This window comes from Lactuca sativa, chromosome 9 (genome assembly GCF_002870075.4).
Source record: "Lactuca sativa cultivar Salinas chromosome 9, Lsat_Salinas_v11, whole genome shotgun sequence".
In the NCBI taxonomy this organism is placed as follows: Eukaryota; Viridiplantae; Streptophyta; class Magnoliopsida; order Asterales; family Asteraceae; genus Lactuca; species Lactuca sativa.
In genome coordinates this window covers 41,467,666-41,539,754 of record NC_056631.2, presented here as the reverse complement: position 1 = coordinate 41,539,754, position 72,089 = coordinate 41,467,666, and the positions used below count along the sequence as shown (strand labels likewise).

Genomic DNA, 72,089 nt, shown 5'->3' with positions numbered 1-72,089 from the left:
AGGTATTGAATCAAAAACATAAATCAAAACCAATACCTCAGTATCTTTTAGCAAAAGGTTTAATCAAAGAAAACGGAACGTAAAGACAAATTTTTGTATCGTATAGCAAACGGATGATAAATCGTAAAACTGGAAAAAAAAAAGAAAATGAAATTTCCAACAAGGGAGGGAGGAGCACTTCTGGGGAGTCCACCGATAACTCTATTATGCCATGTTGATGCCGCTAGGGGTAAGTATCATAGAACTCTACATCTAATATCAGCTTCCCCTAATCAAATAAAGATCATCATTATTGGAATTAAAATGCATAATGTCTTTTTCTTACATATTATCAAAAAAGACCATAATGCCCTTTTCTTATCCCACACTCCATCTCTTGTCAACATATAGTAAAACCACAACAAACCAAATTAGTCAAACCATTAGTTATTATACCTAAAAATAATAAGACAAAAATACACGTTCTCTTTATTGAACTTTTGACAGCACATCCTTCCATGGTAAAGCCCTAACAACATTTTCCAACTGTTCAACCTCCTATAAAAGGAACTGAGACTAAGGTAAAATAATAGACAAAAATGAAAAAAAAATGTATAATTTAATAAAATGAATGATGTACGATGTTGTGATAGAGAAAAATGAAAAACATTTAATTTTTCCCACTCAAAAAGACCAATTAGAAATTTAAATAAGATAAAATCCAACATTGAATAATAGTAACTCTTTATATATCTATGTTTCCAAAGGCACTCATGTAAACTCAGTTTATTTGCCATAAACACATCCAACTACATCTTTATGACATTGAAAACCCTACACTAATCTAGTGTCATTTACATTGATTTAAGGGGAAAAAGCTAAAAGATATTTTACCAACAAAGAATTCCCAAATGATGACTACATTGTGGCAAAATAATAAGAAAACTAAGTTGTTAGTTATTGCATACATGTTTACAAAAAGGAATGAAAACCATGCATGTTTTAGCTTTATTACAGCTACATTAAACATTGATGGTTGATATATTTCCAGATACTATTCTCTTCAAATCTATGCCTTAAAACCTTCATTGATGAGTTTTCAAAAACAATTAATAGGAAAATTTAAATACCATGATTTGAAGATGAACAAATCTGTAACAATGAAGCTAAAATGAATCAGATACAAAATATGAAAAATGAACATATTCCGAATAACTGAAATCGAAGTTGTTGTCGAATCAGAGATCTTACCTAGATCTGGGCACGAGATTGTAAAAATAGGAGCCTAAGAAATGAAAAAAAAAATAAAACATGTGAAATCACATGTAAGAACAAAAAAGAAACACATGTAATAGCAAAAAAATAAGCACTAAAATGAAGGAAAAAAATACATAATCAAATGTTGGTTTAGGGTTTGATCAAACTTTTTTGAATCAATACTTTTTCCTCCTAAATCATCATGAATGAATGATCGTGTCCCCCTTTTTCTCCGGTGTCCCCCATTTTCTCCACTCGATACACTTTTCCAATCGATAATCTTTTACATACCTACACGATGGGGAGAAAGTGACAAAGACGAAGTGGTGGTAGTGGTGGTGGTGGTGTAGTAGTTGTTCGGCTTTTAGATCTAAGGTACTGAAATGGATATGCAGAGTAGGAAGATGATTGTAAGGAAGAAGATAAATGGGAAAAAGAAACAAACTTGACTTACTAGTAGTGTAGCGGTGGCGAAGGTGAAATCATCTTGGGTTTATCGTGAATTAGTAGGGCACCTGGTAGCGGAGAAGGTGAAGTCATCTAGGGTTTATCGTGATTTTTTTACAGAATATGAGGGATGGTAGCGTGGTGATGGACTTTAGGGTTTTTTAGAGAGAGATGGTGATGGTGAGAGGTTAAAGGCAACACCATCTACCAAAGGGCTTCTAGCCCAGCGGTATCAGGTGTTGCCCTCCCTCTTTGAGGTTGAGGGTTCAAGTTTTGTCTGAGACATAGGTGTATTTAGGAGTAGTTTAGGAATATATTGTATTCTCCGTTAAAAAAAAGGCAACACCATCTTAACCAAACTGAGAGAGGAGATGCATTATAGATTACATCGCTTGTTGACCGATTCAATTGGCAGATTGTGAGGAAATACCATTTCAATTTTACTGATTCACGATTTAGAAGAGTAAAGATGACCCGCATATAGCCATTGACTTTTTGACTTTACTGGCCAAATATGATTGGAATGCATAAATTAATTGTACAAATAGCATTATGCCTTGTACCTCCTAAAACTCAGCATTTGACCAAATATATATTAAGGTGTGTGTGTCTATATATATATATATATATATATATATATATATATATATATATATATATATATATATATATATATATATATATATATATATATATCCTAGTGGACGAAGTTTATAAACCCTAGACTAGGGCTCTTCCTTTTTATTGTTGGATTTTGTAAGTTTGACTACATTAGATAGATTCTACTTTGGATCCTTCATCATTTGCAATCATTAGCATTCACAATATCTCAAGAAAAGAACCAAGAGGTTAGTAATCTTTCCTTTATTATTATTACTTGTTATTATTTTTTAAGTTTGGTGTTCTATCTAGTAAAACCTAGATCTTAGGGTGCATGTACACTTATGTAAATTTTAATTGTTTCTGCTACCTTTAGATAGTGTATTGACGCTAATAAAACCCAAAAGTTTCGCTCAACATGTGGGTAGAGAAAAAAGTAAGTACACCAAAAAACTCATAATAAGGGTTAATCAGGTAAGTGACATTATAGCATTTCGAACACAAATATCTAATATTTAGGTGAAGTACGGATCCAATTGATCATATAGACAGAGGTTAGGGGTTCTTCTTCCCAAAATGTATTAGGAACCTCAAAGGAGAATTCAGTTTCAACAATATGCTTATGTTTTCTTTCCACAACACCATGCTTTTGTGGGATATATGTACAATAAGATTGGTATGTGGTGTCATTAGATGCAAGTAAATACATGAAATCATTGGAGAGTATACTCTCCTCTTAAATCATATTGAAAGTATTTTATAATAATCGAGTGATATGTATTGACATAGAGCTTTATAGTTCTTGAATATTGTCAAAGAATCATACATGTGTTTCATGAGATAAACCTACGTATAATGAGTGTAATCATTTATAAAATAGACATAGTAGGTAGAGCCTCCCTTTGAACATACTGGGAAGGAACCCATACATTAGAATCCACAATTCATAAGGAGAAAATAAATAAGAGACACTTTTTGTAAACAGTAAAAACATAAAACTTGGCCAATTTATAACTACTACAGTCATAAGTATCACAATTATTCAAATGAATCAACACACTTGTAGAGACTAAAACCTGTAAATGGGATATTAACACATGTGCCAAACAAGAATGTCAAAGATAAACATACAAGACGAATGACTTAAACGAAAAGAAGTCAAATCAACACTATAAGTAGCAACATCCAAAACTTTAAGCTGATCAACAAAAAAGATTTCCGCTATCCTACGATCAATCCTAATCACACTTTGAGATTGTAAATCATGTACATAGGATATGAAATCTGAAAAATAAACCTAATATCTAGATATACACAACCGAATGATCGAAACAAGCTTCAAAGAAAAATTAAGAATATAATATACATCTGTGAGAAAAATATGAGGGTTAACTACATAACCCACACCTATACTAGAATTGATTTAGCACTAGCAAACATAATAGAAATCACTGAACTGTAAGATAAAGAAACAACAGATGAAAAACACAGTGACATATGTTGAGGTGCAACGTAACACCCAAAAATTCAAGCCAAATTTAAACTTTTCAAAAACACTTAAACCATTTAATATTACATATTGTTTTCAAATTACTAATTATCAGAGTATCCAAGTATCAAATCATAAAAATCATAACAACAAGAGGAGCGGTACGATCATGCCTTCGCCTTTCCGTGATCACCAGAGGTACTTGAAACAACAACTGAAATTGTAAGCCCAAAAGCTTAGTGAGCTACCCAAAATACAAACCCCGTGACCATATCATGCAATCATATAAGCAAACAACATGCATAATGAGCCTTCAGCCTGACTGGACCGCCTCGCAGGCCTTCGAAACGTCCGGACCGCCTCGTAGGGCCTACAACCAATCCAGACTGCTCATCGGGCCTTTGGTCTGACCAGCATACCCTCCTGGGTCTATAGTATATCTGGACCGCCCTGGGTATGTTGGCCTTCAGCACAAAGCAAGACCGCCTTAACCCAACCCCCAATCAAACAAACATGTGCACATACATATCATATGTTATCATAATAATAGTCAAACCGATCTAGTAGATCAAATAGCATAGCAACATCTTATAACCAGGACACCGACCTATCCAGGTCACCAACATAGCATAATCTTATAACCAGGATAGCGACCAACCAGGTCACTAAGCATAAGCATGATATCATCCTAACTACCAGGATGCAAAACAGTAAACATATCATGTATTAAACCAGATACAATCCATAAATGGTCGGCCTTGGTGCCTTAGACCCTGTTGATATAGTAAGGATAACTCACCTCATAATGTCACACTGAAAATGATAGGCTCAAAGTCTCGAATCACCAACACGAACTCCACCACCTATAGTTATCATAAAACCATTTTTCCATAAATCTCCAAATTACCAAAATACCCTCAGAAGTCAACTGGTCAACTCTTGGTCAAAGTCAAAGTCAAAGTCCACAGTCAAAGTCAACAGTCCATGTTGACTCGACTTGTCGAGTTTAGTTCACCGACTCGTCGAGTCCTTCCTGAACTCGAGAAGTCGTGAAATCCATGATTGGCTCGTTGAGTTCCCTTTTAATTCGCCGAGTTCATACGTGTCCAAGAATTAGGAGAACTACTAGCCGACTCGCCGAGTCTTCGAACGACTCGTCGAGTTCTAGGCAGTCTTCAACGGACTCGCCGAGTTTGTTCATCAACTCGACAAGCTCATGACCATCTTCATATGACTCCCCCAGTTGGCTATGAAACTCGCCGAGTCCTTGCTGACCTTCATCCATGCAAACACTTTTTAAGCCATTCCAAGGTTCCAGATTGCAAATCCAAGATTCTAAGGCATGTTTCTCACGTAAAGTTGCAAACTTTACACGCATGCAAGGCCCTAAAGGCTCTAAATGACCAATCTAAGCTTCTAATGGAACTTTACACCTTAGGAGAGTCTCATCCTTGCAAGAGCTAGAAACTTTAAGAACTTAGGACTCAAAAGAGGTTCAGATCTGAAGTTTCAACTTCAGATCTAGCTCCCATACCAAAATCCCTTTATGAATAACCAAAGGAAGCCCTAGTTTTCACATATGAATGATTATAGAAGAAAAAAGGTTAAGGTAACAGCTTATTACCTTCAAGATGTGCCCCAAATTGAAGTAGATTCTGGATCCACACAAAATCCGTGTTGCTAGTCTCTTGATCTACAAGTTTCCTTCACAAAATTCAGTTCTCAAAGATCCAAAACACTCTCCAAGCTCACTCACGGAAATTAGGGTTTCTGGCTCTCAAGGGGTGATAGAGGATAGTGGGAGGCGCTATTGGTCCAATATATAGGGTGCAAAAACCCTGAAACTTAGGGTTTCCACTGCCAGCTCCTACTCGTCGATTCCCCCATGCCGACTCGACGAGTCATTTATTTATTGACGTGTCCTGGCCCGCTGCTACTCGACGAGTCATAGCGTCAACTCGTCAAGTAGTCCTTAAACATGAAATTTAAATGGAAAATTAATGATACCTGACGGTTGGAATGTTACACTTCTCCCCCACTTGACTTAGACTCTGTCCTCGAAGTCTGCTGTAGCAAACAATTCCGGGTAATGCTCCCACATCTCAGCCTCCGGCTCCCATGTCCACTCGGATCCCCTACGATGTTCCCATTGTATCTTCACCAACTGGACCTCCTTGTTGCGTAGGATTTTCACTTTCTTTTCCAAGACGGTAATCGGCCTCTCAACATAATTCAGGCGCTCTTCAACATGAATGTCATCCAGTGGCACCACTGCCTCCGTGTCCATAATGCACTTTCGCAATTGCGAAACGTGAAAGGTGTTGTGAATCCGGATGAGCTCATCAGGTAGTTCCAGCCAGTATGCCACTTTACTAATCTTGGCGATGACCCTGAACGGCCCAATATAGCGAGGACCCAATTTTCCCCTCTTCCTGAAGTGGATCACGTCCTTTTAGGGCGAGACCTTCAGGAGTACCATGTCACCGACCTGAAACTCTAACTCGGATCGGCGCCATTCGGCGTAACTCTTCTACCGAATCTGAGCGGTCTGCAGCCACTGCCTAATCTGCTGAATATTCTCGATAGTCTGCAAGACAACCTCCGTCCGACCCATCACCCTGTGACCCACCTCACCCCAACAAACCGGGGTGCGACATCTCCGCCCGTACAATAGCTCTAATGGCGGGGCGCCAATGCTGGAATGATAGCTGTTGTTGTAGGCGAACTCTGCAAGTGGTAGGTGGGAATCCCAGCTCCCACCTAAATCAATGACACGTGCCCTCAACATATCCTCGAGGGTCTGAATGGTCCTCTCACTCTGACCATCAGTCTGCGGATGGAATGTTGTGCTGAAGTGCAACTGCATGCCCAGCTCCTCGTGAAACTTCTGCAAGAAGCGGGAGGTAAACCTGACATCCCGATCAGAGACATTGGAAACAGGAACCCCATGGTGAGACACGATCTCGTGAACGTATACATCGGCCAATTTCTCGGCCGACGAGCTCTCCCGAATGGCCAAGAAATGGGCACTCTTGGTCAATCGATCCACGATGACCTATATAACATCAAACCCCTTCGCCGTCCTCAGCAACTTAGTAATAAAATCCATCGTGACATGTTCCCATTTCCACATGCGGACCTCCAGGGGCTGCAGCTTGCCATGAGGCCTCTGATGCTCGACCTTGACCATCCTACAGGTCAAGCACCTCTCGACGTACCAAGCGACTTCTCGCTTCATTCACGGCCACCAATAACTCGAACTCAAATCCCGGTGCATCTTGGTGGGCCCCGGGTGAATAGAGAAACGAGACTTATGAGCCTCCTCCATAACCGTCTGCCTAACCCCGCCAGACATTGGAACCTAAACCCGACTGCATCGGGTCAATAATCCCCGACTATTCTGCTCAAACTGGGCATTCTCACCCTTGATCCTCTCCAGTTTCCAATTCTCCGGTCGCATGCCCTCAACCTGGGCATCTCTGATCAAACTCACAAGCGGAGAGTCTACTGCTATCCTCATACATACCGCTGGGGTGGAAGGCCCAGCTGACTTGTGGCTCAGAGCATCCTCAACCACATTTGCTTTACCAGGGTGGTAAAGGATCTCGCAGTCGTAGTCCTTGACTACATCCACCCACCTGCGCTGCCTCATATTCAGGTTTGGCTGATCCATGATATGTCTCAGGCTCTTGTCATCCGTGTAAATGGTACAATGGACTCCATATAGGTAGTGTCTCCATAACTTGAGAGCGAACACCACCGCTCCTAGCTATAAATCATGCGTAGGGTATCTCGCCTCATGCGGCATCAACTGCCACGATGCATAAGCTATCACTATTCCCCTATGCATGAGGACTGCTCCTAGTCCCGAGATGGACGCGTCACAGAACACCACAAAACCCTCAACTCCCTCCGGAAGAGTAAAGACTGGAGCCTTGCATAGACGTTATCTGAGGGTCTGAAATGCCCTTTGATGCTCAAGGCCCCACCTTAAATCCACCCCCTTCCTCTTCAGAAGAGTTAGGGGTACTGTAATCTTGGAGAAATCCTGCATGAATCTCCGGTAGTACCCTGCCAATGCCAGAAAGCTCCTAATGTCCGAGGGAGATTTCAGAACCTCCCACTGCATGACTGCCTCAATCTTGGCCAGGTCAACCAAAATCCCATCTTGGTTAATGAGGTGCCCGAGGAATTGGACCTCTCGTAACCAAAACTCGCACTTCGAGAACTTGGCGTATAGTCGTTCTGGTCTCATAACTCCCAACAACTCCCTGAGATGCTCTTCGTGCTGCTCTCGAGTCTTGGAATACACCAAGATATCATCTATAAATACGATGACCGAACGATCCAACATCGGTCTACAGAACCGATTCATCAGGTCCATGAACACCGTTGGCGTGTTGGTGAGCCAAACGACATCACCACGAACTCATAATGGCCATAACGAGTCTGAAACGCGGTCTTCTCCATGTCCTCCTCTCTGACCCGGACCTGATGATACCCCGACCTGAAATCTATCTTGGAGAACCAAGATGCCCCCTGCAACTGATCAAAGATATCATCTATCCTCGGGAGTGGATAATGGTTCTTCACCGTCAACTTGTTTAACTCCCTATAATCAATGCACATCCGGTGCGAGCCGTCCTTCTTCCTGAAGAAGAGGATCGGTGCTCCCCGTGGGGAACTGCTAGGCCGAATGAACTGCTTGCCTAGCAGTTCATGTAGCTGTGACGACAGCTCCTGCATCTCTGGTGGTGCCAAACGGTACGGTGCCTTGGCGATACGAGCCGCACCTGGCACTAGGTCAATCCTGAACTCAACCTGCCTCTCTGGAGATACTCTGGGTAAATCCTCCGGGAGCACATCAGCAAATTCCCTGACCACCGGAACATCTGACACTGAAGCCTGCTCCCTGGCCCACGTATCTACCACGTACACTAGATAACCTTCACATTCGTATTGAAGGTGCTGCCGAGCCCAAGCAGCTGAATAAAAACCGAATCCTAACCTGGTGCCCTCGCCATAAACAATTAATTCTCCCTCACTTGGAGTTCGAACTACCACTCATTGGCCCTCACAGTCAATCATAGCACCAAACCGACTGAGCCAGTATATGCCTACAATCACACATACCTACCCCATGGGGATCAGAATCAAATATATCGGAAAGGACACCCCAAAGATATCCAAATCACACCCTCGATAAACCAAAGAAGTAGAAACCCCGTGTTCGTTGGCGATAGAGACTCGCAACGGACACTCTAACTCGCCTACTATCACTCTGAACTCTCTACTAAATGTCTGAGACACAAAAGACCGACTCTCCCCCGAATTGTATAAAACCAATACAGGCAAGAAGTTCATTAGAAACGTACCTAATCACAGGTACAACAAATAAGCGTAAGACAGATATAATAAATGAGATAAAGGATAGAATCCTACCAGCAACCACATTTGGTGATGCCCTGGCCTCCTCGACTGTAAGCTAGAAAGCACGACCCTGGGGCTTCGGAGGCTCTGCTCTAACTGGCCTCCCATCGGTAATCCTCAACGTAGCCGGCGCTGGAACCTGCGCCGGCGTGACTGCAAGCTGCGGTCAGTTGGTCTTCATGTGACCAACCTGATGACAATGATTGCATATCCTCATATTTGATGCAGGGGCGGACTGGCGGCAATCCCTCGCATAGTGCCCCTCTCTGCCACACTTGTGGCACCCACTACTCGCTCGACAGGCTCCCGAATGACGCTTGCTTCACTTTCCACAAGTGCAGCCCTGCTGGCCTCCAACCCTAGAATCAACGGTCTTAGACCGCTTTGGTGTCGGCTGCGACTATGTCGGGGCCCGACCCTACTCCCTCAGATGTAACTCAATCTCAAGCTCCCGCTGCCTGGCGGCCTCCTGTAGCTCCAAAAGCGTATCACAATGCTGAGTTGCCACAAACAGTCGAATATTCGTCTTGAGCATGCTCAGATAACGAGTCATCTGAGCTTGCTCAGAAGCAACCTTCGGGCAAAACATCGCCCTCTCAGTGAACATACGAGTGATCTCCTTCACCGACTCCCGATCATGTCTCAACTCCAAAAACTCCTGAGCTAACCGTTCCCGCTCGACTCGAGGAATGTAGCGAGCGCGGAACATGTCCCTGAACTGCTCCCAAGTAACAACAGCCCTCTGCTCGTCCGAATATGACCCAGCCATCAACCTCCACCAGTCCTTTGCCCCGGACCTCAGCAAGTTCAGGGCACATCTGACCTTCTGGTCAAAAGGACATAAGCATGTGAAGAAACACCCCTCCATGTCAGATAGCCACCTCATGGCTTTGATGGGGTCCTGAGTCCCATCAAAAGTAGGGGTCTTCGTGTTTTTGAATTCCCGATACTGAAAAACCCAACCAGCTCCTAACCCTGCTGCTGATATAGCTGCTGAAGCTGTTGTGGCAGCCGCCTCAATGAGGGCTGCATAACGATCATCAAAATACTCCACCATAGCGGTCTTAATAGACCCGAACATCTCCGGCAACTCGGCCTGAAACAAAGCAGCAACCTCATCATACATGATCTCCTGGATCCTATCATCCATCTCGCCTAGCCCCATCTGGCCGATGGTCTCGGGCGTTGTCGGCGCCCCCTGTTTGCCCGCTCCCTCTCCCGATCCTGATCCCGAACCGGATCCAATCACCAAACGTCTGGTCATCACCATTCTGAAACATAACACCAAGTATCAGATAATCCGTATGAAGGACTGGGAGCCAACTCCCAATTAGCCCTAGGGGTTATGACTTCCTTACTACGCCTATGGGTCTTGTGCTTTCAGTAATACGGGCCCATACTACCTTCCACACCTACCCATATTTATCTCAAGTGTCATCACAACACCCTAACAATATACATAACATATCGAGCGCTCAATCCTCACTCCTAGAGGAATGCTAAATATCTCATAACTGGCCTCCCGGCCTCACACAATCCACCTATCCATGAAACTTCCACCAACCCTGTAGTACTAGTATATGCTAGCCATACATAACGCTGGACCCTATAGACTTTCGAATATCCAATCCTACCCTAAGCTCCCAATCAAACAAGAACAGAACATAAGGCCAAATCAAACATTCTCACGCTATAAGATCTTGGTTATGTATAACGGTGATGCATACACTAAGCAACTACAGTAATGATGTCAATTTCATATAATGGAAACCCTAGGCTAGCAGGCATCATGTAATTAGGCAATTCTATCATGCAATTCCTGAAGATCTCTAGCCTAGTACTAACATGTTGTTCTAACATATCTCATAATCAAATAACTTGTATGGTATTTTGGGGTCTACTTACTGGCTCCGGCTGATCGTACACCCTGCATCATCCTTTACTTATTTTGAAAACCTTTTGAAAAATCATTTTGAAAATCCTTTCCTTGATTTGAGACTGGAGTTACACGCATGTTCCTCCAATTCACTCAAACCAAGGCTCTGATACGAACTTGTAACACCCAAAAATTCAAGCCAAATTTAAACTTTTCCAAAACACTTAAACCATTTAATATTACATAGTTTGTTTTCAAATTACTAATTATCAGAGTATCCCAGTATCAAATCATAAAAATCATAACAATAGGAGGAGCAGTACGATCATGCCTTCGCCTTTCCGCGATCACCAGAGGTACCTGAAATAACAACTAAAACTGTAAGCCCGAAAGCTTAGTGAGCTACCCCAAAATACCAACCCCATAACCATATCATGCAATCATATAAGCAAACAACATGCATAATGAGCCTTCAACCTGACTGGACCGCCTCGCAGGCCTTCAGTCTATCTGGACCGCTCTCCGTGCCTTTAGCACGTCTGGACCGCCTCACAGGGCCTACAGCCTATCCGGACCATTCGACGGGCCTTTGGTATGACTAGCATACCCTCCTGGGTCTGTAGTATATCCAGACCGCCCTGGGTATGTTGTCCTTCAGCACAAAGAAGGACTGCCTCAACCCAACCTCCAATCAAACAAACATATGCACATACATATCATATGTTATCATAATAACAATCAAACCGATCTAGCAGATTAAATAGCATAGCAACATCCTATAACCAGGACACCGACCTATCCAGGTCACTAACATAGCATAATCCTATAACCAGGATACCGACCAACCAGGTCACTAAGCATAAGCATGACATCATCCTAATCACCAGGATGCAAAACAGTAAACATATCATGTATTAAACCGGATACAATCCATAAAGGGTTGGCCTTGGTGCCTTAAACCCTGTTGATATAGTGAGGATAACTCACCTCATAATGTCGCACTGAAAATCATAGGCTCAAACTCTCGAATCACCAGTAAGAACTCCACTACCTATAGTTATCTTATCATAAAACCCTTTTTCCATAAATCTCCAAATTACCAAAATACCCTCAGAAGTCAACTGGTCAACTCTTGGTCAAAGTCAAAGTCCACAGTCAAAGTCAACAGTCCATGTTGACTCGACTCGTCGATTTTAGTTCACTGACTCGTCGAGTCCTTCCTGAACTCGAGAAGTCGTGAAATCCGTGATTGGCTCGTTGAGTTCCCTTTTAACTCGCCGAGTTCATACGTGTCCAAGAATTAGGAGAAACCCTAGCCGACTCGCCAAGTCTTCGAATGACTCATCGAGTTCCAGGCAGTCTTCAACGGACTCGTTGAGTATGTTCATCAACTCGACGAGTTCATGACCATCTTTATATGACTCGTCGAGTTGGCTATGCAACTCGTCGAGTCCTTGCAGACCTTCATCCATGCAGACACTTTTTAAGCCATGCCAAGGATCTAGATTACAGATCTAAGCTTCTAATGCATGTTTCTCATGTAAAGTTGCAAACTTTACACGCATGCAAGGCCCTAAAGGCTCTAAATGACCAATCTAAGCTTCTAATGGAACTTTACACCTTAGGAGAGTCTCATCCTTGCAAGAGCTGGAAACCTTAAGGACTTAGGACTCAAAAGAGGTTCAGATCTGAAGTTTCAACTTCAGATCTAGCTCCCATACCAAAATCCCTTTATGAATAACTAAAGGAAGCCCTAGTTTTCACATATGAATGATTATAGAAGAAAAGAGGTTAAGGTAACAGCTTATTACCTTCAAGACGTGCCCCAAGCTGAAGTAGACTCTGGATCCACACAAAATCCTTGATGCTAGCCTCTTGATCTACAAGTTTCCTTCACAAAAGTCACTTCTCAAAGCTCCAAAACACTCTCCAAGCTCACTCACGGAAATTAGGGTTTCTGGCTCTCAAGGGGTGATAGAGGACAGTGGGAGGCGCTAATGGTCCAATATATAGGGTGCAAAAACCCTGAAACTTAGAGTTTCCACTGCCAGCTCCTACTCGTCGAGTCCCCCAGGTCGACTCGACAAGTCATTCATTTATTGACGTGTCCTGGCCCGCTGCTACTCGACGAGTCATAGCGTCAACTCGTCGAGTAGACCTTAAACATGAAATCTAAATGGAAAATTAATGATACCTGACGGTTGGGATGTTACATGCACCAAAATCAAAAATCCATAAGGATGAAGGAATACTTGAACTATTCGGTGAAGACATACCCGAATGAGACATGCATGTTGACATGATAGTTAGATTAGAGGTATGATACTATCTAAACTATTAAAAAACTTAGGGATCCAACACCGAATACGTACAAGTACCGATAATAGTTAAACAAATAAATTCCAACAATAACCAAAACAATCAAACATCTATAAAAAAAAAATGACAAAATACTATAATACCGATGCACAGTACCAAAAACAAATCAACCCGTGATATTGGTGTCTGCTACACCCTCTTCCATATATAACCTTGCAAAACTAGTGTCTGCTACACCATCTACCATAATTAACCCATAAAACAAGTGTATGGTACACCTTCCATAATTAACAAATCAACGAGGATCGAAAAAAGCTCCATGTAAACTAATAAACAGATATAAACAAGTGGCCATGGTTTATTAGTAAAAGGAAAAGTTAATTATAAAAATATAGAACTGTAAATAGAAAAATTGTTTCGTTTTAACATAGCTAAAAGGCTAAATAAAGCCCAAAATACTAACAAAAATATGATAATTTTAATGATTAACTGAAATTAAAATATGATTGTTTTATTTATGAATTTAAAAAATGATGAAAAAAACTAGTAAGTATAGAAAAAAAAATCATTACTAAATACTATAGTACACCATTTAAATAAATAAATAAATAATAAAAGAGAATCAAGTTGTGAACTTTTACATAATGATGTTGACGAAAACTAATACTTTCTCTTGGTATATAAAGAGCGGCTCGTTACTAAAAAAATAAAAGGTTTACCCTGACAGACATTGTCTGTTGTCTGTCATACATACATTGTCATTGAAAGTCATATCATAAAGGAAAGTGACAGACATTTGGCTTGTCATAAAATTTACGACATATCCTTATGACCAACAACTAAGACATATATACGTTTTCGACATACATTTACGGCTGACTTTTACATGTCATAATTTGTAACATTTTTGTAATTATGACAAACATTTATGACTTCAAATTACGACATATGTTCTATATAACATGATTTTTGACATAGTTTTACGACATACTATGTAAGTCATGGTTTCACTTTATATATATTAAAGTTGTACAAAATCTTTAATAATAATCGTAATCAAACTGAATTACACATTTAATGTCTAAACATTCGAAATAAAAAATCATACATACATAAAAATAAAAAATAAAAAAGCAATCCATTACAAAACTATAGTTTCAAATTAAAAAATATGTGCAAAATTCATCAAAAAGTAATCATCAAATACATATACTAATAAATGAAGTTTGTGATATAAATACCCTATTCTTCATGCCCCTTATCATGCTCGGCGTTCATATATTCATTCTTCCCCCAAAACTAAGACAAATTAATATATTAGTAAAAAACAATTAAACAATTATATATGTTAAAACTCTACAGAAAAATGGAAGAAATATATTAAAGGAAATAATATAATGTTTCAATAATTTATATTAGTTACACTTTAATAATATGTATCAACATTTAGGGCCTTAGAATGAAGGTAATAAAGGTTGTTTTTTGCATGTCTAGTACTCTAGCACCAACGGCCATTGTTAACCCAAAAAAACAAATAAAATTTATGACAAATAATTCGAAAAGAATCTTAAATACAAGAAATAGCAAAGTACATTGCAATTTCATGCACATAGAGACATAAAGGGACTTGTGCAGTATAAAGAGTAAATTATGTTTTCTTTTCAAGTCAAATTACTTAAAAGTATGTTTCTGTTTCTTGAATTTTAACCAAAAAAATTCCTAAATGCTTGAAATAACAATTTACATCTACTTATTTGTGTTAAAGGAAGCTTAAATGCAAGAAATAGCAAAGTACATTGCTATTTCTTACACTTGGGACAAAAAGATTTGGGTGATAAAAAGAGTATATGATGTATTTTTTTTCTAAATCGAATCAAGTAAAGTATGTTACTATTTCTTGCATTATAACCAAAAAAATGCTTAAATGCAAGAAATGACAGCTTACTTTCTACTTATTTATGGTAAAGGAAGCTAAATGAAGGAAATTGTAAAGTATGTTGCTATTTCCTGCACTTGGGACAGAAAAGGGTTTGTGTAAGGATCTATAAAAACTAGTCCAAGTCAAACATTGTACAGCATGTCCTGTCCTATCTAAGGATCTTTAAAAACCATTGCACACTACCTTCAAAAATAGAAAAAGGGTCGCGAATAAAACTTTAGTGAGGATATATGGCTAATTCTTGAATCTCTTTGCTTGCTTTCATTACTGATTCCATCAAAGATATTCCATGCTTCTAATCCTCAAGCTATTTTTGCTCCTATGAATGATAAAATAAACCAAATAAACATTCATCCATGTGACACCAATAATGTATATCAGTATATGTGTACATACATTCGAGAATTAAAGTTTGTTAGCATGAAGATATGTAAGAAATACAATGATGTTGCAACTACTTCTCATATGCATATGGAGTTTTTGCTCTGGTCAAAGTTTGTCTTCCTCTTTGTTCGTTTTCAGAGATTATTTGAGCAAGCTTTAACTTCAAGATCTTTCTTGGCTTCTTCAACTTCTTTTGTATTGGCATATACCATGTCCACTTTGGTAATAAATAAAAACGAAAAATAACGAGGACAAACTATTCTTTAGTAAACCCCTATCGCATTCCTCCGTAGCTAAAGAGATACAAGTTAGATGCTTTTTATGGTTTAATTCATATAAGGGCTTCACTTAGGTAGATTTCGTGGACCTCCATTAGATTGGAGAGTTTATCAACTCTATCAAAACATAAGAAATGAGTACAAGGAATCAAATTTTTATTTTAAAATTTTGGTGGAAAGGGAGGGCAACTAGAGGAGGGAAGAGTGGTTGTTGTCGTCAGACTAGGTGTATAAGGAGCGGCAGTTTAGGTGTCAGGAACAGTGAAAGAAACAAGATTTGGTATCTGTTGAGTTGGTATCAACACAAGACATGCACATGTAATCACACTAAACTGACCTCAAATTTCACTTCCTAAAAAGCCTCAACATCATTTTTTTTATAGATAATTTAATAAAAGTATATAGTTACATATAAATAATTAATATTCAAACACTAAATTTTGTCGCCGATCATATCTAATTGTACACGAATATATTGTAACAACTTACAATATTTTAATAAATTATCATGTTTCTTTAATGAAAAAGCTAAAATAATATTTTATTGAGAAAAAATATTTCATTGAAAAAATCATAAACTTCGAGCAAGAGCCAAACGAGGAGCACACTCCAGTGCAATTAAGGTTCTTGTTTAACGGTGGTATCACTTCTTATGTACGCTGTGCAATGGTCGATGATTACTAAACCCTTTATTAAACTAACAAGTGCGCCTAATGTTATATAAAACAAATAATTTAACATGTACTTTAATACTTCTATAATTGCAGTAATGACATTTCTATCGTACAAAATGGTTAGACAAAAGTGCATTTTTGGTCCCTGTGGTTATCCAAAAATTATGGATAAGGTCCAAAATGTTGTCAAGTTGCATGGTTGGTCCAAAACATGAAACTTCTTGTGTTTTGATCCCTGGACTTAATTCCCGTCTATTTCCTTCTGTTTAGTGTAGCACGTGCCCTCCATGTGAGCGTAATTTTGTATTTTCATCTATTGGTCCCTGTGGTTTGAAAACTCCTTTAAGACCCAACCCACAACGTCTCTCTTCTCTTTCATCTTCATTCAGACATCATATCTTTCTCTCTTACTCTTTCTCGGTTGATTGATTTCTTTGTTCACTCACAATGGTGCAACAACTGTGTTTTTGTGGAAGAGATGATATTGTGCGAACCTCCTAGACAGATTTAAGCCATGGTCGTCGTTTCTTTGCATGCCCTAAACAGGTAACAATGTGCAAAATTAGGTCAACGATTTTGATTTAATAATCCATCCACTTTTCTGTATAATTGTAGGATTCAAAATGTGGATTTATTGGGTGGGTTGAACCCCCCCCCCCCCCCCTGTGTCCAAGATCGACAACTATAATTGAGAACAATCAATAGACATGAGTTGGATTTGGGGAATATGCAACGTGAATCAACAAAACTCAAGATGTATTTGGTTATAAGTTGGGTTCTGCTTCTTTTGGTTATCTACTTTAGAAATTAGGGCTTACATGTTAGGGTGTAGTTTTTGGAAGATTGTTGTAATGTAATGTTGTGTTTTGGTGTTGGTTTTTGTAAGCTGAAAGTGTTAGTTTTTGGTTATCAATGGTAACTTGTTTTAATGAAAGTGTTAGTTTTTTATATAAATTGTCTCAGTAGTTTTTGTTATAAATTGTCTTAGTTGAAATGGTTATGATAATAGTGGATGGTGTAATGGTGAAAATGTTAAATATTGACTATGATGTTAACCATAATAGAATACCATAAAGTACATTACCAAAAGCTTCTCTAACAAAACAAAAACCAAACATTACCATAAGTAGTACTAAAATTACATAGCTATTGCATAACCATGTTCAAAATTGCATAACTATTACATAACCAGGTTCAAAAGGGCATAAATATCACTTAATAACTAGAGTTTTAAAACATTACCAACTATTACAACCACAAATAAAACACAAAATCTGGTAGCCTACCCCTGCAACACTTCAAACTTCATTTGCTTGACTGGTACCTCCATTTCCCCACTTACCCTTGCATGTCCTGGCATTATGACCCTTGTTCTTACACTTACTACATGTCACACTCACAAATTTCCTAATTAGCTTCTAACTTTCACATTGACTTTGTTGTAGGCTCTCTTTCTGACTTTGGCTTACACTCTTCTCATCAGCAGTCTACGTCCTTTTTCTTTTTTAGTCTTCCTAGCTGCTTGTGGTGTGGTGGAGGGGTAAGGGTTGTTGGACAATCACTCTTATGCCACATGCTCCTTCCTTTAATAGGGTCGACTACGAAAGAGTACATGCTTTTCGATGTTTCTATCCAATACACCTTATGCACATAGGTACACAATTCTCCTACTTTCTCACCACTGTCTGCCATTTCATTGATCGATGCAATTCCATGCTTGTAGGGCATGCCTGTCAACTCCCATTTCCTGCAGCTGCAAGTCATTTGTGCCATGTCCATAACATGTTGATCATGCCATGACCCTTTAACCTGGTACTTACTCACTCCATTGCATCTTGCAGTGTATTGTGAAGCACTTGATATGTTTTCCTGTAACAGCCTTTCACCAGTAGGTGTGAGAGGACCTGTGCACTTTTTTATCACCTTCATCACATTACATACTCTTTTCATAAGATATTCCCTTATGAACTCCAAACAGGTTATTATTGGTTTATCCCTCCTATTTACGAGCTTACTGTTGAAAACTTCACACAAATTATTCAACAACATATCTGACATTGCCCTACCTTTTATTATATAGTACACGTTGGTCAATAAATCAATGGGAAATAATGTAAATATATAAAATTATACAAATAAGTAATTACCTAAGAAATGGCTTCTAGCCCAATGATAGGGAAGTATTTTATAAGCCATTCATATGTTTCCACGTCATAGGATCTGAACTCTCTCATCAGTGTTTCAAAGTCTGGGATGGTTGTGGCTTTAACACAATTCCACAAATGTTCCTTGTACTCCGTAGTCCTCCATACTTCTCTCATATTCTCATAGATATGCCTTAGACAATATCTATGTTCAACACAAGGAAATATGTATGCAATAGCAGGTATGAGACCCTGTTTACATGAAGTAAATAGCTAAATTAGTATGTAAGTATAAGTTAGTTGTCTAGTAAAATATGTTAACTACAAAAGTACCTTCTGTCTGACACTGATAAATGTGAAGATTGAGTTAGCATGCATGTCCAAGTCATCACCAAGACATTCCAAAAACCATTTCCAGCTATTAGTGTTCTCAGTCTCCACAATTGCATATGCCAGGGGATATATTCCGTTGTTGGAATCAACCCCAACAACTCTAAGAATCTGACCTGGGAATGGTCCTTTCATGAAGACACCATCCAAACCCAGAAAATCTCTCATCCCAATCTTAAACCCTTTCTTTAAAGCTCCTAAGCACACATATATCCTTTTGAATTTCCTGGTTGAGTTGTACAGTTAGGCTCGAACTCCACTTGAATTTTTGGGTGTTTTCTATGATATTTTGATGAAGCAAAAAGATAAAGGAAGTTCTTTTTGTTCCAAGGGATGATGCTTTAAGCTTGGATCCATCAAAGGCACAACATTTATGGACTATTGTAAGTATAAAGTTGCAATCTTTCTCTTTATTTCTTTAGATCTATTCATATGTGGTTTTTGTACTTTTGATCCATTATTGTGAGTGATCGTGGAGTTAAGTGGACTCCAACACCTTTTGATCAGTTTGGAGTATTTCTTGGACCTCATAGACTATGAAAGTTATGATCCTTTGCCTTCCCTTTTAGCTATACAAGTTATTTTGGTCCTTTAGGTCATTTTGGTGTAATAAAGTTTACATCTTGAAGGAATGTAGCATTATTATGGAAAAAGTTGGAAACTTTATCCATCTATACATCTTGTTGATACAGATTTGAAAGATGGAAACTTGGACTTAATGGATTAAGTTGATAAAGATACATTTTTGGGCCCTTTTAAGACTTAAATTCTAGATCATGGTAGTTTGTACCATATTAATTTATAAAGTTGGAAACTTTATCCATTATGAAGCCATTAGGAATCAGATCTAATGATTTTAGCCTTGTTCATTATAGATTAAGACTTTAGTTATGATAAGCCTTTCATACTGAAGACCATGGCATGGTGGCGGGACTTATCATGCCAATTTTTTTCGGGCATGGCCACGTCGTGGTGGCATGTCTGCCACGGTGTGGTAGTAGATTTTAATAGAGAATGGATTGAATGGCCACGGTGTGGCCATGAGTTGGCCACGACGTGGCATCAGCTATAGTTGACTTATTGACCAACTTTGACTTTTAGTCAAACTTTGGTAGAACATAGTATTTGACTAAAGGATTGGTATCGGTGTGGTTCTAAGAAGTGTGGGTTAGCTGTGTTGTGGCTGAGGTAGCGGCTGGGCTTCTGTCAAGTGGTTTAGGTGAGTTTTCTTCACTGTACTTATGGGTCGAAGGCACCAATACCAGCCCACTAGGTTATGTATCTTGGTATTTAGTATGGTGTTATGCAAGTTATATGATAGGTCAGTAGATCTGTATGATTGCATGTGTTTGTTGGATATGTGTTTATGTTATTTGTTGCATATGTCGACATATTGCGATTGGGTTGAGACGGTCCTCCTTTATGTTAAAGGACAAGATACCTGGGGTGGTCCGGTTAGGCTGTAGGCCCTGCGAGGCAGTCTAGTCAGGTCGAAGTCCCATAGAACTGTCCATATAGGCTGTAGGCCCTGCGAGGTGGTCCATTCAGGCTGAAGGCTCATATTTGCATGCTATTGTTTGTTATGTTGTGTGGTGGTACTTTGAGGGAACTCACTAAGCTTTGACTTATAGTTTTAGTTTATTGTTTTAGGTACATCAGATGACCGTGGAAAGGCGAAGACGTGATCGTATACATCCTCCGGTGACATGTTGTTGAAGATTTTATGATTCACATATCTTGGGAATATTTTTATTAAAACTTGCTTTGATATGGTTTTGATTTGAAAACAATGGTTTCTTTTAAATTAAAAATGAAAATTTTTATTGAGATTTTTGGGATCTTATAAGAGGATGCCACTTCTAAAAAATCTAACAAATTTGGTTAAAAATCGGATAATAAGAGACCCATATCATATGAGCCAATAGGATACTCTAAGACTAAACCCATTAGTTTATTTAGTCAAGAAGAATTTGTAACTCTCAAAGCTTCTGTCTCTGGATCAAAGGACTTAGGCCATAAATATTCCAAGAAACAACAAATTGGAAAATCTCCAATTCAAATAAACAAAAATGAAACCTTGAAGAATATGACTAACAAGAAAAATGTTGTTCAAATACTCAAGAGAACTTTCATTCCTATAAAAATCACTTCACCTAGTCCCAAACAAAAAGAGACAACTATAAAGTCAAGTATTGTCTCTAAAGAAAAGGGAAAAAAGAAAATTGAGCTCCCTAAAGAAGAAGGTCCGAACACTATCCTGTAACGTCCCAAAATTAAGACCAAAAAGTTTCTTTTTTAAATTAATATAACCATTATCCAAAAATATCAACATAAACCGATGGTGGAACAAACTGTATCAATTACATCATAAAACATCAAAGTAATCATAAAATACAGAAAGCGGTGTTGTGTGCACTGTAATTATCCTGGGCTCTTCCCTTTTGAACTAGAAGTACCTAAAACATAAACTGAAAACCGTGAGGACAAAGCTTAGTGAGTTCCTCAAAATACCACATACCATACATAATAAACACATAATGGGCCCGCCCGACATCGAGCCCCGCTCGGTATGCTAATCTGCCAGCCATCGCTCCCCTCCCGGTATACATATAATCATAACAAATAAACACATAACACATGCAATAATCAAAAAGATAAATAGCATACATAATAGTCATGGGGCCCCGCCCGGCTTCGAACGTTGTCCGGTAAGCATACAAGAACATAACACATGCATGATTCATGCAGGCATCTAGCATCCTAACATAACAAACCATGGGTCGACATTGGTGCCTTCGACCCGCTAAACACAGTGAAGAAACTCACCTCGAGCTGTTGAATCACTCAAAAGAATCTCTGTCTGCTAGTCCGGAAAATCCCCACGCTATCACCATCAAAATAACATCCAATTATTAATTGGATCTCGAACCATAATTGGATCTTGAACCATAACCAGAGTCCAAGCTAGTTAGCCCACAACTAGGGTAAAAGACCATTTTACCCTTTATCTAACTTGGCTCAAAGCCAAGGCCCAATCCAATTACTCAAAAGGCCCAAAACATAAATTGCAACCCAAAGCCCACTTATGGCTCAATCTTTCAAATTTGGCCAAAAACCCATCATGTCCCTAAATCCAAGGAAGTCCAACATACTAGACCCAAATCCATAACATAAGTCTGATGGCCCAATAAAGCCCAACTATGAAAATCCTAACTATAGCCCAATATTGAGAATGGCTAAGCTCAAACATTCATATGTTGAGTACGCGAGGCGTACTCAACTAGTACGCCCAATGTACTCCCCTGTCGACAAGTCCTCTTCATTAACCACTTAAATAGTTAAGCCCTTCTCCAAACTCTCAGATCTGGTTCTTAAGGATGACTTATCACGTAAAGTTGGCAACTTTACATTCATGCATGGCTTATTGGGACTCAAAGCTCAAAAAAAGCTTAATAAAGATCTTAATACATGCATGGACCAAAATACTCTATAAAGTTGAGATTTTTATGAACATGGCCACTAAATGGAGCTAAGATCTAGCATCCATTGCTTCTGGAGTTGATCAAACGCTCGCCTTTAACTCAAAATACTCAAAAGTGCACAAATTACACCATAAACTAGATCTAACACAAAGACCATCAAGGTGAGAGCTTTTTACCTCAAAATGATTGCAAATGGGAAGGTAGCTTTGAATCTAACAGAGTGTGTATTTGGGGCACAAATACACACTCGGTTTGATTTAGGGCCCAAAAACGAAAGTTCCTTGGTCATGTCATAACCACGAAGAGAATAGAAGCAATCTAGATAAGGTGGATGCATTGCTAAAAGTAGATACAACCAAGACAATCAAAGACATCCAAAGTTTGAATGGATAGCTAGTGGCTCTGGGAATATTTTTGCCAAAGTCATCCGAACATACCTTGCCATTCTTCTAGTCAAAGATACACAAAGGGAAAAACAACACCATATAGTCGAGTGAGGCAGAGGATGTTTTCCAAAAGTTAAAATAGCACCTTCGATGTCTTCTAACACTAGCAAGCTGTAACGCCTGTGTTTCTGGGCTTGCCATTTTTAGCAATGTAATAGTCTAGGTTAACCTTTGTAACCCCAATTTGAAATAATAAAAATGTATTATTTGTGAATTATGTGAATTATGTGTGTATTTTCTTAATTATTATAATTTAATGAATTAAGAATAAAATGAGCATCAAAATTTAAGTGTAAAATAAACTCGATATCTTTGCATAAAGTTGTAGTGGCCGAAACGAGGTTTCCGAATATATATAGAACGCCCAAATCTGACTTCGTATGAGGAAGTTATGATTTTCTGAAGTTTCGACTGGGCAGTATGCAGCCCGAATACTTGATTTGAGATCGAGCGGTTTTTAGTCGAAACAATCTAAACGAGAATCAAAGATCTCGTTGTTAGTAGCGAAACGTTGAAAAGTTAGGCGAGAACGGACGTCAGACGAAGAAGTTATGAATTTATAACGAAGTTTTTCTGTCCCGGCCTTCTAAAAATAAATAATAAAAATAAAGTCCAAATTAGCCGACGAAGTCTAAACGAAAGTTGTAGAGCGTAGTCTCACCTTCGCGTGGATATAAAGAACGTCGAAAACGGAGTTCGTATGAAGGAGATATGAATTTTTGAAGTTTATTAAATATTTAATATTTATTTTTAATTAAACCTCCGATATTATCCGAAGGAGAGTCAGCCGACCTATCCGAAGTACGCCCCGCGTACTGCTGTACGCCCAGCGTACATCGGAGGATGACGAAACCAGCACTCGAGTACCTCCGATGATGCAAGTGCTTACGATCCGAGGCGTACGCCCCGCATAGCCTCGTACGCCCCGCGTACGTGCGAGGGTCCAGCTCCTATAAAAGGGGATCCGAAGGCAGCCGGGTTTCTTTCGCAAATTCCATCCTTCTCTCTAGTCTTTTGCATCGTTTTGTGTGCCGTTTGTACCCCGAAGCCCCGGTAATATTTCCGAGCCCCGAAGCAAGTTCCGAAGTCCCGAGGATCCCGAGAAGTGAGATTTCCGAGCCGAAGCCCTGCCCGCGAGGAGCCCGGTTTTTGTGAAGATCTTCCAGATCTATGGAGAGACACTACTTCTGCAAGCCATAGTGCTGCCTGATCATCTTCTGATCAAGTGAGTGTGTAGTCGTTTTCATTCCAACGCAATATTATGAAGTATTTAATATAAAATACGTGCTACGTGTATATATTTTGTGGTTATATGTGTGAATGTATATTCACTCTCTTCTATCTCATAGATCTGATATATTCTCTATGAAATACGTGTTATGTGTGTATGCCTCATCTGTTATGTGGAATATGTATTGATTAAAGCATGCTATACAGGTTTTCAAACAATGTATAAAAATGTATATTTTTATCTACTAATATGTTGGGTAGAACATGGGTAGATAATTGGTGTGTAATAAACAGATGAGAGGCCTCGGTGTTATTGGTGTTATTCTAGTCATTCAGCAGAGTATGGATGACGACCATGGACTATTCTAGACTGTCCTGTGGAACACTAGCAGGCTCATTACATGTAGGTGTTGTGAACGACGTGTTCACCAGTGTACTCTATCCCCCACATGGTTGCCTTTAGGACACTTATTGTTGAGGAAGCCCCTCTGCAGTAATGTCCGTCCCGATGAAAATCCTGAATTAGGTTCCTTATAATAGATGTTATTTTAGGGACGTAAAGTGAGGATAACGGGAATGGGTAATCGGGTTTATTGTGGATTATGGAAATTAAATATAATTATTGTGGGTTGAAAACCCTATATGCTCACCAGGCTCCCAAGCCTGACCCACTCAGTTTATTTGCATTACAGGAAGTGGCGCAAGAGCTTAATATGGGCGAATCATCAAGTTGTTTTGTTTACAAATCTGTATATGTATATATTTGTTGAATGACTTGTAATGTTATCGTTTATGCTTTATGATCTGTATCGGAACATGACATCCCGACTTTTGATTATGAAATGAAATCATATTTCTTTATGAAATGTTTTGATAAATATCTATTTTATCATGTTTTGTTTTTGGGTATAAATTCCGCATCTCTTTTAAAATTAAAAGGATTTACTCTGAAAATGTTTAAAAAGCATAAATGAAATCAGTCTTTTCTGGTCGAGATTTTGGGGATGTCACAGTTGGTATTAGAGCGTTAGTTTAAGCGAACTAGGAATTTGTAGGATTTCTAGACTTAAACTTAGGATGCTAAGTGGAGATTGTGAGATGTGTGTCTGATAAATTTTAGACACAAGCACTAGTTTATTTTAGGAAAGTTGCCTAAAATGCTTTTATGTGCTAAATGTTATATGTTGCCATATATGATATTATTTGTTCGGATCTACGGTTTGTTGCCAACCGGATCTGAAGGTTTATGTGTTTAGGATTCTAAGTGTATGTATACGATATTAGAACTAGCATGTAATCGTTTGGAGTAATAAGGTGAAATTATTCGGTGTATAGATCAAAAATGGTGAGAACAAGAAGCAGAGTTGGAAATGCTGATGAAAACAGGAATCAACCGCCTATAAATCAACAAGTACCTGTCGTAGCTGCTGCACCTGAGCCGATAACAATGGCTGGTGTACAAATGATGATTCAAACGATGTTGGATCGTCAGATGGAAGAAACAAGACGTATGCTTAGACAGAATCGTGAAGAACCGTCAATTCAAGCGGAAGAGCCCGAGGAGAATGGAGGGTAGTCTGAAGGAGAAAACTTTAGTGGGATCATTGGTCAAGACGAACAACCAGTGGTTAGACGCAATAACTAGTATGGAGGAAATGATGGTCGTGGGTGCAAGTATAAGGATTTCATGGCATCCAAACCACCATGCCTATTCGGAAGCCCGACGCCGGTGCAAGTTATGGACTGGATCTCCGAAATGGAGACTATGTTTGAAAGTTGTGAATGCAGCAACATGCAGAAGACCGCTCTTGCGATCCCTCTGCTAAAATCTGGCGTGTTGAGTTGGTGGAAGCTGTTAGCTGACTCTATGCCCAAGGGAGAAGCAAGCAAAATGTCTTGGGAAGACTTTGTGAAACAACTAAAACTGCAATACTGCTCCGAGCAGGACCTTCTGGAAATCAGTAATGAGTTTCAGAATTTGAAGAAAGGGAAGTTGAGCGTTACTGAATACGTTGCAAGTTTCACAGAAAAGATGAAGTTTATCCCATATTTGGTGCCTACAAAACTCTCTAAGGTCAACAAGTTTGCCCTTGGACTACCAGTGGACTATGGTCCAATGGTTAAGCAAGCAACCACATTGAAAGCCGCCATCTGGGCTGCTAGAAATGTTGAGAGCCAGATCAGGGAAAAAGGTCTGGAAAGGTCAGAGGTTGGTGAGAAGAGGAAAATCGATGGATTTTCAGGGTCCAGCAAGAAAAGTAAATTCTCGAAGTCTAGTTCGAGAGGAAGTGGAGGAAAGGTAGAGGCAAAATGGTGCGACAAGTGCAAGAAGAAGCATCATGGGAAGTGTGGCGGGGAAACCACATGCTTCAAATGTGGAAAGCCAGGGCATTATGCCAACAACTGCACCTTCACCAAGAATGTTTGTTATGGTTGTGGTGAGGAGGGGCACATCTCAAGGGATTGTCCGAAAAAAAAGGAAGCGGCAAGACCCAACATTCCGCCAAAGCCAAAGGCGAGAGCATTCCAGATGACACTGGAAGCTGCTAAAGATGAAGCTGATGTCGCTTCAGGTACCTTTCTCGTTAAGAAATTGTCTGCCCAAATTTTGTTTGATTCTGGAGCCAACTACTCCTTTTATCGCATGAATTTGGTAGAAAACTAGCTTTGCCTGTTGATAGACTAGATAATGCTTTATTAGTCGAAGTTGCTAGTGGCAAGTTTGTACCTGTTAGCCATCGTATGAAAAACATTTTAATTGACTTGAATGGGAATAAGTTCCACGAGGAATTATTGCCTATCGAACTTAACAGTTTCGACATCGTTTCGGGAATGGATTGGCTTAGTGCCAATGATGCCGAAATTTTATGCAAGAAGAAAATAGTGAAAGTGAATCCACCTGGGAAGGAATCGTTTATGGTGTACGGAGATAAACGCAGAGTAAATTCTGGAATCATTTCTCTAATGAAAGCCAGAAAATGTTTGACCAAGGGGTGTACATCATACTTAGCATTCGTAATCGATGCTAAGAAGGAAAAGAAGGTGATGCAGAATATTCCCGTTGTGTGTGATTATCCGGAAGTATTTCCCGAAGATCTTCCTGGATTACCACCCGATCGGCAAGTAGAATTTCGTATCGACTTGTTGCCCGGAACAACGTCAATTGCAAAAGCACCTTATCGATTAGCACCGACGGAGATGAAGGAGCTGATGATGCAACTTCAGGAGTTATTGGACAAAGGTTTCATAAGACCTAGTTCATCACCCTGGGGAGCTCCGGTGTTATTCGTAAAGAAGAAAGATGGAAGCATGAGGATGTGCATTGATTACCGAGAGCTGAATAAGGCAACAATAAAGAATAGATATTCGTTGCCAAGGATTTATGACCTATTCGATCAACTACAAGGTTCAAGTTATTTCTCAAAGATCGACTTGAGGTCAGGATATCATCAGCTGAAAGTAAGAGAGCAGGATATAGAGAAGACTGCATTCAGAACACGATATGGACACTATAAGTTCTTGGTTATGTCGTTTGGACTAACCAATGCTCCAGCAACATTCATGGATTTAATGAACAGAGTTTGTAATCCGTTCCTTGATAAATCTGTGATAGTGTTCATAGATGACATTCTGATTTATTCAAAAAGCCAAAAAGAGCATGGCAGACACGTGCGAGAAGTGTTGGAAGTCTTGAAGAAGGAGAAGCTGTATGCGAAGTTCTCCAAATGTGATTTTTGAATTCGTGAAGTCCAATTCTTGGGTCACGTGGTCAACCAAGAAGGGTTAATGGTTGATCCAGCGAAGATCGAAGCTGTGATGAAGTGGGAACAACCGAAAAGTCCCACAGAGATCCGAAGCTTTTTAGGATTAGCCAGATATTACCGAAGATTTATCCAAGGCTTTTCTTCGATCGCTAGTCCATTAACAACTTTGACCCACAAAGGAGCTACTTATGCTTGGAGTGATAAGCATAAAGAAGCATTCGAGAAGCTAAAGAAGAAACTATGCAAGGCACCGATACTTTCTCTACCCAATGGAGTTGAAGACTTCGCTGTTTATAGCGCTGCGTCTGGGGTTGGATTGGGTTGTGTTTTGACCCAAAGAGAAAAGGTGATAGCATATGCATCTCGACAGCTGAAGGAGCATGAAAAGAACTACCTGACTCATGATTTAGAGTTGGCAGCGGTAGTTTTCACTCTGAAGATATGGAGGCATTACCTCTATGGCACAAAGTGCAAACTTTTTACTGATCATAAGAGTCTCCAATATCTCTTTATTCAGAAAGAATTGAATATGAGGCAATGACGCTGGCTGGAATTACTTAAAGACTACGACTATGAGATACTTTACCACCCCGGTAAAGCCAATGTTGTTGCTGATGCTCTCAGTCGGAAAGTCAATCTTGAAAGGAAAAGGCCAAGAGCGTTGAGAATTGAAGTTGTCTCGACTATTTTGGAAAGTATAAAGAAAGCTCAAAGTGAAGCTTCTGAGAAGAATGACCGAAAGGAGGAACGTTTGGGCAAAACGTTGGTGTTCAGTATAAATAGTCATGGACTGAAGGTGTTCCAAGATCGGATTTGGATACCTAAGACAGGAGGAGTCAGAGATCTTTTGATGGAAGAAGCTCACAAAACCATGTACTCGATTCATCCCGGTAGCACAAAAATGTATAGGGACCTGAAACCCTATTATTGGTGGCCGACGATGAAGCTCGACATTGCGAAGTATGAGGCGGAGTGTGTGACCTGTGCAAGAGTCAAGGCACAACATCAGAAACCATACAGGAGTTTAGAACCATTACCTGTGCCTATAGGTAAGTGGGAAGACATTGCTATGGATTTTGTTACTAAACTGCCCAGAAGAAAAAGTGGTCACGACATGATTTGGGTGGTCGTTGATAGATTCACTAAGAGTGCGCATTTCATAGCAGCCAACGAGAAATGGTCTATGGAAAAGCTTGAAAATTCTTATGTAAAGGAAATTGTGAGTCATCACGGTGCTCCATTAACAATTGTGTCAGATCGTGATAGCCGTTTCACCTCACGATTTTGGAAAAGTCTACTAGAGGAATTGGGTACCAAGTTGTGTTTAAGTACAGCTTACCATCCGCAGACTGATGGTCAGAGCAAACGGGCGATACAAACACTTGAAGATATGCTGAGAGCGTGTACCTTGGAATTCCTAGGTAATTGGGATGAACATTTACCATTGGTAGAATTTTCCTATAATAATAGTTTCCACTCGAGCATTAAGATGGCACCTTATCAAGCATTGTATGGACAGAAGTTTCGTACGCCGCCTTGTTGCTTGAGGCTGGGAAAAAGCAGTTTATGGGGCCAGAGATAGTCCATCAAACTGCTGAAAAGTTGAAAATAATTAGGGAGAGAATGTTAGCAGCTCAGGACCGTCAAAAGAGCTACGCTGACAAAAAGCAAAGACCGATGACTTTTGAAGTTGGAGATTCGGTTTTGCTTAAAGTCTCGCCGTGGAAGGGACTTATAAGATTTGGTAAAAGGGGAAAGTTAAGTCCAAGGTTTATTGGACCGTTTAAAGTTCTTCAGAGGATTGGGAACCAAGCTTACAAGCTCGAACTACCAGAAGAACTGAATGGAATTCATAACACTTTCCATGTGTGTTATTTGAGGAAGTTCACGGGAGAAGTTCCCGACATAATTCCACTTTCAGAGTTGAGGATCGATGAGAACAAGAGGTTGATTGAAGAACCAGAGGCAATCGTTGACCGAAAGACTAAGAAATTGCAACGTAAGATGGTTGAGTTAGTGCTTGTCCGATGGAAACACACGAATGGGCCAAATCTCACCTGGGAGACGGAGAGTGACATGATGAGTCGTTATCCGCATTTGTTTGCTGATGTGTGATTCCGGGGACGGAATCATTCTAAGGTGGGGAGAATTGTACCGCCCGTGTTTCTGGGCTTGCCATTTTTAGCAATGTAATAGTCTATGTTAACCTTTGTAACCCCAATTTGAAATAATAAAAATGTATTATTTGTGAATTATGTGAATTATGTGTGTATTTTCTTAATTATTATAATTTAATGAATTAAGAATAAAATGAGCGTCAAAATTTAAGTGTAAAATAAACTCGATATCTTTGCATAAAGTTGTAGTGGCCGAAACGAGGTTTCTGAATATATATATATATATATATATATATATATATATATATATATATATATATATATATATATATATATATATATATAGAACGCCCAAATCTGACTTCGTATGAGGCAGTTATGATTTTCTGAAGTTTCGACTGGGCAGTATGCAACCCGAATACTCGATTTGAGATCGAGCGGTTTTTAGCCGAAACAATCTAAACGAGAATCAAAGATCTCGTTGTTAGTAGCGAAACGATGAAAAGTTAGGCGAGAACGGACGTCAGACGAAGAAGTTATGAATTTATAACGAAGTTTTTCTGTCCCGGCCTTCTAAAAATAAATAATAAAAATAAAGTCCAAATTAGCCGACGAAGTCTAAACGAAAGTTGTAGAGCGTAGTCTCACCTTCGCGTGGATATAGAGAACGTCGAAAACGGAGTTCGTATGAAGGAGATATGAATTTTTGAAGTTTATTAAATATTTAATATTTATTTTTAATTAAACCTCCGATATTATCCGAAGGAGAGTCAGCCGACCTATCCGAAGTACGCCCCGCGTACTGCTGTATGCCCAGCGTACATCGAAGGATGACGAAACCAGCACTCGAGTACCTCCGATGATGCAAGTGCTTACGATCTGAGGCGTACGCCCCATGTACGTGCGAGGGTCCAGCTCCTATAAAAGGGGATCCGAAGGCAGCCGAGTTTCTTTTGCAAATTCCATCCTTCTCTCTAGTCTTTTGTCTCGTTTTGTGTGCCGTTTGTACCCCGAAGCCCCGGTAATATTTCCGAGCCCCAAAGCAAGTTCCGAAGTCCCGAGGATCCCGAGAAGTGAGATTTTCGAGCCGAAGCCCTGCCCGCGAGGAGCCCGATTTTTGTGAAGATCTTCCAGATCTACGGAGAGACACTACTTCTGCAAGCCGTAGTGCTGCCTGATCATCTTCTGATCAAGTGAGTGTGTAGTCATTTTCATTCCAACGCAATATTATGAAGTATTTAATATAAAATATGTGCTACGTGTATATATTTTGTGGTTATATGTGTGAATGTATATTCACTCTCTTCTATCTCATAGATCTGATATATTCTCTATGAAATACGTGTTATGTGTGTATGCCTCATCTGTTATGTGGAATATGTATTGATTAAAGCATGCTATACAGATTTTTAAACAATGTATAAAAATGTATATTTTTATCTATTAATATGTTGGGTAGAACATGGGTAGATAATTGGTGTGTAATAAACAGATGAGAGGCCTCGGTGTTATTGGTGTTATTCTAGTCATTCAGCAGAGTATGGATGACGACCATGGACTATTCTAGACTGTCCTGTGGAACACTAGCAGGCTCATTACATGTAGGTGTTGTGAACGACGTGTTCACCAGTGTACTCTATCCCCCACATGGTTGCCTTTAGGACACTTATTGTTGAGGAAGCCCCTCTGCAGTAATGTCCGTCCCGATGAAAATCCTGAATTAGGTTCCTTATAATAGATGTTATTTTAGGGACGTAAAGTGAGGATAACGGGAATGGGTAATCGGGTTTATTGTGGATTATGGAAATTAAATATAATTATTGTGGGTTGAAAACCCTATATGCTCACCAGGCTCCCAAGCCTGACCCACTCAGTTTATTTGCATTACAGGAAGTGGCGCAAGAGCTTAATATGGGCGAATCATCAAGTTGTTTTGTTTACAAATCTGTATATGTATATATTTGTTGAATGACTTGTAATGTTATCGTTTATGCTTTATGATCTGTATCGGAACATGACATCCCCACTTTTGATTATGAAATGAAATCATATTTCTTTATGAAATGTTTTGATAAATATCTATTTTATCATGTTTTGTTTTTGGGTATAAATTCCGCATCTCTTTTAAAATTAAAAGGATTTACTCTGAAAATGTTTAAAAAACATAAATGAAATCAGTCTTTTCTGGTCGAGATTTTGGGGATGTCACACAAGCCCAGTCACAAGTGAATCGCTTACAATGTATTTGTAATCAAGTCAAGAAGTGATTGGTACAGTATTGGTAGCCAAAGGAGACAAGTAAAATTATGCATTGAGATTTGAATTCTCATGTTCAAACAGCAAGGAAGAATACGAAGCTTTGCTCGCCAGTCTACAACTAGAACGAAGCATAAACTTCTCAAAGATAAAAGTATTCTGCGATTCAATGTTAGTTTTCAACTAAATTAAATGAGATAATGAGTCAAAGGAGGCACACATCCTGAAATACTTGACCCATACGAAAGAACGGGTAAAAAATTTCAAAAGTTTGAAATCACCCAAATAACTCGATCAAAGAATAAAGAAGCATACGCTTTAAGTAAGTTGGCATCGGTAGTGTTTAGTCATCTCTCAAAGAAAGTATTACTGGAAAAGTTAGCAAGGAAGAGCATTGAAGATCCCATCATAGAAGATTGGAGATAATCGAAGAAGAGGAATCATGGATGCTATCGTACATCCTCTTCCTTATGAAAGGGATATTACCTACAGATGACAAAGAAGCCCTAAAGATCCGGATCAACACAACATGTTATACCCTGTATGAAGATCGGTTGTATCGGAAGGGGTATTCCACATCTTGGTTAAAATGTATCACAAAAAAAGTGGAACTTGTCATCAGTGAAATACATTCAGCCATATGTGGTGTACATGCAGGATCAAGGGCAATCACTCAGAAAATACTCAGAATAGGCTATTTATGTCCATCGATGACTAACAATACAAACACTTACATCCAAAAATGCCACGATTTCCATTTACACTCAAATATTCCTACCCTCCTGTCTACAGAGTTAACAAGCATCACCAGCCCATGGCCTTTCTTTGAATGGGGTATCGACATTGTGAGACCTTTTCCTGAAGCACCAGGAAGATTAAAATTTTTTATAGTAGTTGTAGATTATTTCACCAAATGGTTCGAGGCAGAAGCATTACTAGTAATCTCAGGAATAAATGTGGCAAAGTTCGTTTGGAAACAGATAGTTTTCCACTTTGGCCTCCCACACACGATCATCAGTGATAATGGAAAGCAATTTACAGAGAACCCTTTCAAAAAAATGGTGTCAATAGTAAGGAATCAAATAGAACTTCACTTCGGTGGCACACCCACAAGCAAATGGACATGTAGAGGTTACACATAGAACTCTAGTGAAGGGGGTCAAGAAAAGGTTGGGACAAGCTAACGAAAATTGGGTTGATGAATTATAAAGCGTACCATGGGATTATCGAACAACGGCACACGCACCAACTAAAGAAACACAATTTAGCATGGTATGTGGGATAGAAGCAGCTATCCCCATAGAAGTAACAGTGCGCAACACCCGTAATAAGAACCCTCAGGAAGTCACGAATAACATAGACCTGCGAGAAAACCTAGATCTTGTGGAAGAAAGACGAAGTGACGCACTTATATGAAAAGCAGCTTACTAGGAAATGAAGGAAATATATTATAATGCAAGAGTCAAAGGTATAGCATGCAAGGTGTGATATTTGGTTCTTCACATAAACGAAGCAAGTTGGCAAGAACATATCGGAAAGCTAAGTCCAAACTAGGAATGACCATATCGAGTTATAGAAGCTAGAGGAAATGGTTCATACATCCTACAGAACATGGAAGGAGTTCGATTGCCAAGAACATGGAATATGCGAAACCCTCGCAAATTCCATGCCTAGGGTGGCAGTAGTCATGAATCAACCTAGATTTTATCAAGAAATGTATTAATAGCATTAGGAAAAAATCACATTTCGTACGTCGTTTGATTATGACATTGAATGAAATCTTTAGCTTTTTATCGATAAAAATGTGAACTTGTTTTCATTAAGCATGAACCATAGGTCTTTGTAGCTTATGGTTCGGTCACCATGATCCATTGAATCATAGTGTAACGCCCGTGTTTCTAGGCTAAGCATTAATGACGATGTAATAGTCCAGGTCAACCATTGTAACCCATTTTAAAATAATAAAGATAAATTACTTGAATATTATGTGAATTATGTGCTTTTGTGTGCTTATTACTTGTTTATAATAATATAATAAATAAAAGATAAAAATAAGCATCAAAATAAAATGTTAGATAAGCCCATATCGATAAAGAAGGTTGTAGTGGTGATGACAAGGATTCCGGAGACATAAAGAGCATGCATAAAAATAATGCCCAAATCTGACTTCGTATGAGGAAGTTATGATTTTTCTAAGTTTCGGATCGGCAATGCACAGCCTGAAGTTCGAATAGTAGATCGGTTGAATTTTGGCCGACACAACCTAAACGAGAATCGAAGATCTCGTTAATAGTAGCGTGACGGTAAAAAGACAGACGAAAACGGACGTCAGACGAAGAAGTTATGAATTTTTAACGGACTATTCTTGTCTCGGCCTGTTAAAATAGAACTTTAAAAATAAATTCAAAATTAGCTGACGAAGTCTAACCGAAAGTTGTAGAGTACAGTCCAACCTACGCGAGGATATAAAGAACATCGGAAACGGAGCTCGTATACATTGTTGTGGATACTTATCTACGTTTTGTTAAAAATATAAATTACAGGTAAATATGTTTTACTATACTATGAGTAAATATGACATTTATAAAAAAAAAATATGTATAAAAGAAATAAATTAGGGCAACACGGCACCAATAACTATCTATCTAGTTATTATTAACTATGAATAACTAATTGTGTAAACGTCAATGATGAAACATATAAATTTTGTAGAGTAATTTATTGTGTTAAATAAAAATTGTGAAGGTACTAATGATTGAAATATATATATATATATATATATATATATATATATATATATATATATATATATATATATATATATATATATATATATATATATATATATATATATATATATTGAAAATGAAGAAACAACCAAAAATCCAGAAAATGAGGAAACTGGAGCCACATTTGCTGCTGGAAGAAGTAGGGTACTACTATCTTTTTTCTATTATAGGCTAATAGCATTATTATTTCTATTTAAAAGATTTAAAAAAACAATAAATTAAAAAAAAAACATCTTTGCAGCGTGCTGATACTGAACGAACACTAACTGATGCATAAAGAGATGAATTTGAAGATATGCTTCGTGCCCTAACATTAGAAAGAATTCAAAACAAATAAGCAATGGGTTTTGCATTAGATAATGCTGACGCTGCTGGAGAGGTAAATATGGGTAAAATGGTGATTTTTTTAAATAAAACTAATGTTTTAGTGTTACTGAATCAGTTGTATTGGTTGCAGATAGTTGAAGTTTTGACCGAGTCTTTGACTCTTAAAGAAACACCAATACCCACAATAGTAGTGCTCCTCTAAAGAATGCATCTACTTAATGTATCCTCTTAATACATGATATTGCAATGTTTACACTGTTATGAGGAGGAAGATTTATATGATGGAATACTTTAGGGTTAAAGATTTTATTAAACTGAATTTGTCTCTTTCCCTCTTATTCTTCCCTTTATGTTTGCATATTTTAGATTAGCACACATATTTCTATTAGTCACAATGTAAACTATTATGATTGTTTCCTTTTATAGATTTATCATCATATAGATAAACTTGAAGTTAAAAAAACATTGTTTTTAATGTTGGAAAATAAAATGAGACGAGATATTTTTGTCAAATATTTCAAAGGAATGAAACATAATTGAACTTTTATCATCGAAATTAACATGAGATAATGATAGGACTTTTTGGTAGTAGTTCTTCCATCCCTCGACTATATTTGTTAATTTGTTTAATATTATCAAATCTTTGGGTAAAACCTTGCATAAATAGACTTAATTAACCAACTAATTATAGTATAATAAAAATGATTTAAAAGAAAAAATAGGTTTCATTTTTAAACTTGAATACGAAATATTGCATTTTAGACAAAAGTAGTAACAATTAGACGCAACATACTTGATCCATTTCTATAAATAAACAAATCTTAGATAACTTCCATAGGTGCTTTAGTTCTTGGATTATCATATCTCTACTAATAAGTTTGAATGTGTGTGCTAATATCGAAAATTGTAAGCAACAATTTTCAACCCCCTTTCTTATCTACGACCCATTAGAAGCCAACTAAAATAAATTAATTTTGAAACCATTCGCCGCCCCTTCCAAAAACCTATTTCCTACTAAACTGTGTGAAATGACAATATACTCAACTTTATTTTATTACTTTTTATGGCCGTTAAAAACAAAATTCTACTAGAACACCATGTCCCTCATGTTGTACTGACTTATTTGTATTATTAACCAAAAAAACAATGTGCTTAAACCATAATCATTGAAACGGATGCATGCCCAACTTTATATGGCGTTGTCTAGGTGATATCACGTGTTAATACAAAAGTATTAGTGAAGTTTGGCGAGCAATTCAACGGAAGTGAAATTTATGCATCAAATGTAGTACATTTGTAAACAATCCCAACGTTTCCTTTTTAATTCTTATTGATTTGGTTTATGCTAGGATGACTCTAATTGATGATTGTTTACATATGGTAAACTATTTACGCAAAATAATCAATCACCTCGAGAAACTAATTTCTGAAAGAAATTATTCGTACCTGTCGCTTGATGCGGGTAAACGGCTAGTATATATATATTGAAAATTATTTAAAAATGAAAAGGTAACTAAATACGTGTAAGAAAAAAAAGTAAACATGACTCATGTTGGTATTCTTTACAAGTATAGGGACTAAATTTAAACTTTAGGTTAGGCGTGAAATTGGATTAAAGATTTACACAAAGATCCAACTCATTTTTAATATAGATAAAGTAAATACCTCTACGAAGATCTAACTCATCGCTCTTTGGTTCAAAAGAAAATTGGTGCACAAGAGGTACATTGTGTTGTGATTACCGATTAAAAAGGATGTGTTGCAATGACTGATCAAGTTGGAGGGATTTTTGGGATATATTGAACCGATTATGAATCTGTGATTTTAACAGGTAAAAATAATTAGGGTTTTATTTTTGGTGAATATGGAAATCCATTGGGGTTGAAGAGTTTCCAACGGTAATTTGTTAGTATTTAACGTATGATTGTAGTGCATAATTATATCCAAATTTCTCTCTATATCTTTAGAAAATTGCTAATTTATTTTCATTTTTGGATTTCAAGGTTACTGCTTGGTATGAGTTTTAGGCATAACAGGATGGAGCAAGGCATGAATCTTTTTGATTAACCCGTGATTTTTTCTTTTATTAACATATATATTATATAAATAGATCCTTTTATAATAATTATTTTTAAATTTCAAGAAATCATTCATAATGCTTATGTTTCTTCAAATTATGATTAGATTTTGTAGGTTGAGGGACATGGGATAGAAAGAGTAGAGAAGCTAACGATTGTTAATCACTTTTTGAAATTTATGCTAGATGATTAATTATTTTTGAAATTTATGCTAGAAGATTAATTAGTTTGTGATCACCAGCTTTTGTGCTTATGAATTTATATTGGAACTTATAGATTTATGTTTTAAACAATTTATTGTGAACCGTTTATGAATTTAATTATTTCATCTTTTTTGTTGGATGGTTCTTATTTACTTTTATTAATAAGTGGAATGATCTTGATAAAAGAGTAAAAATTTGGTGTTTTTTTAATGTAATTTAAAAGATTGTGATTTGAAAGTACAAAGAAAGTAGAATGTTATATTAAACATAACAAACAAAGGCTGTTGTTATATTGTGCATTCAAATTAAAAAAAAAAACTGTCAAAATATTGTTATATTGTGCATTCAAATTAAAAAAAAAATGTCAAAATAGCAAAAAGCTTCCCTATTTTTCTAATTTGTAGAAAATAATGTAATAAGATTTTGTTGTTTTTATATTGTTTTGTTGTTAATGTTACCTGGAATGGTGTTCAGATGGAGAGAGGAGAGAAAAGGGAAAATTCAAACTTTTTTTGGGGAAGGAGTTGTGCGCACTTGCTCTTGAAGTGGCTAAGGTTGAGGCAATTTGAGTGTATGCTGGTGAGTTATATTAAATATTAGAGGGTGTAATTATTGTAAATAGCAATTTACTTTACTCTCTTTATTAATATAGGTATTGTACTTTATCTTTTACCTATAATAGCAATGTGCTTACATTATTTACCCTCTATAGTGACTTCAATAATAATTACTATAAATAGCGATTTACTTTACTCATTATAGGCTTATAATGACTTCAATAATAATTACTAAATTAGTTTAATTCTTTTTAAAATAAATAACTTATAAAATGAAATAAGATGTTATACTAAACCATTAACTTTTTTATTGTTTATCTATGAAAGTAGGATGTTATATCATACATACAATTGAAATCGAAACAGTAGACTTTTCCTTCTAATGAGAAGCAGGTGATTGACTTTCAAAAGTGAACTGTCTGAAATACACACAAAGATACGCATACAGCTAACTGAAATAGCAATGTAATTTTAAATAGGGTGTCTTTCATGTATTTCAAGAAAAAGGTGGAAGAAATGTGGCAGCAAGTAAAATAAAGTGATTTAACCGCACAAACGGCAACAACATAACAAATTATGATTTATGAGTAATTTATATTATATTTCAAAAGCTAACTGAAATACAAAATTTGATACATATGCAAGATACACATACAGATAAAAAGCAATCAGATACACATACATCAAAGTACTAACCCGATGCCTTTTTTCCTTGATTTTCTTCGTGCTTCCAGTGGTGGACAATGTCAAGAAAACGAATGCCAGGTGAAAAAAATGGAGAAAGAGTCAAATAACAACAATAAGACTTCTTGATTATTGTGTGTTTGTTTCCAACAAAGTAAGAGTCCATATTGATTTGCATTTGTGTGTGTACGTGTGTGTTTTCAATACCAGGCGTGTGTATTTGTGTGTGTTAATCCTCTATGTTCTTAGTCTGGACAATAATATTAGGCAGACAATCGCAGAAAACTACATAGTAAAAGTATATTGCTATTAAATTAGGTTTACAAACATATGATTATTAGTGGTGATTGAAGAAGGACTAACCTCAATTTATATGATCTCTTTCTTGCAGAGGTCGTGGAAGAAAAAATATTTTGTCAATTAGAATGAAGGGTAAACTGTGTGATAGCAATAGGAATTTAAATGGAGAAGCAAATTTAAAGAAGGTAAGAGTAATATACTCCTGATTTTTTGGATTCATTAAAATCCTGAAAGATTTAAAACGTATTTGCATTGGTTGACAAATAGAATATCATTTTCAAATTAGGATAGGATTCCTTTTCAAATATTTGAATAGTAATGAAGGGGAAACAGTCAAATACTTACGGATAACTGGTAAAGTATATTGTTGCTATGAAGAACAGAAAGCAAACAATGCAGTATCCCTTACCATAAAGTATATTGTGATTTTGCCCCTGCAACTTCCAATTAGATAACATGACAAATAGTAATGTCAAGTTAGATATCATGAATTAGTAGTGGCAAATGCTTTTTTTTTTTTATTTATAATCCATTAATGAAATAATAAAATATTGATCGGTATAAAAATTTTTGTAAAAAAATATTGGCATTTTTGTAAAGTAATAAGTAAAAAAATATTGGCATTTCTTCAAATATAATGTTATCTGACCAAAAAAATACATGTATAGTTGTTAAAGTTGAAGAATTAAGTACATAAACATCAAAACTATGAAAAATATATGCAGCTATCGAATTTTTATAAATGCATGAATTCAGATTGCTAACCTTTTGTAGTTGTTCTTGTCTTGGAGGATGAATATGTAGCAAACGATCATAAAATGAAGAAATTATAACTGGTACAGAGAGGAAGGATTGAATAACGTTTGTAATGAGTTCAATGGTAAAGAAAATAGAAGCGTAAAGAATGAATAGTGGTATATATTTCGGTATGATTTTTTATTTTGTGCAGATTTTTTGAGATTTATTGACTGGATAATAATTAGCTTCCCATTATAATAAACAAACTTCCATATTTTATTGGATTGGATTGGATATGAAGGAATTTGAAATTTTAAATTACGATTTGTATATTATTTTGATTTATTGATGCAGATTTTTCGGATTTATTGTGAATGTATATGAATATGATCTGGACGTAAATGTAGATGATAAAAAGAAGCGGGAAAACACAATTTTGGGCTGCTAGGAGATTAACACTGACACGTGGACATATTCTACCTATTTTTATTAGGATAGGGGATTTTACCTCCTAATTTGGGTGGGAAGTTGTTCCAGGTAGCCCATGAATTACCACCATGGAACGACCACTTCTCTAATCATTTCTTTTGACAGGAAACTCCCCCAAACATAATGCTGATTGTGCGTGGTCTATATCCACATCGCTAACTCATCACCAAACTCTTTCATACTAACCATCGGACATGAACGAAACTCAAAAGAAAACATGGAAACATGACTTACGGGAATCCACAGTCGACCGCGACACCCTAACCGATTCCATTTTCTCTCATCCATCTCTCTCGTTCTTCTTAGTTTCCGGAAAGGCAGACCCGATACCAGACATCGATTGATTTCAGCCCCGTGACCCAACCTCTTGCTGGAAGGAAAATCAGGAAACTCCACACCTCTCTTTCTCCCCCGGTTATCTTCCTCTGCCTCTCACACAATCGTGTATGCAACAGCCTAACCGGAGAGGAGCAACCAGTTTTATGTTCTTTAGGATCGTAACCGTCGGCAAGAATCAAATGAATCAACAGACGTTTAAAGTGAATGTAATTATCAAGTTACACTAATGGTCCCTCAGCTTCTCTCCATTAAACCATAATCACCCATTTATATTTTATTCTAAAATTTCATATTTTCCAAAATTCATTCTACCCCCCTCAACTTTTATAACTTGTAAATAAATTATATATATCTTAAATGTTTCCACCTTTTAGTTAACTAACTAAATTATATATATATATATATATATATATATATATATATATATATATATATATATATATATATATATATATATATATATATGGGTAAAGTGAATATACCTAATAGCCTTATATAAGCTTAGGTACCTAACCACATCATACTACGTAATTTTTTATTATATTTGCATTGTAATCGCCAAAAGTTATTAAAATTCAACCTCGTAACTTTATTACTTCCAAAATCTTTGGACTTTCACCATTATCTTACTTCAAATGACGTCTTTCTATCGAATACCTCCTGGTGGGCTTCATATACTACCGCAACAATTCAAATGATGTAAGAGGAATAGAATGGTGAATGTCTGAAAATCTTGGAAGTAAATCAAGTTAAGGGTTGAAGTTTAAGAACCTTGGACGATTGCAATCAAAATATAATGTAAAACGACGTAGTATAATGTGGTTAGGTACCTAAGCTTATATAAGGTTGTTAGGTATATTCACTTTACCCTATATATATATATATATATATATATATATATATATATATATATATATTAACTCTTTAATATATTACTTAAAATCCTTTTATATTTATTTATTTTATTTCATAATAATAAAAAATGAATTCGTTTTACTAGAATAGATATTCGAGTAACGGAAAACTAACATTGTTAACAGACAAATTGTTGGTTCGTTACAAGTATGCGTCCTAAATCTTTGTAACTTACGGTTCTGTCACCATGATCCACCAAATCATGGTTCGACCTTATTTTCATTAAGTATGAACCATAAGTCTTTATAGCTTATCGTTCGGCCACCATAATCCACTAAATCATGGTTCGACCTTATTTTCATTAGGTATGCACTATAAGTCTTTGTAACTTATAGTTTGATCACCATGATCCACCAAATCATGGTTTGACCTTATTTTCAATAAGCATCAATCATAAGTCTTTGTAACTTATTGTTCGGTCACCATGATCCACCAAATCATGGTTTGACGTTATTTTCATTAATAATGAACCATAATTCTGTATAACTTAGGGTCATGTCACCATGATCCAACAAATCATGGTTCGGCCTTATTTTCATTAAGTATGAACCATAAGTTTTTGTAACTTATGGTTCGGTCACCATGATCCACCGAATCATGGTTCAACCTTATTTTCATTAAGCATGAACCGTAAGTCTGTGTCACTTAAGGTCCCGTCACCATGATCTACCAAATCATGGTTCAACCTTATTTTCATTCAGCATGAAACATAAGTCATTGTAAATTATGGTTCGGTCAATATGATCCACCAAATCATGGTTTGACCTTATTTTTAGTAAGAATGAACCATAAGTCATTGTAACTTATGGTTTGATCACTATGATCCACCAAATCATGGTTCGACCTTATTTTCATTAAGCATGAACTGTAAGTATGTGTAACTTAAGGTTCGATCACCATGATCCATCAAATCATGGTTCAACCTTATTTTCAACCATAAGTCTTTGTAACTCATGCTTCGGTCACCGTGATCCACCAAATCATGGTTCGACCTTATTTTCATTAAGCATGAACCATAAGTTTGTGTAGCTTATGGTTCGGTCAGCATGATCCATCGGATCATGTTCAACCCTATTTTCATTAAGTATACACCATAAGTCTTTGTAACTTATTGTTCGGTCACCATGATCCACAAAGTCATGGTCTGACCCTATTTTCATTAAGTATGAACCATAATTCTTTGTAGCTTATGGTGCGATCACCACGGTCCACCAAATCATGGTTCAAACCTATTTTCATTAAGTATGCACCATACAACTTTGTAACATATGTTTCGGTCATCATGATCCACCAAATCATGCTTCGACATTATTTTCATTAAGTATGAACCATAAGTATTTATAGCTTATGGTTCGGCCATAATGATCCACCAAATCATGGTTCGAGCCTATTTCCATTAAGTATAACTCTAAGTAATTTACCATATTTTTCTAAATCACGATTCAGTTATATCTTTGTTAATAAACATAAACTAAAAGTTAAGTTAAACTAACACCCAATACAATTTAGAAAGAAATTTCAAAATATGCACCATGATTACAAATATTTCAAGATTGCAAATTAGCAAATTTAACAAAATATTATCCAATAAACACTTCGGTTCAACCATAAAAACAAAAAGTCTCCAAACTAGGAGCCAACAAATACAAATCAAACACTGCTACTTGCACCATTACACTTGGAAAGGGGATCCAAAGATGCTAATTTCTCCTTTAGCACATTGATTTCCACTTTAACTCCCTCCAAGAGCTCAAACAATGACTACTTATAAGAAACCATGTCGGAGAAGCGATCCAGGATACGACATTGGGCGTCAGGATAGGAATAGATAACATTTTTCCCATCCAATACATCGGGGTACTTTTCCTTCATCTCAACACAAGCTTGATGTAGCCGCAATTGGATTAGTGCAGTCTGAAGCCCAACATTAATGTTGTGAAAATCGCATGAATTCAACAAGGAACAAACAAAAGAAGGGATACCTTCTTTCAAAAACCATTGCAAGTATGAGATGCTTCGCTCTGATATCATCATATATTGAAGCACATCTTGCTTAGTAGAGGTTTGAAGTTCGCCTAGAGATGCAATTTGGGCATCCTTCTTAGACACACCAGTTTTGACTTTTGACAACTCCTCCTCGAGCAATTTAATGCTTACATCCTTGCCTGAGCACATGATCTCCAGTTGTGAAACCTTTCTGGTATATTGAAGCTTCAAAGATTAAAATTGTTGTTTTTTCTCTTCCAACTCTTGGATCAACCCCAACCGATCCCAATTGTGTCATCAACTTTGATCTGAAGATCTTGTTTCAACTTCTTTAACTCCTCCTAGCAGCGAAGATTCTCACATAAGTCTTCACCAAACCACATGTTCCTCTCTGACAAACAATGCACCTATTCATGAAGATCCTTTCTACATCTATATTCTCATGAAGAACACGCATCCCCTTCAGTGCCTAAAAATCTTCCTCAAACCAGTTGTTTCCCAAAAAGTATGATGGCTTGCTGACGAGTACGACAAGAAACCTCGTTTAGTAGGTGGATCCCTTCCATCAAACAGGAACGAGCCCTATCAAGACTCTCTTCATTAGAAGCATCCACAAGTTTAACACCTTTAGGAATAGAGGTCATGGTAAAAGGGCACTGAAGTTCAGGAAATGAAGAGGAGAAAGCAACAAGCCTAGGCAATGGAGCCTCCTTACTAAAAGAGGGAATAACTGGAATGAGAACAGAAGAAGCAACTATATGTCAAGAAAAATATACACCAAAAGGGAAAAAAGAGTAAAGCATAATATCAAAAACATACAAGTTCGTTATGGATTCTTCTATAAGACATCAACAGATGGTTCAACCTGAGAGTCATCACCGAAAAAGGTGTCAGCATCAAGAATATCAAAAGGATGAACACTTAAACTAGTTGGAACACTTGAATCCAAAATTAGAGGTCTGGTATTCACAACCGAATACTAAGTCTTCGATGCTTCAAAGAGCCCAATTCCATCCCTAAAAAGTTTCTATTGAAAGACAGCAGCCGAAGATAAAGTGGTTGGAGTTTGACTTTTTTATGGTGGTTCGAGAGATTTAATAACAGGAGTCTCCCCCAAGGTAGAAGAAAGAGAAATATCAGGGATCGGAATTTCAGTATCGGAAGAAGCCAATGTTTCTTCAGTATTCTTCAATTTAGGATCAATAATTACTGGACACTCATGGAGAGTAGTTGTTGTAGATGGTTCCAAAGAAGGTTATGGATTCATGGATTTAGACGAAGGATGAATGATAAGAGATGACATACTATGAATTTTTGTTTCACTACATCGAGTAGTACTTATCTGTTTAGGAGAAGAGAGTTCAATCGGTTTGTCAGGACGGCTCATAACCCCTTCCAAAGAAAGAGTTTTCTTTGCTACATTTTTTCTTTTGCAGGAAGATCCCTTTAACACGAATTGGACTGAAGAATATGGGGTTTTCCGCTGTCAAACTCCGCTTTCACAATCCACTTAATAGGAGAAGGTACCACAGTCACAGTGGTATTCATACCAAAGGAATTGAAAGCAGAATCCAAACTATATTCTGATTAAGAGGGGGAATTAGTGATGGTCGCATCCTTTGTGACCAATGAAGAACTTGCCAAACGTTGCTTGTGTAACCAGTCTAATAGAGTAACCTCACAACCCGCTATGGTTTCCATAGGCTTTCCCCTAATTTTTTATAATAAGCTCTGATTCCCGCCATACCTAACATTATTTCCTCAAGATCAACCCACATGACAAAATTATTTGATAAACAACTCACAATACTTTGTTCTTCGTCAGACAATTTGGGAGAGGAATCATCAGATCTATCAATAGGATCACCATAAAACATCCATCCAGGGAAAGTAGAAGCATGAACAATGAAAATTATTCTTTGTAATACTTTATGAAGGTGGGAAAGGGCATCTCATATCTCTACCAAACCATGGAAAATGGAGAAGGACACCTAATCACCGTTAGACATAGTCACATAGAAGTGACATAATAGAGTAATGGAAGGCGCCACATTTAGAGCAGAGCATAAGATCACGAAATAAATGATCTTCGAAACCTGTTGGGGGTAACTTGAGCAATATGAAGATGATAATCATCCAATTCCATCATCAATAAATCAAATGCCGGCAATCGCAAACTTGACTGAATGTTTGTTCACCGCGACACGAAATCATGAAGAAGCTAGAATAACTCAGAAAGAGAGTGACGCCTAGCCGTTGAGAGTGTCTGTTGTCTTTGTAGAGGAACAATATGATCTTGGACTGGCCCCCTTCGCATGACCTAGAAATAAAAAGAAGTTTATGCTACTATAAGGCCTCTAAACTCCTCCCTCAGGACACTGTTATGTTGTCCATAGGGACGGGCTAGCCCTGACTTCCATAGGTCGATTGTCGATGCTCTAAAAGTAATAGCTTTATGTTATGGACACCCCCCGACTTACAGCCTTTACGCTACTACTACTGGATGTGAGCGGTTCAAATTGGTTTGATCTTTCCCGATCATCCTGGTTGGAACTTGTACGCAGCACTTGTATGGAGGTGAATGCATAAAGGTTTGGAACATTTTTATTATCTGAATCTTAAGAACTGGACCCTACCCTATTCTCGAACCCTATGCCAAGCTCCACCCTGCTTGCATTTCATTTGTTTCTTTTTTAAAGGGGCAAAAGAAATGTCTCCACCTGAGACCTTCTCAAGTTCTTGAATTCGAAGGAGGTTATGAGAATTCAAAAGTTCGAAGTCACTTTCTTTGTCCCTAGGAATCTAAGTTCCAAAAGCAGACGAAATCGCTATGGAACCGGACCTCCTCGCTATCGCTTAATTCATTACCAGGAAGAGGGAAAATCGTTTTTTTAGTAAGCCCTATTAGCTAGTAAGGGTGGTTTGAAAAGGTAAAGACTCCCGGTGAGTTGGACGAGAAGAAACATAGGGGGTTATCTATGAAGCATTTTAATTGCCCCTTTCTTTTGGAATAGTTGATAGTCCTCTTCTTGGGGGATTTTTTTTCTTATCAACATAGAATTGGAACTTAGCCGATGGACGAGATGGACCAGTGTGAAGCAGTTTCCTGCTGTTGCGGTCGGTGCTCGTTTGCACGCGCGTGAACCAACCCAACAAACAAGGAAAGGATGCCTCTTGGGGCATTTGAGAATGATTCGAGTTGTATGAAGGGAAACTCTCATGTACAGTTTTTTTTAGGGGGACTGACAGGGTCCCCACACTGACTTGGCCCGGGCCTAAGTGAAAGTGAAATGGTGGGCCTACCCATCCCAACTAGGGGTATGTTGGGATTCGCAAAGAGAAGCACGTTACCATGTTCATGACCAATCAGATCCTGACGTACCAGTAGGTACTAGAGGAGATCGCTATGATTGTTATTGTATTTGTATCGAAGAGATGCGACAAAGTGTTCAGATCATTGTGCAATGTCCTAATCAAATGCCTAGTGGAATGATCAAAGTCGATGATCATAAGCTATGTCCTCCATCACGATCTCGAATGAAACTATCCATGGAATCGTACGCCGTGTGAAACATAGGTCATCCACCGTTCTTAATGGTAACACCAAAAAAAAACCTTTTAGAGCATCAACAATGGCACTACTATCTTCATGCAACAGTGGGTTGAATTTAGGGGCAATGTGGTATTTCTTCATGATAGAAGAAAGGATTTTAGGGGTAAGTTTGGATTTCATGGTACGAATGCTCGAAATGTCTTTTCTAGCCATGGGAAGATAAAATGAAGGAGAAAGAGTGAAAAGCAATAGGAAGAAGAAAATTACAGGCAGTGAAGAAACATAACCACCCAAGGGGGTATTTATAGGGAACTAAGAAAAACCATACTTATGGAGAAGACAAAGTGGCAGTTACATACTATAGCCTCCTTAAATGGAAAAGAGTTGAAGAGAGAGTTATAGGCAATGATGAACCAAGTATATATTGAACTATGTGCAAGTATCGAACCACATCAAATAACGACTAAGATACAAATTAACGTCACAACAATGTTATAGTACATTAGGACTCTAAGAAAACAGCTTATATTGTAATATGTGACTGATAGATCCTTTGATCAATGATAAAAAACTGTCAATAACAAACAATTTTCAAACGGATAACGAGTACAAATAAGTGAACCTTCGGGCATACAACCATTAATACGACAAGATAGAAAACCTGATCGGTACAAGAATAGGTCATAGCCTCCTAAATATCGTTTATAATAAGCGGCGAAAATCAGTTTACAAGGTATGTAAACAAACACATTGTTCTATTAACCTTTACTCGACTATCATCATACTCTTAGAGTCTTTTTTTTAACGTTATCATCATAGTGTTTGTCTGGGATCTCCTCCCGGCCAATCAGCTTATGAGTTGTTTGTTGTCTTCAGGTTAACTTAATAGTGAAGAAGTCGCCAATTCTCATAGATAATGGAAGGTGAACCAGGAGGTGCATCAGTTATACACATAGATACTATATATATATATATATATATAAGTTTTAAACCAATTAAATTTAAGTGTTTATTAATTCAAATTAAACATGCAATGACACAATGTTAGTGTTTAATACAAATTAATACTCAAATTTATAATCAATATTATAAATAATATTTAAATAAAAGAGGTATATCCAAAATTTGAAAAATCTTCATGTTTGGTTTATTGAAAAACAAGTTAGGAAAATTATTGAGCAAGTTACGGTTTTAAATGATCCAAATCACCATAAGCGCGATGCGCCCAATTGATGCTCCAATTTTCCTTTTGATTTAGGTTTTAGGGTTATGCTCATTAAACCCTAGCTTAGGGCACAAGTTAATGGAAATGGCCATAAGAGAACAAAAATCATAATATCACACCGTAAACGGTAATTTCAAAAAACCCAAATAGCAAACAAGATTGAACTCAAATCAATTTGGATAAATTAGTAAAAATAACTATGAACTAAGGATTTGGCGGTACCATTGAAAGGTTTTGAACATACTATCTAAGAATATATATTAGTGGAAGCATAAAATATTTTTTGTGGATTAAGTGTCTTCCTACAGAAAACATTAACAAAAACCTAGAATTACTTGACCAAACATAAAAAATAAGCGATAAAGTTCCAAATATTTGACCAAAAAACTTAATATCAAACAATTAGAACATAAAAAACTTCTAAAATTATCAAAAAAAATTACCGATTCCATCATTCAGCTTTTTGGATCGTGACTTTTTATAGTAACTGGAGAGCAAAACTCTCACTCCCTTAAAAATTGTTGAAAATCTCAAATCATATCTAGTTATAATGTAGAAACAGAAAGAGGGAAAACCATGTATTAATAAAAGACACAAAATAAGAGAAAAAAAAATGAATGTGTCTACGCAGAGATCAGAATCAACGATAATGGATGTAGAGGTGGTCAGAATCAACAACAATGGGGGCATGGGCGGATGGAATCGACGATGATGGTGTTGGGGAAGGCTTAAGTCATTGTTCAGGGTGGTGTACTAAATGAAATTAGGTTAAGAATATAGCTATTTGGGAGGGAGGCATCGGGGTGGAATGAAAATGGCAAGCGAGAAATTACAATAACGACTAACATATGGTTTATTTTCGAGAAGAAATTAGCAAGGGGTTACTATAGTCACTAACTCCTTGCTAAACCATCATTAATATCTCTCTAAATTTTTTTTTATTATTTATCACTTAATATAGTTTTTGTCACTAATTTGTTGCTGATTTAGCTAGGGTTTTAATCCTTTGCTAAAAGTCCAGTTTCTAGCAATGATCCTGATAGATGAATTTTTCATACAAGCTTATGGTGTTTATATAGAAAATATTTATTTTGAATGAGATGAACCCTTAGAAATTCCCTCATGCGTTCTTTCATAATTATGTGATTAATAAACCAGTTTAACACCTTATATGAAAGTCAACACACATATTTAGTCTATCTAGTCATAAACTAATGTCATATCCATTACATCATATGCACTAACATCAAGGGACTAAAATGTTATTCTAGAAAATTATGGTACAATATATAACTGTACCTTACATATAATTAACATTACAAAATGATCATATGACCATACTAATGGGTTATTTTACAACTGGAGGATAAAGAAAGAGAGGACACACTCAAAAAATGCGGAGGTTTCTATATGGTAATTAATTTGGTTTTTCTTAAGAAGTTTAAGGAGATAATGCATAGAAGGATTCAATTGATGTATCACACAATAAAGGAGTTACTGATGGTCGTTAAGTAGACAACTTATCAAGTTCACTGCTTAGTTAATTAGCTAGTGAAGGTAGGTAATTAAGGGAGTTTAGCTGATGAAATCATTATATACTTATAAAGCTAGCATTTTTTCTTGAATCTCATGCATTTGAAACTCCCATTCATTTTTCCTTTAACCACATTCATTTGAAACTCCCATGACTTTTCAATTTCTTTCTAATAATGATTATAAGTTGGTTAATAAGCTTAAATAAATATAAAACCTAAAGTGTAATCATATATAAACTAAATTTCAATATTAAAAAAATATATTTTCTTCTACTTATAAAGTTACTTTTTTAACATTTAACATATTATACTTAATTTATTAGGTCTAATATGTTGTTGTATGTAAACCATTATCATTTTAAAGCTACAACTTTTGAACAATTTGTATAAAACACTTAAATTATTATTTTAAATATAGCCTTACAAGATCAACTTAAATATAAATTTTAGTTCAACTTAACCAACCTAAAGAATATTTTGTAAATAGTTAAAAGTGATAAATTATAGTGTCTTTCTAATAATGATTATAAGTTGGCTAATAAAGTTAAATAAGTATCAAACCTAAAGTGTAATCATAAATAAACTAAATTTCAATATTAAAATAATCTTTTTACTTCTACTTAGAAAGTTTTGTCTTTAACTTTTTAACATATTATACTTAATTTATTAGATTTAATATGTTGTTGTATGTAAATCATTCTCAATTTAAAGCTACAACTTTTGAACAGTTTGGACAAAATACTTAAATTGTTAATTTAAATATAACATTACAAAGTCAACTTCAATATAAATTTCAGTTCCACTTAAAAACTCAAAGAATATTTTGTGAATAGTAAAACATGAAAAATTGTAGTGCTAAATGCAAAAACTAAATTGTAGTATCAATTTAACTAAAATATTTTCTAAAGATATTCTTATAATCGTTAAAAGGTTTCAAATAAGTAGCTTAAAATAACTTACAATAATAATAGTTAAAAATAACTCTATATAAATGATTATATTGTTACATTTAAAAAAATTGTTTGATGTTTTAAATAATTACAATGATAGAAATTAAAACGTTAATCAAATAAATTTAAAAAAAATAATAATAATTAACAATAACAACAACTATAAATAACATTAAACCATATATTATATTTAATTTTATTCATGAATAATCCACGGGTAGAGGCTATTCAAAAGATTGAGATTACGCGGTTTTAATAAATGTATATATTATCATATAATTCAAATTAATCATATATCAATTTAGTATACAAATTATTATATCAAATTTAATAACCACATAATTGTTATATTTAAAAAAAACATATATTGGTAATATTTCAGCTATATAGATGTTTCTGCGCAACACGCGGGCATACGCCCAGTAAATAGTAATGGAAGTAAAAAAAAATAGTAATGGAAGTCAGAGCGGTTACCTATTTACAACTACATGTGCTATAATAAAATAGATGGATTGTAATTGCTAATGATCAAATACTTGTAATTTATACAATAGACAGGATCTAATTGTATTCTACTTGTTAAAAAAATTACCATTTGATCTCCCGCATATGATATGTTTTGTACACTTTTATACTAGCAACCACATTGTAGTCATTAGTATAAGTCGTATATACTTTGGCAATATATAAACTTTTACACTTCCAAAAAATTGTAAGTTAACATTCAAACAAGTGGAGGCTTGATGACAATCTTTGAGATTTTTTTATTGTCGAAATATATAAGCATAAAGAAGCTCATTCCACACATCAGGCACACCAGGAAGACACCAATGTATACAATCTGAATAGCTACTAGGGTTTGATAATTGTTCTTCACTAAGTGTCTCCCATTGTTTTCTATAAGTTGATGGGTGTCCTTCTTTCCTGTATTCTGAAAGTTGAGTTATGTTGATGATTTCAACTTTCAAACCTCTACTTTTCAATTCATCAATGGAATTTTCAACTATTTTCATCATTTTAGGATCTGTACCGCTACCTACATATCCTTCTTTTGTAATCAAATTTGTCTCGTTGTAACAATTTTGGTCATTGGATGCACCCCACTCCTCGGCCCTACAATCATGAAAAAGATTGAAGGGTTGCATTATGGTCACATAAATAAGGAATAATTGCTTTTTAAGATAACTCAATATCAAATTTCTCTCACTTCTAGATCATATTTTATTCACTACAAATAGGATGTAACCGATTTTGGAACCAAATCGAACAAGAACCAGATTCAGAATAATCGAAAACCAATTAAGAAGTGAACAAGAACCGAGAACCGAACTAAATACCACTAAACGATATCAACCGGTTCCGGTTCGTTTCTACTAAAGAGTGTGATATCTAAGAAGGTGTGTCGGAACCGGCTAGAACCGGACTAGCACCAAACGAATCAAAAACCAAAAATGATGGATTGATATGACCAGCAACCGGACAAAATACCACTAATCGGTTCCAACCGATTCAATTTTCCGACTAAAAGACACATTCATAACTACAACACATTATAAATATAAAATTATCATAGATGAAACTCTTATTGAGAGGAGATACATTAAACTTAAATAAAAACCTTGCTTTGAAATTGCAATTAATAGATCCCACTAGTCTATTTTTATACACATTTGGTGTTGTTTTTTTAATATATATATATATATATATATATATATATATATATATATATATATATATATATATATATATATATATAGGGTTAGGTTCATGTGAGACGGTCTAATTTTATGAGACCGTGAGACGCATTTTTTTTATGTTTTTTAGTTAATTCAAGTTCCGAAAATAATATTTTAAAAAAAATTTTGATTTTTAAATTTATTTTGCATTTTAAAATTATTTTTTAGAATATGTACAGTGTAATATTCTATTAGAATATTTCACGGATTAAAAAAAAAAAAAAAAAAAAAAAAAAAAAAAAAAAAAACTTGATTTTTTTTTTATATTTTTTTTAGTTAATTCAAGTTCCGAAAATAATATTTAAAAAAGAATTTTTAAATTTTTCCATTTATTTTGTATTTTAAAATTATTTTTTAAAATATGTACAGTATAATATTCTACGTATTTTTCAAAAAGAATCATCACCCACGATCCTCTCTCTCTTTATATATATATATATATATATATATATATATATATATATATATATATATATATATATATATATATATATATATATATATATTAGCAGTATTGACTATGAACAAATAGTTTTCAGCTATCGATTCCATCTCCTTACGTTTCTTTGGATTAAAATAGTTGGACCATAGGACCAGTCGCATAATATATGTATATGGCATATAATGATGATAAAGGTTGAACAAAATTGGATTATACCTTTCATGTGTAGGTGACATGCTAATAAAGAACAACTGAGTCTTGGCTCGATCAACTTGAATCTCCAACCAATCCGACCATGTCTTTAAAGCCATTTCATAGCTACGAAGCATTTCCACTTCCTTATATATCCCATTTTTATCTTCAAACGAACCCCACCTATTAAACATTAAATTTCAAATCCAGCCTTTACGTTACATATATATGTTAGCTACATCTAAATTAATTGTATGTAAATTAAAGGACAGCGCTTATTATTCTTTCTCCAACCTTGAAGACTTTATGTAAAGTAACTATTTAATAGACCTAGAATTAATTTCTAGATTGAATAATAACTTACAAGACTTTGATATGGGGTCTTCTCCACCAAAGATATGAATTGAATACCAGTATATCAGCATCAGTCCAAAACCTAGCATGTTTTTCAATAGATTGAGATCGAACAATCCTTTCTGGTAGCTTATGGTTCACTGGATCATCCGAGTTAGACTCGACTAACAATGGTGCCCAATAGAACTCGATCGATGCATTGTACCCCTTCATTTCATACAATATTCACACAAAATTAAGGAATATTGACAATTTTTAGAACTAATAATCTAATATACATGAGTAACTACACAAATTTTAATTAATGATGCCTTTCAAAAAAAAAAATAGCCTCCTGAAAATAAATGTTAATAGACATTAGGAATGTTAGCTTGATTTTCCAAACCTCTCACCCGAGGCATTCCTTTATCATCAATAAACACGAATAATATTGATTATGATTCAACATGCATGCAAAGCTTTGTTGGACGAGTGCAATATATAAATAGATTATGTTAAATTTCTTACGTACCACGGCTTTGAAGGAGATTAAATTAGAACCATTGTAGTTCATGAATTTGAGGTTTGGATCCTGGATGGATGAATCTAAAAGGCAAACCATTGAAACCCATTGACCTCTATTTAGAGAATCCCCTACAAACACCATCCTCTTATTCCTTAGCCTCTCCAACAATCTTGTTGCATTGAACCTTACATGAAAACATCAAAATCAACACGTTGCAGTTTCTAGAGCAAAAAAACAAAGTTAGAAAAATCATATCAAACCATTTTAGACCATACTTGAACTTGGAACATCTGATATACGCTCACTATTTACATTAATGTTCTATATATACTGTTTACTTGCCTGCTTGAACCATATCTTGTTTTATGAATTCAAAGTCTCAAACTGCGGTGACCATAATATCTACTTTGAAATAAATAATAATTTACAAATTAAAGAAAGAATTGATCTAACTTTGGTGTTAATTAACCTCACTTCTACAGTGAAAACAGGACACATTTGAAGGCTAATAAACTAAAGGTGAAAAGATTCTACCTTGTGTTTATCGATGAACCATTTTTATTAATCCGACAGCAAAAGAGTTCAACGCAACAACTTTAAATTTCAACTATTTGACCAGTTTCGAATTGAACTCCAGTGACAAAGTTAGTGAGGCTAACTACGAGGTGTTCCCCTTCCATCTTTTGTAGTAAATTAACAAAGATCTTTAAAAATTTAATATGAATTCAATGTAAAAATCTGTACCCGATTTACAAACTAGCCTCCTAGATTATTAGGAGAGAGAGAGAGAGAGAGAGAGAGAGAGAGAGAGAGAGAGAGAGAGAGAGGACCTTGGAAGGTCACAATGGTGAGGTTGCCATCTCCAGTTCTGATAGCTCAAATCCTCCCTTCCAAACTTGTTGCAGGCCAATTGATCCGACATAAATTTGCATTCTTTCTCTTTGTAAAGAGGGTAAGACGTGTTATCAAACACCCATTTCCCAGAAAATAAATTGCACTCTGACAATGAATCGCCTGAAAACATATCATCAACTGACGCCGGAATCATGTTAAATGTGACGTACTCTCCCGCCATATAAACTGCTCCGATGAAAAACACAGCAAAAAGAAGTGCAACAAAAACCTGAAGTATACTGAACTTTGTTGATGATCCCCACGTTATGGGAACCAAATGTTGGTTTCTCGCCACCATTGCAGTTATCGATCCTTGATTCCGTTTGGCAAATCTTTTTCTTTCCTATGCAATTTCCAGCTCCTATATATGTAGCGTTTTCTCCCATATTTAAGTTTCTAATAGTTGGTGGGATTTAATGGATTTCATATATTTTTTTTAATTTTTGTGAGCTTTTGATTGGTGTGTTAGGAGTAGTGGCCAAGTTGGAAACCTTTGTATCTCAAGTACCTCCTTGTCAAAGTAATTATAATAGTCTTATGGTAGGTTTGATATAGAATATTAAATTTCATTATATTTTTCAAAAAAAAATCAAGGTATAAACATTAATTAGTCACTAAAGCATTCTACTAAATTGGTTCAGATCAGCCATCAGAAAAATATATATATATATATATATATATATATATATATATATATATATATATATATATATATATATATATATATATATATATATATATATATATATATATATATATATATATAAAGTCCATTTACGGGATCGACTAACGTGTGAATGGTTAATTGTTTTGATTACTTGAACAAAAGCCAAAGGGTACATTTTTCGCTTATGGTTTTGTTATATAGGTATTAAAATAGAAATATAAGATGAGTATCGATAATTGGATATAATAAGTTTAGATCAAATAGTGAATGTTAGGATGGGTAAGTTATAACACGGGTGGTTGTTGACGTCGCCATTGTGTGTTTTGTATTAAATATGACAAACTTAGGTATTCTTTAATTTGGATGACTATTTAACTACCAAAATTTCAAACCTTAATCGATTCAATATGTTAACCAAAATATATGACTTCAATTTATACCTTTTCCCATAATTAATTAGTGAAAAAAAAACTGATTCCCGCTAGTACTTTTTAGTTTGTTGGTGTTGGAGGTGTGGGGTGGCAAAAAGAGACACTACTAATTGATGGTTAGGTTGTTGCCGTTTAGAGTTGTTGGTATGTCCAAGTAGTATTCGTTACCTTCAAGTCTCTCCTATATATATATATATATATATATATATATATATATATATATATATATATATATATATATATATATATATATATATATATATATATATATATATAGGATTAGATTATTTTGTTTTCACTATCTATTGTGTATATGTATGATTGATTCTGAACCAATCATTTAGTTATTTTAATAAAGTAATTAATGAATATTAAATGTTGAAGATATAATAGATATTAATTTCATCTTCAGCATTTAATATGCATTAATTACTTTCTTAAAATAACTAAAATGAATGGTCCAGAATTAATCATGCATGCACACAATAGATAGTGAAAATATTTGAACCTAACTCTCTCTCTCTCTCTCTCTCTCTCTCTATATATATATATATATATATATATATATATATATATATATATATATATATATATATATATATATATATATATATATATATAGGTTTAGGCTATTCTATTTAAAGTAATTATTGTGTTATTATATGCATAAATGTGGGCCAATTATTTTACTTAATTTAAGAAAGTGATTAATATATATTATTTAATTAAAGATAATTGAGAAATATCATCAAATTTCACTCAAAGGGTATTTTAGACAATTGAGATAAAATTAAAAAAAAAAAAAGGAAAATTCCATATTTTTTGGGATAATTTACTCTATTGATTTTAAAATTCTAATTTTTTTAATTACTTTAATTTTAATTATAACATAATTTTTATAATTAAACCCGATTTTATTCTGTTAGAATCATATTCTCTACGAATTTCAAGATACATATTTCTATTAGAATGATATTCTATGAAAATGTCAACACTGACAATTGAAGAATAAAAACAAAAATTACATTAATTCTTATAGAATACATGTCACAATTGCTAAGAATTACATTTATTGTTAAAAAATAAAACTAAAAAACTTTCAAATCGGGATAAAAAACATCAAAATCTGACAAATACACTAATAAATTTTAAAAGAATAAGGTAGCTAAGAAACACTTTCAATTTTGTTGTCCGTTCTTCAAGCATCAACTTCTTTAAGCATAAACTTTTTTAAGCATCAGCTCCTGTGAAAACAAATCTAATTGTAGTTTAGAATCCAATAACGCATTAGCAAATGATAAATAAAAAACTATATTCGTTTGGGAAAATATACGGACTTGCTAATTGCACCAAAACCAATAACCAAAAATTGTATAACATGTATAATCAATGAGAAAATAATCCATATTTCATTCAAACAGAATTAGAGCTCGTGTTTCCATTCCGATAGAATTTGAATTCGTGATTTCATTCCGATAGAATTAGAATTGTATAAAATACACAAACCACTAAGGGAAAAGTAGTTTCAATCAGTAAAGTAGTTTGAGATAGAATTTAAATTCGCGATTCCATTCCGATAGAAAGTAGTTTCATAACTACATTTATAAATGTTCTTCCAGTTTAAAGTCAATACCATATTCGATCAGTAAGAATTGACAACAAAGTTTGAAACCCAAACCATCTCTTCTTTTCCTGTTTCAACATCATTAGCATTGAGAATAGATCCAGCAAACCCAGAAACTAAAAGAACCACATCTGAAGCCGTTCATGATGGTTTTATCCATATTATTCCTAAAATAAAAAGAGAATCACGACAATCAATTTATATGTTAAATTACAAAAAAAAAAAAAAAAAAAAAAAAAAAAAAAAAAAAACTAGTTTGTCTAACAGGAAACAAAAAAGAAGAGTATAAATACAATTGGTCATGATGGTGATATTGTGCACGCCAAAAAGAAACGAGAAAGAGAAAAAGGGGGAAATTTCTTAGACATTTCGTCAAATGCTTCTTCTGCACCTTCGACTCCTTCGTTGTTTATGCACCGAAATTCCCGTCAAATCATCATTCCCATCAATGGGTTTCATCACATGAACCCATCTTCGTCGAGTTCGCCTTGGTCTTTATCTGGGTCTTTCCCCGATCATCATCATCACCGTGGTAGCCCTCGTCCAACTTCTTACGTTGCTGTGGTAAACGGTGGTGGTTCTTCTGCTTCGTCGTTTTACAACAATTTTAACGATCTCACCAAGGAGTATAGTACTAACAATGGACTGCAAAAAACTGTGATATTGAAATTAGGGTAAAAGGAAATTGGCATACCTATGGAGTGCTAGTAGTGGTCGCAAAAAACTGTGGTTGGAAGACTCACCTTCATCGGTGGTTGGGACAAATTCAGTGAATCAGACGCCGATTGAGGGTGGAATATGAGGGAAAAGGGGTTTGTTTTTTTGGCTGGTATGATCGTCATCAACACACGAATGTGGAGGAACGATTCATGAGATCAAAGTTTGTTGGGTCGATCGGGGGATAGGATTCCGTCTCCGCCATTAAAAGGAGGGAATTAGGTTAAAATCAAACGTAACTAGCAAAATTACAGGGATTATTTGTGGAAGTTATTTCTCAAATTACCTAGTTACCCTTATTGATTTATTTAATTATTGTTTTTCCTATTAATTTTTGATTGGTCCACAATCATGCATACAATAATACAATACTTAGTTATAATACCTAAACCCCCCCCCCCTTCTCTCTCTCTCTCTCTATCTATCTCTCTCTCTCTCTCTCTCTCTCTCTATATATATATATATATATATATATATATATATATATATATATAGGGTTAATTTATTTTGTTCTAACTAACCATTGTGTGTATGTAGGATTGATTCTAGACCAATCATTTTAGTTATTTTAAGAAAGTAATTAATGTATATTACATGTTGAAGATATAATGAGTATTAATTAAATCTGTAGCATTTAATATGAATTAATTACTTTCATAAAATAACAAAAATGATTGGTCCAGAATCAATCTTACATGCACACAATAGATAGTAGAAACATTTGAACCTAACTCTCTCTCTCTCTCTCTCTCTCTCTATATATATATATATATATATATATATATATATATATATATATATATATATATACACTTCAAGATATTTTCCAATTTCTGTTCTACTGCACGATATCTTCATCTATAGACTTTACGTTTTTGCTTCCTATTTATTCATTCTTTTGAACCTCCCGATGTTATGTATTCAGTTTCAAAATGTTCTCGCTTTTAGGCCCTAACATTCTACTAGATAATCAAAAACTATAATTAACTTGCCATGTTAAAACTAGTTATATATAATATAGCAAGCAAAACGAGCCTTTCAGGACACTCTTGAAATTTTGACACCTCTCTCCATGTATCAGTGGGAGGAAAAAAAGTGATCCCAAGATAAGCCAAACCTCTTGCCTGTGTCTATGAGTAAAATGGTCCAACATCTTCTTTTCTAATGGAAATGATGTTGATTTTTGTATTTTGGATATCTTCTGGGACTAGCTATAGTGAAGTTCATCAATCTGGTAATGCGGTAATGCCCTAAAAGTGTTCGACAAAATGCCTAAAAGAAAAATAGTTCATCACTATGGATACTTTTCACAGCTTTGTAGGGCCAATCATAAGTCTTGGATGGACCACATTCTCAACGGACTTGGATTGCACACACATATTTGGAGTTCAACGTTTAATAATGTAGCTGTTCACGATCAATGTATTGTAGTTTGATAAGTGGTGATACCCTACTAGAGGAAAAAGACCATTTTTCCCCTAATCGATTAACTGAAGTTTGTTCAGCTTGGATATGTATTGTTTTAGCTTTTAATTTTTTTTGGTAGAAGTCGACCTCGGTGCTATCAAAATCAAACATAAGTGCAGGGTCATGTACTTTTGCCACAGGGACCAAAAATGTAAATATTTTATGCCACATGATTGTTTCTGTAATATGTCTGCAATAAGGTCCATTTTGAAAAGATATTATGCCACAAGGACTCTTTCTATAATGTATTTCTGCCACACGTTAAAACATCAAAACTTGATATATCTTCAATCTTATTGGTCAATGTTCTTTATTAATGTTAGACTTGGTATTCATCATATTTGTATAGTGTTGTTTTTTTTCTTTATTTTCTTAACCAATGATGCTTCATATTAGCTATTGTATGATTACAAAATCCAATATGTGTCTCAAAGTGTGGAATGTGGCATGCTTTAGGAATTGTATAATTGGGTTGTGGCTATATCAAGGAGATATGGAAGAATTTGTTGTATATTTAACACATTTGACACCTTACATGTCTCCAAACACAATCAATATTCATACTCGAAATCAACATGTAACGAACATTATGTTCAACCATTAACACCATCATCATTATTTTATACATTTACATAATAAATCTATAAATAATAGCAAACTTATAATCTTTACCAGTTGCTTGTGTGTTGCTTGTGTGCAATCCAAGTCCGTTGAGAATATAATCCATCCAAGACTTATGATCAATCCTACAAAGCTGTGAAAAGTATCCACAATGATGGATTGTTTTCTCTTTGGCATTTTGTCGAACAGCTTTAGGGCATTACCAAATTGGTGAACTTCACTGTAGCTAGTCATCAAAGATATCCATATTATAGAAATCAACATCATTTCCATCTGAAAAGACGATGTTTGATCATTTTACTCATAGACACGACCAATAGGCTTAGCTTGGGGTCATTTTCTTCCACCCACACACATGGAGATAGGAGCCAAAATTTCATAAGTGTCCTAAAAGGTTTGATTTTGCTTGCTCTATAGAACAAGTTCCAACTTGGCAAGTTAATTGTCATCGGTAGGTTTAGAAGATGGAATGAATAGGAAGAAAAAGCTCAAGTCTTAAGTTGCGTTTGGTTGTGGAAAACTCTTTTCATTTTCTATGAAAATGTTTTTAAAAAATATGGTTGAGTTTTCATTTTCAATTATCAATGAAAATGCGTTTGGTTGGAACGGGTGGAGTTTTTATTTTCCATCTTAAGAAATTTGGAAAGCTTTGGAAAACTATAAAAATCACTTTTCTAATTTACATACAATTTGGAAAACTAAAAATTTTCATTTTCTTAGAAAATTTTGAAAAATTAAACGAACCAAACGCGTTTTCAAAATTTTCGTTTTTCTTGAAAAAGTTTCCAAGAAAACTGGAAAATTTTCCACATTGGTTGTAGAAAATTGTCTTCATTTTCTAAGAAATTTTTTTAGAAAATAGAATTGAGTTTTCGCTTTCAATTTTCAATGAAAATTTTAAAAAAATGCGTTTGGTTGAAACCGAGGGAGTTTTCATTTTCCATCTTAGAAATTTGGAAAACTTCGGAAAACTGTAAAAATCACTTTTCTAATTTACATACAATTTGGAAAACTGAAAATTTTCATTTTCTTGGAAATTTTTGGAAAACTGAACGAACCAAATGCGTTTTCAAAATTTCCGGTTTTATGGAAAATTTTCCTAGAAAACTGGAAAATTTTCCACAACCGAACGCATCCTAAATACCCTGACTTTATGATTCCTTGGTGGGACGTTGATATGGTATAATTATATTTTTATTGAATTTTTAGTTATTAGAATACTTCATTTATCTCAGTATTAATATTTTATCAACTTTGTGTAGGTTTCTATGTTGATTCATTGTTATCCAAATAACTGGTTGTTTGGTGAATTCCGATTGGAGCCAATGGAAGTCTATTTGTATGATAGTTTGGGTAGAAGTTCTTATAATATGTTTAAGTCAAATGGAATATTTACCCAGTTTGAGGCGCAAGTGGCAAAATTTTTAGAGAAAAGTAATTACTGGGAGAGGAGGAACATCCCAAGGACACCATTGAAAATGAAATTTACTCTCGAAGATAATGTTCCCCAACAAAGCAACGAGTTGGGAGATTGTGGTGTATTTGTTTGTATGTTTATGGAGCAACTAGTATCATGACAACCAATAAGTTTAATTACAGACACTAAAAAAGAAACTATGGAGTTTTGTCAAAGGATGGCAAAAATTTATTGGGGATTATGTGTTGGTCCTATGTAGTTGCATGTGATATGTATGTAACCGAATGTTTGATTTAAAATCTAACAATGATTACACAATGCTTATTGTCATTACAACATAAAACACAACCAATAGAGCTAAAGCTTACAACTTGTACACAATAATTGTTAAAAATAATACCTAACTACAAACTAAGACTATCTTCAACTTCCTATTTTCATATTCAAAGTGTTTACTCGACTTAGCTAACTTAGTTATTAACAAAGAAGATTGGTCCGTCACTTCATCAACCCAACAGATAAACCCGTATTGTTGTCCCTGTGAAATAAAGATAGATAAGAAGATAAATTTAGGTGAAAATAAAATATAAAAACACAAATATTAAGTACCTAAAAATAATGATACCATTTTGGGCAAGCGTAAAATAATCTTCCAAGGTTTTGGGGGTCCCCGATATCCTTATAATATGTTCACGTACAAAACTGTAGTTTGTCATTCGTCTTATTTATTCAATCAAATATCAATATCTTCACAAATAAAATAAAATGTTCAAGTATTACAATTTATACCAAATGTAAATGCAGACAAGTAAACTTTGTTTATGGTTTGACTATGAAATCATTAGGTTTAACTATGAATTCTTCATGTTGAACTATGAAGTGCAGACAAGTACAATGTTTTTTCTTGTCAATCAACAAACTTTTTTTATGGTTTGACTATGAAATCATCAGGTTTGACTATGAGTTATTTATGTTGAACTATGAAGTACAGATAAGTATAATTCCTTGTCTTGTCAATCAGTAAACTTTGTTTATGGTTTGACTATGAAATCATCATGTTTGACTATGAAGTGCAGACAAGTACAATGTCTTGTCTTGTCAATCAGTAAACCTTTTTATGGTTTGACTATGAAATCATCAGGTTTGACTATGAATTCTTTATGTTGAACTATAAAGTGCAGACAAGTACACTGCTTCTAAAATGTCTAGATAATGCATTTATAAACTCCGCACTGTTAGACGACATAAGATTGTATTGGTTGCCTCTAAAATGTGCCCTAGACCAAGTTTCAACATTTATACTTTGTAAGTATTCCCATTCTAATTTTTTGTCTTTCTCATTCTGTCCATGGTAGCATTAAAAGCATCAACTGTATAGGCTTTACAAGCCTCCCAAAAAACTGCTTTAACTGTCTTACTTCACCCGTATCTTGCTACTATGCTGAAATACAAATGGACACCACATATTCTGTGATGAGCATGAGGAAAAATGTTGGCAACAAATGTACCTATAAATGGAGGCCTATCAAATATAATTGTAAGAACTTCCATATTACCTACGCAATCATGTAGTTTTTAAAAAAACCATGCCCAAGAATATTTACACTCACTTTTGTATATACCATAGCAACCGATAATATTTGGTTTTGTTTGTCCTTAGTAACCGCAAGTAACATGGTACCTTTGAACTCACCCTTTAGGTGGGATCCATCTACTACAAGGGTCAGCTTACAACAATTGACAAAAGAGCATACCTACTATACATTGTATATCTATTCAAATATATTGATTACAGTTAACTACATCACAAAAAAATAATAAAAATATATATTATACTAACCGAGCAACCAAGTGTGACATACAAGAACGCAAACCAATCATAAACATTTGTTTGAATATGTGTTACCATGTCGGGATTATGTTTGACCAAATTGTGGAAATAAGTCGGAAGTTCGGTAAAAGAATCCACTTTGCTACCCCTTAACAACAACAGTGAATATTGCTTCACCCAAACTCAGATCTAGCCTCAAAACATTGACTTAAGTCATAATGTTTCCACCTTTATGAATTTCCATGGCTAAGGAAGGTCCAAAATCTAAAATCATAACTTATTAATCCATCAAGACATCACAACTCTTGCATTGAAGGGATAGAAGGACCAAGATCACAGTTTTATGGTTCCTAATAACTTCATAATGGATAAAGTTTCCAACTTTATCCATTAGAATGGTTCTAACAAACAAGATCTGTTCTTTGAGTCTCAAAAGGGATCAAAAGTGCATCTTTTTCAACATAATCGATTAAGTCTAAGTCTCCAACCTTCATATTTGAATCGGTATGATGTTTAGATGGATAAATTTCCAACTTTATCCATAACAAGGTCACAAAATTTCAAGATCTAAATTGTATGTACTTAAAGTGAGCAAAAGCTAATAACACCCAAAACTAGCTAGATCTAACAATTTCATCATCATGATTCAAACTTTATACCTCCATAAGAAAGATCAAGGTGAACAAGGTTTTGATTCGTAAGCTCCAATGCAATCAATGCTTCTTCAATGAGTTCCTTCTTCTCCAAGGTGCACCAAGAACACTCCAAATCACTTAAAAAACACCTTCTTTTTGCTCACAAGGCTCAAACTATGGTTAGGGTTTCAAGAGAGGATGTTGGAGAGGTGGAGGCTGAGAATGGAATGGGTTTGAGGAAGTTAAGGAGCTTAAATAGGGCTCAAACCACGAAAATAGGGTTAGAGCACTGATTGCATACGCCTAGTGTATTCTTGGTACATCCAATGTACTAGGGATGCCCTAGTATGCCCAACATACTCCCCGTACGCCCACCGTATGCAATGAACCCAAAAATCATCCTAATTTCATACAGTCGTAACTTCTTTATTCCAAATCTATTTTCAACGTTCTTTATATCCATGGAAAGGTGTTGAAGAAATCTACAATATTATCTAAATATCTTGGACTAAAAAATTCCCGAAAAAATCCATATTTCATGCAAGAAGTCTGAAACATCACTTTTCCCGTTTTGCCCCTTTGACTCCAACACAAACCAAGGGCTTGGATCGCATAACCAATATTATCAACATCCAATAGGGTCTAAACCCTATCACCTTGAATCTCAAGGCCTTTACTTGATCCATTTATTATCCATAATCGTGAAATAAGAAACTTCTCGAAACAGGATGTTACACTATCTTGAACACTCGACTACCGTTCCCAACTCAGGTTCCTCCACGGTACACCCTATCTCCCAATATGTTTCTTATTACAAGTTTTCAAAATCTCATTGTGCTTTCTTAGCTGCCATCACATATCGTGATGAGCCAAATAGTTATTCTCATGTTGTTACTAATCCCAATTGGTGTGAAGCATTGAGTAAGAAGATTCAAGCTCTTGAAGATAATGGGACTTGGATCTTAACTAAACTTCCACCAGGAAGGAAAGCCATAGATTCAAAGTGGGTGTACAAACTCAAGTAAAATCTTGACGGGCATACAGAGTGATACAAGGCACGTTTGGTGGCGAAAGGTTAAACTCAAATTGAAGGAATCAACTTTCACGAAACATTTACACCTATAGCTAAATGGTTACGGTTCGATGTGCTTTAGATGTTGCTTCCAAAAGACAATGGGAAGTTCACTAATTAGATGTGAACAAGGCTTTCTTGCATGGAGACTTAGAAGAAGAAGTGTACATGAAAGTTCCTCAAGGCTTTGCTAAAATAAATGAATATTGCGTATGCAGTTACAAAAATCAATTTATGGTCTAAAGTAGGCTTCTAGAAACTAGTATCAAAAGTTTACTAAAGCTCTAGTTGAAGATGGTTTCAAACAATCCATGTTTATATTTAAAAGAGGTCATATACATGCAGTTGCTCTCATATATGTTGATGACGTGTTGTTGATTGGGAATGATAACGAAAAGATCAAAGATGTAAAAAAGTCGTGTTTTAGCATTAAAGATTTGGGGCCATTGAAATATTTTATGGGCATAGAAGTTGCACGTTTAACGGAAGGATTTTTCATTAGCCAACGCATGTATATGTGTAACATTTTGTTTGAAATTGAGTAATTAAATAATAAACCTTGGAACCCAAGATGTAAATTTATATTTTATATTATTTATAGTAGCCTTAAAATCCATAATATTTAGTGGGGTGTTGGTTTCAGGGAGCCAAATGATACAATTTGGGTTTTTGGGGGTTAAAGTGTAATTATGGGATTTATTTTGTAAAGATTTTAAGAAGTCAAGGGCTGTTTGGTAAGATTGGGACTTAAGTTGAAAGAAGATTTTGTGGAGAGATTTCAAGATGGGGTAATTACTGCCAATAGATAGAACCTCAGGGACCTAAGCTACCAAATAATGAAACATGTATGTTTTCTTATTCGATCAGTGGTGCAGCTATCATGGTCGTAACAGGGGTGACGAGGCTTGGCTACTGGTGGTAACAGAGGGGGAGAAAGAAAGATACAATTGTGTTCTCCGGCAACAACAGTGAGGAAGAGGATATGCGGTGTTCGTTTTGTTCATGGGGTTGATGTCGTGAGTAAATGGACCCCGATGCGTTTCTTTTCCCGTGGCTGCTTCCCGTCTTAACGACGACACTGAAATATACGAACTCCGGAGAACCTTGTCTTTCCGGCGAGTACAGGTTGTTCTCCTACGCAGTAAAGATAATGATGTATACATTAAAGCACAAGCAGTCAGATTACATTAGAAACAATGAATAAGTAGAAGGCTCTGGTTGGTGTTCTATGATTGGATGAAATCGACATAGGTACATGATTTAGGGATATCGCTTGGTAGAGAGGCACGATTTCGGTATGGTGTTGTTGTGCGTGCCTTGGTATATCTCCGGCGAGCTGAACCTTTTCATCCTCATGGACAAGATGCGTTGTGGCTGTGGAGAAGAAGTGTCGTCGGCCAAAGAGGGTTGATGTACGACGCGAAAAGAAATCAGGTATGCTTGATCTTTTGGAGTTTCTCGACTAGTATTGGGTTTTAAAAATACAAATTAATGGGCCTTATGTCATGGTTTCATATTTTAAAATATGGGCTGATGTTAATAATCCAATTGATAAGGGAAATGTTCAAAGAAGCGTATAAATGGACTTGGAGATCATCTATGGACTAATTAAATAATGAATTAATTGATAGAAATGTTATAATCTTATCAAAGTTTGATGATAGGAATTAAATATCAAATATGTATTTACATAAAATAAAATCCATGGATTGGCTTTAATGGATCATAACTTGCATCTTATTAGTATATGGAAGAATAATCATTATGTTATAAATATGAGATATCATTTCATTGAACTTCGGTGTAACTAGTTCTAAATCAATATAGAGCTAAAAGTCAATGAATTATTTGGGGATTGAATATCTAATATTAAATATTTAAGATGTCAGGTGAGTTCACATGTTGACTAGAGTTGGGCCCAATTTAGAAAAGTAGGCCATATGTTGGGCACTGAGTTATTATTTGGCTTTTGGGCCTTCGGAATTTGAGTTTGCGTTTTGGTCTTGGACCAAGCTAGGTTAAGGGTAAAATGGTCTTTTTATCCCAAGTATGGACTTATGGTTACGTATTGGAACTCAATTGTTAATTGGGTTTTGTTTTGACGATTAACAGTTCAGGGATCTGTCAACCAGTAGCCAGGGATTTATTCGTAGAACTTCAGTAGTGCGAGGTGAGTCTCTTCACTGTTTGTGTGGGTCGAAGACACCAATGTCGGCCTATTTAGTTGATGCATGGTAGGAAGACTCGGGGGTTGGCCCTAAGCATTATGTATAAAAGACCAGGAGGCGGCTCCTGGCACACTGTATGTTATTGTGTATGGTAGGAAGACGTGGGGGTTAGCCCTAGGCATTATGTATGAAAGACCAGGAGGTGGCTCCTGGCACATTGTATGCTAATTGGCTAGGTTGAGTAATATGTATGCTAGTTGTCTTTGTGATGTTTGCATGGAAGACCAGGAGGTGGCTCTTGGCACTTATCTATAAGACCGAGGGGGTGGCCCCCGGCTTGGCAAAAAAGACCACGTGGCGGTCCGTGGCATAATGGAAAAACTATGTTCGGCATATATAGATATGGAAAAACATGACACGACACTAAAACCCGACACGAAATTAGCGGGTTAGGGTCAGAGATTTCGACACGTTTATGTAAACGGGTTGACACGACACGATGCGATAATTAAACGGGTAAGGTTAGGGTCAAGACTTTCAACTCGAAGATGACTCGAATATGACCCGTTTAATTATATATTATTTATTATAAATTTCATATTTCTATAAATATATTATATGTTATAGACTTATAGTGGACAAACTCGAGAATTAGAAGTAATATTCAAAATTTCAAAGTTACTTAATTATTTTTATAAATATATTATATGTTATGAATTTCATATTTTTATAAATATATTATATGTTATAGACTTTTAGTCATCCTCACCACGTATTCCTTTACTCTCCAACTTTAACTATTTTCATTTTTCCTTCTAACTTACTATAAATTTTGTCATTCCATCTCATAACTCCAGTGTCTCACTTTTTCCTTTTTGCTTCCACAAATCTTACTTTCTAACCTTTAAAATATTTCAACCCAAAAATATTTCAACCCGATATGACAAAACATATTTACAAGGTCTAAACCTTAACCCGAAACCCGACATGAAACCGACAGGAAAATAAACGGGTTGACACGACATGACACGATAATTAAACAGGTCAGGTTAGGGTCAAGCCCTTTCAACCCATTAATGTTTTGACCTGACACGACACGACACGTTTGTCAGGTCTAGGCATATAGCATTTTTATTGATTATGATATATATATCTATCGCTCATGGTTATGTATGACAGTATGTCATTTATGTGCTTATATGCTAGACAATATCCGGTTGAATGAGACCGAATGGGTAGACCAGCACCCAGATATGCTAGACAGTATGTTGATATGTATGGTATGTGGTATTTGGGGAACACACTAAGCTTCATTCTTACAGTTTTTGGTTTTGGTTTCAGGTACTTTTTTCTTCAAAAGGAAAGGAGTTGGCTTGATCGCAGCACATCACACTATGATTTTTTGCATTACAAGATCCTTGGGGATTATACTCTAATATTGTTACTATGACATGTTATGGTTTTGATTTTTGACACTTGGGTTTGAGTATGATTTGAATGATACTAATGATGTTTCCAGACTACTGTTTTTATCACTTACCTAATTAAAATTGAAATTTTTGGCTCTAAATTTTGGGATGTTTCAATATGTTTGACATCTTGGAAGATTATGGGATTCAAAGAGGGCGCCTTAGCATGTTTCCTATGGAACAAAATCTTTGCTTACACAAAGATGATGATAGTCATGAAGTTGATGTTTCACAATACAAAAGGTTAGTTGGAAGACTGTTATATCTCACTGTCACTCGTCCAAATATTTGTTTTTTTGTTAATCAACTCAACCAATTCTTAGGAAAACCTCGAAAGACACATTTAGAAGCTGCATTTCGATTTCTACGGTATCTTAAAGCTACAATAGGGCAAGGATTATTTTTACCTTCTACTAGGGATCTCAACCTTATGGCCTACTGTGATGTAGGGATGAGAATTTGGCACGAAAACCCGAACCGAATCGAAAATCGAACCAGACCGAATCGAATTAGACCCGAATAAGCAATTCGATTCGGTTTTCGGGTATCTATATAAGGCTTATTCAGTTTTCGGGTTATTCGGTTCGGGTTACCCGAATAAGGGCTTATTCGGTCTAAAAGGACCGAACCGAATATGGAAAGTCACATTTTTTTCCTAACATGATTGCTTATTCGATCTTCTTTTCTATCGATCGTTACCCAACAAAACCCACGTAATACACCAAAAAAATCAACGCAATCGAATTCGATCATCCGTATTACACCAAATCGACGAGTCGACGACATTACTCTTTGATCGATTGAGGTTTTTCTCATCCTTGCGACATTACTCTTTGATCGACAATTGCGGCTACTGCCCTTGCGACTTACGATAACCTGGACTCGTTGATCGATCATCACTGGTTCAAAGTTCAAACTTCAAAGTCCATTCACGATAAGAAAAAAAAAGTCGGCCCTTACGTCTAGAAAAAATAATCGTCTCATCATCGTTGTTTTCTAGTTTCTACTACGATCAAACTCCATTCAAGTCATACAAAATACAATATTTATAATCACATCGTAAATGTTATTTGTAAATGTTATTCGGTTTATTCGGGTTATTTGGCTCCTTAATCATCTTCTACATGTTATTTAGGTTATTCGGGTCGGAACCGAACCGAACCGAATAATACCCGAACCTAACCGAACCCGTATTGCTTATTTGGTTCGGTTTTCGGTTTATACAATTACCCTTATTCGGTTTTTGGTTTATTCGGGTTCAGGTCGGTTCGGTTCGGTTCCGACCCGAATAACATCCCTACTGTGATGTCAGTTGGTTTAGTTGTCCCTCCACAAGAAGGTCGTGCACAATCTATTTCATCAGTTTAGGTGATGCTCCAGTTTCTTGGCGTACTAAGAAACAAGGTGTTGTTGTTAGGTCATCGGCTGAAGCGGAGTATAGTTCATTGGCAAGCATAGTGTGTAAAGTTTTATGGCTGAGATGGCTTTTGCAAGTTTTGGGAGCTCATCAACAGGAAGCTACTTCCATGATGTGTGATAGTGAAGCGGCTCGTCATATAGTTGTCAATCCAGTCTATCGTGAAAGAACAAAACATGAAGAGATGGATTGTTACTTTGTTCGAGAAAGAATTGCTATTAAGGAAATGAAGTCGTGTCTTATTCATACAGAGTTCCAGCCAACTGACATTTTTACTAAAGCCTTAGAGGCTGATCGTTTCATGAAGCTACCGCAACAAGTTGAGTGGTCGCGCTCTACACACTCCAATTTGAGGAGGAATGTTAAGAATTGATCTTTTCCGGAAGCTTTCATTTTATCCGAGTGCTTGCTTATCAAGTTTATTCATCTCCTAAATTTATGGTTATCTAGATTAGTTCAAATCTCTTTTCTTTTTTTTTTTTCTTTTTTTATTTTTTTTTTATTTTTTTATTTTTTTTTTATCTAAAACTCTTGGTATTATAAATACCTCCTGATGTAAGTCCCGGATAGAGAGTTTTATTGTTCTAAATTTATTATTGGCTTGCAGATATCAAGTTGTTATCATTTTATGAATTACATATCTCAAAATATTTATGCATTTTAAACATTGTATATAGGGTCTTGATCACTTGTTCTTTCGTATCGGATGGATCGAAATATATAATCCCGATGGACCCGTTTGTACAATTTTAATCACAAAATTTTCAATCAAGATTCCTAACTTTGTCTTATTAAATATTAATGCAAGTTGAGAAAAGACGGTGCAAGTTGCAACTTACTTTTATTAAATTATATGAAGAAAGGATGAGAGAGAAAGCAACGTGGGAGAAAAAACAAAAGAAGATTTGCAAGTGGATGTTAAAAAATTGAAGTCTTAAAAAAGAGAGATTTGGTTGTTGGTAACTTGGTATTATCACAAGGCCAAGTTGCAAAGGCAGCTGTCGATTCGCTTATCTCTTGTAATACAAGAACCATATATAATTCCCTCCTTGCCTCCTACATCATTTTAAATTTTGCAAACAGCTACAAAGACTTATTTCATGGGAGACTTATTAAATTCTATAGTCGGCTATTACTTGACATTAACAATTTTTAATTGTTATCGTCTTGTTTTTAGAAAATTGTAACATTTCAAGAGTTTTCCTAAAATAGCAGGCATTTAATCCTTCGCTATATAGTTTTTATATCTATATTTTTTGTG

The 72,089-nt window shown here is 35.7% G+C and overlaps 1 protein-coding gene and 3 long non-coding RNA genes across 8 annotated transcripts; 1 reads left to right on the top strand and 3 right to left on the bottom strand.

Moving 5' to 3' along the window:
• The first annotated feature begins 37,204 nt into the window (after nucleotides 1-37,204).
• Nucleotides 37,205-40,498, top strand: LOC111898242 (uncharacterized). 4 transcript variants are annotated; one of them, XR_006187031.2, is made up of 6 exons: nucleotides 37,282-37,339; nucleotides 37,449-37,515; nucleotides 38,373-38,477; nucleotides 39,190-39,293; nucleotides 39,531-39,624; nucleotides 40,231-40,498. It is a non-coding gene; the product is annotated as an uncharacterized LOC111898242 (long non-coding RNA). The 4 variants fall into 4 exon arrangements; XR_006187030.2 differs by having other exon boundaries at nucleotides 37,205-37,515; XR_002852538.3 differs by lacking the exon at nucleotides 37,449-37,515 and having other exon boundaries at nucleotides 37,206-37,448; nucleotides 40,214-40,498.
• On the bottom strand, nucleotides 39,728-41,157 carry LOC128128472 (uncharacterized). Its single transcript, XR_008226420.1, has 2 exons — nucleotides 40,901-41,157; nucleotides 39,728-40,807 (listed from the first exon to the last, which is right to left on the bottom strand). It is a non-coding gene; the product is annotated as an uncharacterized LOC128128472 (long non-coding RNA).
• A 2,261-nt stretch (nucleotides 41,158-43,418) lies between these two features.
• LOC122196193 (uncharacterized) lies at nucleotides 43,419-46,202 on the bottom strand. Its single transcript, XR_006187490.1, has 2 exons — nucleotides 44,726-46,202; nucleotides 43,419-44,636 (listed from the first exon to the last, which is right to left on the bottom strand). It is a non-coding gene; the product is annotated as an uncharacterized LOC122196193 (long non-coding RNA).
• Nucleotides 46,203-51,663: 5,461 nt separating this feature from the next.
• LOC111898243 (protein trichome birefringence-like 34) lies at nucleotides 51,664-55,666 on the bottom strand. 2 transcript variants are annotated; one of them, XM_023894175.2, is made up of 6 exons: nucleotides 55,522-55,666; nucleotides 55,229-55,430; nucleotides 54,405-54,582; nucleotides 53,904-54,100; nucleotides 53,564-53,722; nucleotides 51,664-52,282 (listed from the first exon to the last, which is right to left on the bottom strand). In XM_023894175.2, exons 2-6 carry the CDS (start codon nucleotides 55,420-55,422, stop codon nucleotides 51,934-51,936), a joined length of 1,077 nt encoding a protein of 358 aa, XP_023749943.1. In that variant the 5' UTR covers nucleotides 55,423-55,430; nucleotides 55,522-55,666; the 3' UTR covers nucleotides 51,664-51,933. The 2 variants fall into 2 exon arrangements, with proteins under 2 accessions (XP_023749943.1, XP_023749942.1); XM_023894174.2 differs by having other exon boundaries at nucleotides 55,229-55,654.
• Nucleotides 55,667-72,089: the final 16,423 nt, after the last annotated feature.

Excerpts from the sequence above, each read along its gene's own strand:
- LOC111898243 (XM_023894174.2), bottom strand. The coding sequence starts at position 55,590 with ATGGTGGCGAGAAACCAACATTTGGTTCCCATAACGTGGGGATCATCA. Across the intron at positions 54,583-55,228 it reads CACCATTGTGACCTTCCAAG|GTTCAATGCAACAAGATTGT; the intron begins GTCCTCTCTCTC and ends TTTTCATGTAAG. Across the intron at positions 52,283-53,563 it reads ATGTCACCTACACATGAAAG|GGCCGAGGAGTGGGGTGCAT; the intron begins GTATAATCCAAT and ends TCATGATTGTAG.